Source organism: Hyaena hyaena, unplaced genomic scaffold, assembly GCF_003009895.1.
Source record: "Hyaena hyaena isolate Hyena2069 unplaced genomic scaffold, ASM300989v1 scaffold_1241, whole genome shotgun sequence".
NCBI lineage: Eukaryota > Metazoa > Chordata > Mammalia > Carnivora > Hyaenidae > Hyaena > Hyaena hyaena.
In genome coordinates, this window is record NW_024081876.1 from 401,641 (window position 1) to 462,707 (window position 61,067).

General features: G+C 51.9%; 1 protein-coding gene and 1 long non-coding RNA gene across 5 annotated transcripts; one reads left to right on the forward strand and one right to left on the reverse strand.

Moving 5' to 3' along the window:
• Positions 1–539: 539 nt before the first annotated feature.
• On the reverse strand, positions 540–34,793 carry ATP2A3 (ATPase sarcoplasmic/endoplasmic reticulum Ca2+ transporting 3). Of its 4 annotated transcripts, none has more exons than XM_039223015.1 (21): positions 34,494–34,792; positions 24,703–24,720; positions 24,351–24,433; positions 22,536–22,640; positions 22,220–22,358; positions 21,848–21,928; positions 21,671–21,756; positions 19,610–20,074; positions 18,415–18,503; positions 18,143–18,245; positions 16,769–16,900; positions 16,251–16,376; positions 14,827–15,045; positions 14,376–14,711; positions 12,391–12,611; positions 11,285–11,487; positions 10,614–10,699; positions 6,404–6,537; positions 5,783–5,900; positions 5,181–5,298; positions 540–2,070 (listed from the first exon to the last, which is right to left on the reverse strand). In XM_039223015.1, exons 1-21 carry the CDS (start codon positions 34,609–34,611, stop codon positions 2,054–2,056), a joined length of 2,997 nt encoding a protein of 998 aa, XP_039078946.1. In that variant the 5' UTR covers positions 34,612–34,792; the 3' UTR covers positions 540–2,053. The 4 variants fall into 4 exon arrangements, with proteins under 4 accessions (XP_039078946.1, XP_039078945.1, XP_039078947.1 ...); XM_039223014.1 differs by having other exon boundaries at positions 540–2,073; XM_039223016.1 differs by lacking the exon at positions 24,703–24,720 and having other exon boundaries at positions 540–2,073.
• On the forward strand, positions 34,536–38,229 carry LOC120224759. The gene is made up of 4 exons (XR_005526656.1): positions 34,536–34,596; positions 35,261–35,381; positions 35,525–36,258; positions 38,167–38,229. It is a non-coding gene; the product is annotated as an uncharacterized LOC120224759 (long non-coding RNA).
• The last annotated feature ends 22,838 nt before the right edge of the window (positions 38,230–61,067 follow it).

A 61,067-nucleotide genomic window follows, 5' to 3' on the forward strand; every position in this document is an offset into this window, starting at 1 on the left:
TGAGTCAGGAGTTAATATCAAGCAGCCTCTCAAAGGCTCTTGGACAATGTGAGCTGAAGGAAGTCTTGGGGAGGTGCCTTTGAGCTGGGCTTAGGAGGGAAAGAAATTGAAGGCATTCTGGGGTTCAAGGAAGACAAGGAAGCAGAGTGAGAAACCTCAGGGAGAGATTCAGGACCCACAGCATGGTCAGGGCTGGACGCCCTGGATATTTAGGTCCCAGGCCTAGCCCTGCCCAAGACCAAATCATGAGCCCCTCCCAGCCTGTTTCCTCACTGATGACATGTGATTTTTAACATGTGCAAAGGACTCTGAACACAGGCACCAACTATCAAGTACTGTCCCTGTGAGGAGCAGAGCTGTGTCTCTGCCATTTGGGAGTGGCTCAGGAAGGCAGTGCCTTGTCTCAGAGGAAGAGGGCAATCCCTCGCCAGCAATGTGGGAACCCCAGACTTTGGCTCTTGTTTCCTGAAGGGAGTTGGGTAGTTTGTGGGAGCCAGGTAGACACAGGGGCGGAGCCGCTCACTAGGAAACCAGATGGGGATGGTCCTCCATTGCCCCAGGCACTCAACCTTTATTTCTCTACCAACTGCATGTTGACAGATGGATTCAGGACCCTGCCACCCTCCCCCACCTCAAGGTCTCCCTTCCCTCCAGCAATACAGAAGCAGAGAATCTCTGTGGGCTAGTGCCCAAGGGAGCCCCACCTAACTGTTTCTCTATTGGCCTCTCCAGAAACTTGGAGAGAGGGATGGAAAGGTGTGGTACAAGGTCAGAGCCTGGTGCCTATTTGTCTGCAAGGCAGGCTAAGGGGGCTTTTTGCTTCTGGGGGACAGGACAGGGATGTGAGTCTTGATTTACATATAAAATAATCACTTGATACACTCTCCAGGAGGGGTGAGGATGTACATTGACCCACTGTTTTCTTCTATGCCTAATTCTGGCCAGAGGGGCAAAAGCTGAATTAAAAGAATATTTATGTCCATCAAACACTCTTTTCCCATCATCTGACATGATCCACATGGGCACAAATTCCTCCAGCAATGATGGAGGGAGAGTAAGTGCTGTTGGGTAACTAGCCATTCTTAGTGACATCCTTTCAGCTCATGGATACGAGGGGTTGGATGTGACGAGTGAGGCCAGGAGTCTGGAGGACTCAGAATCGCCCAGCTGAGCAGACTTTGGGATGGTGGACACAGGGGTGGGCTGAAAGGGCACAGTGATCAGGTACCCAAGGATGTCTGGGGCCGTAGGCACCGGGGATATGTAGGGCAAATCCAGCCTCTGCTTGGCAGACTGGACAGCACCGTGACTCGGCATGTCTCATTTGCTTAGGACAGGGAAATCTCCAGCTGGGAGTGTCCAGAGCTGAGGCAGGCAAGCCAGCTGTCTCCTGGGAAGGGGATCCTTGCCCAGCCCCCCCACCCCACTACCATGTTCCTCTCTGACCCTTCAACCCCTTGCACAAATAAACAGTAAGAGGCTTAACCCTCACGTGCCAACTTTGTGGGAAGAGAACAGAGTGGAGGGGGTGTTATCCGCCCTCTCTGTGCACAGCTGGGCCCAGATGTCCTCCCCTTCACCACCACCACCACCACACACACACACACACACACACACACACACTCCGCCGCCCCACTGACCAGGCAGCAGACGGCACTAAGCGAGAGGTCAGAGCTAGCAAGAACTCCAGGAGTCCTCCATCAGTACAGAAGCACCAGTCACCAAGTAAATGCTCAGCCTCCAAGCAAGGGGGTGCCTGCTCCCAAATGTGTTCATGGCTTCAGGGGTTGAGGGATCGGCTTCCAGCTCCGGCTTCCGGGCAGCTCCCTCCGAGGCGGCTGATCTTGAGCTGGAACTTCAGAGGTGAACCTCCCAGGAGAGTCCCAGAGACACAAATTACACAGCCCCCACACATGTGGAAGCAAGGACAAGGACCCTCGGCAGGGCCCCGTGAGCAAGCGGTGAGCGTGATGGCAGTGTGTGGAGGAGGGGTGGGCGCTAGGGCATCATCAGGCTGAGGTACACATTGGAGACTCCGCTCTGCTCCCGCCACTCACTTCTTGTCCTTTTCTTCTGGAAGAAAAACCCAAGAGAACACTAAGATGTAAGTGTGATGGCACACATCCAGACTTGTTCTGTCGGGCCCCTCCCACCCTCCATTTCCCTCAGGACAGCTGTGTTCTCCCACGGTATCAATCAGGGGACCCCAGTTCCCCTGAGTCTTCTGATGCAGGCCCTCATATTCAGCTGCCGCCCGGGCACACTTCCCTGATGTCCCCAGGCCTCCTTCATTCACTCCACATGTTCTGTCAGCACCCCCAGCCCACTCCAGGGCACTTTTTCCTCTCGCTTTTCAGTTAGGGAACCACTACTTAGCGTGACAAGATCCAGGAACTGGTGGCATTAACTCTTCATTCATCCCAGAGACTCAGGCTTGCTGAGTTTCCCACGTACATCTCTCCAGTTCCTCTCTTCTCCCGCTGTCCCCATGCCTCAAGTCCTCTCAGCCCTGCTCTTAGCCCCCCCTCTTCCCTCACCATCACCTCCCTGCCGCTGGCATCACACTACAAATCCAGCCTGTCATCCCTTTGATGGCTCTCCACGGGCTTCAGAATACAGTGCAAGCCCACCTCATACCCCGGACTCTCCCAGATCAGTTTCTCTAGGCTCTCCTCCCCTCGGTTTGGCCCCTGGGCTTCTGCTGGCAGCTGCTCAGCCACGCCTAGGTGCAGCCAAGAGATGGGGTGAGAGGACCACCCTCTTGCCTACCCCCTACGGATCCACAATTCTCCCCAGGACACATCCCCCATAAATCACAGGGAAGCTTATGAGTATCAGGCCTCAGTAAAACTTCCCTAAAAGGCCACAAAGCTGGCTGGGAATGTGACAGGGTCCCCTCTCTCACCCCCGCCCCATCCGGCTTTAGAAGGCCCAAGGGACTCTGCAGCCACACAGGGCAGAGCTGTCTGGGCTTGCGGCAGGCACACACCAGGCCACCTCTCAAATGTGGCTGCAGGTGCCCAGCCGGAGTCTTTCCTGTGGGCCCCATAGCCACTCCCTACAGTAGGGTACCACCCTTTCAAGGTAAGCTTCACCAGAACCATAGTCAACATCTCAGGTTAACGGTGAAGGGAGAGGTATTGCCCAGAACCAGTTGGCCATCAGCTGGGACTCAGTGTCCCCCCCTAGACCAGCTCACCACAGCTCAGCAGCCTCCCTGCTTTGCTCTTCCCATCTGTCCTCCATGGTTACTCCAGTCCCTTCCATGCTTCTACTCTTCTGTGGCTCCCACTGTCATGAGGATAATGCCCAGGGTCCTTACCGTGGCATTCAAGGCCCTTTCCATGCTCTAGCCTCACTTCTCTACCCTGCGCTCTGAGCCCCAGCCCCGCCTGAGACGCCAAACCATGCTAGCCCAGTCCTTTCCCACCAAGTTCGATCCTCCTGTTTCAAACCTCAGCTTAGGTCCTATCTATTCTAGAAATCACCTTCAACCCTTGCCCAGCAGAGACTGCTCCTTCCCAAGCCCTTCCAAGCTGCCTTATCCTGTTAGAGGCACCCTCCCTCCTCCCAGGCCAGGGATCCTCCACCATCCGCCAGTCAGTCAATGCTCAATGTAGCCTTTTCCCCATTGACTAAGAAATTTTCTCACTTCTAAGTTTTCCCAAGAAAATGTGCTGAACTCCTTAGCAGTTATGGCTGCCAGGGAAGGCTCTCAGGAAAGACAGAGAAACTGCCCGAGCTGCCAATTAGGCCTGACTTCCCAGGTGTTAGTGTGATCAAGGCTGGCCAGCGGAATTCCTGGTAGAACCCCCCCACCCCCACCCCATGCTTCAGCCAGAAATGGGGAAGCCCTGGGCTCCCAAGGGTGGACTTTTAGGTGACAGTCCTATTTTGCCTTCTTCAGCTCCCTAGGAGTGTCCACAGTGGGTGCGTCAGAAAGAACCATACTGGGGGCAAAATGCCTTTTCTAGCTCCCTGCTACCTCACCCATGGGTCCCAATAAGGCCTTGCTTTGGCTGAGCACCTACCTCCACCCTCAGGTGGTGTCTCTAAATGATCTGGTCACACTACGGACAGACCTGTGGTGGGCCAGCTTCTCCAGAGAGGAGGCCAACTTGTTTTGGCCTCTTTAATAAGATACAATGTTTTCAGTGCCTAGGAGGGCTGGCCAGTGTGAGATAGAAGTCGATTGATCACCTTGGCCCCTACGGAATGACAAGCACTTGATCTATTTATAGCCGCCCCCCCCCCCCGCCCCTCCCGCCAACTCCAGGCTCCCTCCCCTGGGGCCGGGACACATTCCTGCTTGAGATGGCCCTCAAGGACCCAGCTGTTCAGTGCAGGCCTCGGCTATGGCTGGGCCTAATCCAGACCCTCCTTAGCAGTCTGGCCACAGGGCTACCGCCTTGGCTCCAACTCCCAGGAATAGGGAGTTTCTCACCCCTGCTTTTTCCCTTTCCAAGCAGCTCTGGCAGCGAGAAGATGGCGCCTCCCTCGCCCCAGGGAGGTTAGAATCAGTCACCCTCCCCGGCTCCTCCACCAGCAGAGGCTGGCAGCTGGATGCCGTGCCCCAGCCCACCCAGCTACACACTGCCTCCACCTGTGACCCTGCCATTTGTCCTCCATTACTGGATAAAGGCAGACCCAGAGCTGTGAGCTGAGAAACAGAGAACGCCCTCTTCCACCCTCCTGTGAGGTTAACACCAAAGAGGCCAGTCCAGTGTGGTCTGCGGTCCTGGAGGTGGTCAGTGGTGCCCACCCCATGCCTGGGAGACTGGCCTGGGAATGCTGGAATTAGGACAGGCTGGGTTCAGAGAAGTCGGGAGGCCAGCACCGAGAAGGGCACACTGGGCCTGGCCATGCAGCGTTGATGGAAAGTGACGAGGGGGAGGCAGCATGGCCCTGAGCAGCGCTCCTGCCGGCTGGGCAGTGAGTCCAGGGCTCTGGCCCTTATAGCACAAGACCCTGCGGGTACCACGAGTCATAGCCACCAGAGCAGAGCCCCTTCTTGTCCCCTACTTGGTGATCCGAGACTACTTCTTTCTCTGTATGGACAGGGAGGCTGAAGCTGGCACCAGCCCCTTGCCGCCTGGGAGGAGAGGCAGGCAGGGAGGAGGTGGGTAGGGAAGCAGGCTAGAGGCAAGCAGGGTGGGAAGGGTCTGGGGCTTCCGACTCACCATCCACGTGGTGCCGGGACAGGTACTTGAGGGCCTCATCAAGCAGGATGACAGGCAGAGATATCTGGAGCACCACTACCCACTGGCGCCCACTCAGGGGGGTCACCTGGAAAATAAGCTGGGGGGTGGGGAGGTTTGGTTAAGGGAAGGACCTCTCGTGTCCCCGCGATCCACCTGCCTCACACACCGGGGCTACAGTGGACTCGTCACGAGCAAGACCAAGAGGCTCCTTGAGGTCCCACCTCCAGATCTTTGTCCACTGTTTCCTCTGCCAGAAGTGCCCTCCCCTGCCCTTACCCAAGGGCCAAACCCTGTTGGTCCTGTTGAAGTGGGGGAAGAGCACAGTGGTTCTCCTGGCCTGGCCCCAGAACATTGCCCAGAACACGAAGTCTGGTCTCCACCTCCTCTGCCCCCCAAGTCTGAGGGCTCCGGAAGTACAGGCTGTGTCCACCAAGCACCTTCAGATCTCCCCACTCCCAGTCCTTCAGGCCTTCCATAGCAAGAGGGCCCAGAGAGGCCGAGCGACCCACCCAGGGCCAGAAACGTTACAGGAAGGTTCGGACCCTGTCACAGAAGGGGACTGGAGCAGGGCAGAAACTCACGGGCAGGGGTGGCACCAGCAGGATGAAGAAATGCAGGGCCATGGACATGACCACGGCTCCCAGCAGCCAAGGGTTCAGCCAGGGTGGCATCCGCAGCAACGACTGGTTCTCCGAGACGCTGCCAAGGGTACAGAGTACTCACCTCGGGCCAGGAGGGGAACAGGCCCCACAGTGGGCACCTGCACACCCATGTGGAGGTACAGGGAGTGGCCTGAGCCTCGGCATTTTCCTAACTGGACCCGCAGGCTGGGGTGCTTCAGGGAGGCCAGTACAACTGGGAGGGATGTGTCACAGTAGTCTGCTCAGTCCCCCAGCAGCCTGTCCTTGGTGCCTGAACCTCCTTTCTCTGTCCCTCAGACCCAATCTTGGCCCCTCCATTTCTTTAGGCCCCAATCTTGGCCCTCATTGTTCCCTGGATCTAAATCCTGGCCCCACTCATGCTCAAAACCTTCTTCTGGAGTCCTCTGACCCTCAGGCCCCAGTCCTGAACCTCCTGATTCTCAGACCACAGTCGTGGACATCTCTGACCCCAGTTCTGGGCCCTGACGGACCTTCAGTGCCCACACTTAGGCCTTACCCCCATCCCTCAACCCCAGCTCCAAGCCCCTCAGGCCAGCCCACCTGTTGAGTGCATTGCACATTTCAATGGTCACCAGCACAGACAAGGCCATGGTTGTCGGGAAGCGTGACTCGAAGACCTCGCAGTCAATGTCGGCAAAGAGAGGGTTGTCCTTGGAGCACTTCAGGAAGTTCCTCTGAGGGCACCAAGGTGGGGTTGGGTGGGGTTGGGAGAACAGTGGTCAGGGGAGGGGCCAGTGTGTGGGAAAAGGGAAGCCTCATTCTATCCTCAGCCTATATCTGAGGACATAACAGAACCAGTGGGCTAAGTGCTGCTCAAGGAGGGGTACCCACCCAGGATGGGGTCAGAGGGGCTACATCGTGCCAGAGAAAGCACAGCTAGCATTAGAATGGGGAAGACAGCAGAGGGCCCTGGAATCAGAGGGAGGATGCAGGCTTTACCCTGAAGGTGTATGGGGAGCCCTGAATAGTGGGGGTACAGGAGTGGGGGTGGCAATTACCTGAGACTGCAGAATAAGTAAATGCATATGAGAACCAATCAGCCAAATTGTATGAATAGAATTCACCTTCAGCGGGTAGACAAATGCTGCATGTACCCCTAGTCACCATTAAATAAGATTCCATTCACCTCTCCCTCCATTTCTGCCACTGAAATTGACCTCTACCAGACTCGCCTTTTGCTTACCACACAGATTAATGAATTATAGGTGCAGGCTTCCTACACGGCTTCTTCAGAATTAAGAAGAAGCTCTTAGGGCTGGTTAAGGGAAGTGGCTGTTTTCTTCCTCCAGTCCCAGGGGAGAGTTTTCTTCCTGTTCATAAACTTTGCTCGCAGATTCTACTATGATAAGACACTGAGCTGAGGCCATGTGTGAGAACTTCTGGCTTGTTCTCTTCCGCATTACTGGGATGAGCGTGAATGTCCATAACTGTTAAACAGCTCCCTTCTCCAATAATATAAATTTGTTCCCTGGACTCTCTGAGCACAGAGATCTTTTAAGCTAAAGGTTTAGAAACTGGATCCACATGCTGTAAAAATAACCCTCAAAGGGAAGCCTGTAAAATGACAGGCTGTTTGAGCTCTGAGCTCCTGTCCAGTAAATACATCACTGGTTTCCCATGCTACATTAATATGGATAAGGTGACTCTCAGCCAGAAGGGGCCGCTAGAACTTTTCTTTTCTCTCACATGCAGGATAAAAAATTATAAAAGCCTATGGCTCGGCCAGATTTCTTATTTTAACAAAGAGATGGAGGGTCTTATCTCATTAAAGTTAGCAGGGGGATTTTCTCACCAAAGCAAGCTCCAGTATTTGGGACAAATGCATGGTTTTATTTGGCACTGATCATAGACCAGAAAAAATGTCATAAAGTGGGATCCCACCCAGAGAACAAGACCAAATGCCCCTGCCTGTTAAGCCACTGAGGTCAGACCCCACTTTTCTAGATCCTAATGGCCGGTGCATACATGTGCATACAAATACATACACTCCTCCCACTCAGGCACGTGCATGCCTAGATCCTTATGCATATGCAGAGGAAAAAAAACAAAAAGGATTATATCAAGAGGTTTCAATGGATAAATGCCCTGCCCAGTTTAAACCTTCTGGGTTTTACCAGTGATCCTCTGCCACACACATACATTATGTCCCAGGTCCTAGGTCACTGAGTAGAAGGTACTCAGGGCTGGAACATCTGTCTCCTAGGTTCATCGTGAGCCTTGTGGTTGGGAGGGGGCAGTGCTGTTTCTTTGGGCAAAGCCACTGTTCTGCCTCCTCCTTCCCTTTGGGTCTCTGGCTATTTCCTATTTACCTTATCCTGCAAGGCCTCCTCTGTGTTTCATTAACTTGACTAATATGTACGTGGCTCTCACTATGTGCCAGATGTTGGTCTCCGCAATTTACAAGTATTGACTCAGTTAATCATCCCTGATAGCTTTATGAGGCTGAGGCAGGTTCTTTTATTATCTATTCTGTAAATGAGGAAACTAATGGAGAAATACAGTAGCATATCCGAAGTCACACAGCTAGTGTGTGGTAGGACTAGGGTTTGGGCCCCAGGCAGCCTGGATCCAGGCTCCATGCTCTGCGCTCTCTGCCATTCTGCTGCCTTTTGACATGTTTCCTTCAGGAACCAAGGTGGGGTGGGGGGTGGCTCTAGGCAGCTCTGCTGGAATTCCAACAACTGAAGCTGACAGTTCTGCCTTATGTCTGACCTTTGACAACCTCCAAGTCTCACAGCCACCTGCATTCTCTCCCAAAGCACTTTTCACCATAAAATGTGACTGCCCACTTCCACATTCTTCCCAGTTCTTAGCAGAGACTTTGTCTGCTTGATCACTCCTAATTTGTGCCTGGCATGCAGTCGGTGCTTAATAGCCATTTCTTGACCAGATAGATAAATGAGAAATGGAATGACCTAAGGACAGTTGAGAAGGTGGTGCCAAGGGGACCAGTGACTAATTAGTAGTGGGTGTGGGGTATGTGCCTACCATGACCCCTGGCTGTCTGGCGGCATGGCTGACCAGGGAGGCAGTAGAACTGAGATGGGGATGAAGGAAAGGTATCATTGGGGGAAGGGTGATAGATCTGATTTTGGGTGCAATGGGCGTGTGGGACATCCCAGAGAGGCTATCCAGCTGGAATTTTGGGACTAGGCTCAGAAGACACATTGGGACAGTGCAATGGGTGTGTGTGTTTGAGAGGGGGCGGGTCTTGGGTGATGTGAGATTAAAGGAGGTTAATTGAGAAAGTGCTGGAAGAAGGGAGCAGCAGGATGGTGAGCGCGGCCCCGCTCTGTGCCTTGCTGTTCCCACAGGAGCTAAATGAGAAGAGGTGCCTGAGCCTTCTGTCCAGGGCTAGGGGGGCCCGGCCTTTGGGATGAGATCCTGGGTCTATGCTCTGCACTGCTGCCTGAAAGAAGAACCCATGAGCTTCAGGGCCGGTGGGTACAAGGGAAGCATCCCTGAGCTCACTGTACCTAGATGTGAACACCGAGAATGCCTGAAATCACAGAGCCTCCCCAGGGAGGATGGGGCAATGAGTCCAGTCCCTCTTTTGAGCTCTTCTATGTACAAGAAGGTAACAGAGACAGATACTCTCAAAGGAAGAAGATCCCAAGTCCCTGCAGCTCTCAGCATTACACGAGAATTCCAAACCTGGCTTCGCCAGATTCTCTGTGAAGGTTCTTTCAAGCAAAGGAGGTGGCCAGACAGGGGGACAGATTGACAGACAGAAGCTGAGAGGTCTCCTTGCATGCTGCCAGCTGTGCTGAGCTAAGGCAGTCCTGTGGCGGGAATGTACCAGCAAGGCGACTTCAAGAGGTCAGTGGATCCCTTTCTCAAGAAGAATGTTGCTATGGGGGGGCGGGGAGGTAGAGCCTGGCAGATTCTTCCCTTCATTCTTAATCTCCTTATTTAAAAAAATTTTTGGGGGGCGCCTGGGTGGCTTTGTCGGTTAAGCGTCCGACTTTCGCTTAGGTCATGATCTCTCGGTTCGTGGGTTCGAGCCCCGCGTCGGGCTCTGTGCTGACTGCCAGCTCAGAGCCTGGAGCCTGTTTCAGTCTGTGACTCCCTCTCTCTCTGACCCTCCCCTGCTCACGCTGTCTCTCTCTCTCTCTCTCCTAGAAATAAATTTAAAAAAAAAAAACATTAAAAATTTTTTTTTTAGTATTTATTTATTTTTGAAAGAGAACGAGTCAGAGCATGGGGCAGGGGGAGACAGAGAGAGAGGGAGACACAGAATCTGAAACAGGCTCCAGGCTCTGAGCTGTCAGCACAGAGCCCGACGCGGGGCTCGAACCCACAAACCGAGAGATCATGACCTGATCCGAAGTCGGACGTTTAACCAACTGAGCCACCTAGGTGCCCCTCTTAATCTCCTTATTGACCCTTCACCTGGAGTTCTACATTTAAGGGGTCATATCTCTGAACCCTCAATGTTCTGGAGGTTCTGTGATAAAGGTAAGATATTTCTGGACAGTTATGCCCCTTGGTAGCCCCCTAACCAAATGATTGGGAGAACCAGTAACCACTTCTCTGGCTCTGGGGCTGGGCTGCTATCTCTAGGTTTCCAGTGGCTTCTGAACTTGCTCCTTAGGTGGTGGATGTCCATGTATGTGTACGGGAGTAGGGAGGGACAGCCATTGGCCAACCACAGAGTTCCAGATCCCTTTCCCCTGGAGCTCCAACAACTTGGGCAGTGAGTTCTACCTCAGAAATAACCCCAACAGAGTCCCTGGCCATCCTTGCTTACCAGCTGGTAGAAGGTGACGTGAGGTCCCTCGGCATCATATAGGAACCACCAGGTGGCGGCAGCCACCGTGGCCAGGCCTACGTACACTGCAAGGAGGGCAGGAGGAAGCTGGCTATAGTGGATAGCTGTGGTTTTCTGGCATCCATTTCCCCTTCCTAAAAATCCCCTGAGTCCTGGTCAGGGAACCACCCTCTCCCTCTCTGAGCCATGTAGTTCGCAGCACCTACCCTCAGTGACGGTGGTGGGCCCTGATTGGCAATTATTATCTGCCACCCCCCTGGCCGTGGTGACTGGCTAGGAGATATGCAGGTGGCCCAATGTGGGACAAGAATGGGCCTGAGACTCTGATCATATGACTGAGGGGTAGGTCTCCCTTCTGCCGTACTGGGGGTTGTAAGAGAGTAGACGTGAGGGCTACAGCTGCAGCAGCCATCCTTCCATCCCAAGGGGCACCTGCCCGCGAATGGAGCTGAGGCAGAGCCAAAATATGCTAGTGATACTGACACCTGGATCCAGCCACACCTGAGGAATGCTCTACTATTTTCCATTAGATGAGACCACAGATCTTCCTTTGCATAAGCCAGGCTGTACTGCCTGCAGTTTGCAAGGATCCCTGATAGAAGCTCTCAAGAAGCTCCTGGAACCCCACAGAGGGCTGGGGCCCCACTCACCTCCAATAGCCAGATATCGAAAAAAGAGCCAGCCACTGATGAGGGCCTCACGAGGGTTTCGAGGCAGCTTCTCCATGATGTCCAGGTCTGGTGGGTTGAAACCCAGGGCTGTGGCAGGCAAGCCATCTGTCACCAGGTTCACCCAGAGCAGCTGCACAGGGATCAGAGCTTCTGGCAGGCCCAGAATTGCCGTGAGGAAGATGCTGGAACCAGAGTCACAGGCTCTAGTCCCCAGCAACTGGAGAGTCCAGCTCCTACTCATACTCTAGTCCGAAAGGCTCACCTACTGTCTCCACAGGAGCTTTGCTAGTTCTTATGTGTGTGCACGAGTGAGACTTGCATATCCATGGCCCTGCTTCACACTGGCCCACTCATGCCTCCTAACCTCAGCTCTGGAGCCTGGATGGTTCTGCTCTTTAGGCCCCTCATGTTTAGGCCGTAACTCCTGTCTAGGGCGTGCATACATGTGGACAACGCATGCCTGAGCACACACACGTCTGTTTACAGACAGAAGAAAAAACGGCACGGGCCACACAATCACACAAACACAAGCAAACACCTATATGCTTGCCCAGACGAGCAGAGATGGCAGAAGTCATGTGTCCAGGCAAACATGTGCTCACTATCCCCACAGGCATCTCACATGTGAACCTAAATGTGTACAACTTAGATGCTGGCATAGATCCTCCATGCTTCTGCTTAAGCCTCAAGATGCACAAGAGCACACATGCACATGGCTACACACGCCTTACACTCAGGTTTACACACTACATTTGCATACAACTGTGTACACACACTCACATGCACATGTGAACACATTACTGCCCCAAAGTTGGGTCAGTTCTCCCGTCCTGGAAACTGAATGTGGGGGTTATGGCTAGAGGGATGACAAGGACATTTTAGGCACCTCCTTGGGGGCTGGGGTGTACCAAGGCCTCTGGAGCAATGATGAGGCCCTGCCCTCCTTGAGGTGAGGTCCCAGAAGGCCACCGCCAGGGCAGGGCATGTGTCCCTCCATCCCTAGAGCTCCATCCCAGGAACAGGCATTTCCCTTAGTGACTGAGAGCTAGCCCAGAGGGCTGGGAACAGGAAATGGACGGCCTCACCAGACAACCTCGCCGACATTGGAAGAGATGAGGTAGCGGATGAATTGCTTCATGTTGTTGTAGATGGCCCGGCCCTCCTCCACTGCAGCCACAATTGAGGCAAAGTTGTCATCTGACAGCACCATCTCGGCTGCTGACTTGGCCACAGCTGTGCCAGAGCCCATGGCAATGCCAATCTCTGCTTTCTTCAGAGCCGGGGCATCATTCACGCCGTCTCCAGTCTAGGGGCCAAGGGAGGTAGGACCATGCCTGAGAAACTTCTCTTCCACCTCCTTGGTTCCCCTCAACTAAACCTATCCCCAAGCTCAGGGCATGTCCCCAAGGAAGCAGACAGATGAACAAAACAAATGGTGAGGTTGAGAACGAGCTTAGATATTGGGCTGGGGATGAGGCCGACGGGGAAGGCAAGGGTTGCAGACAAGTACAAATTTGAAAAGAAGATCAATTCTAAGGCCAGAGAAGATGGTGAGGTGGACTTGGGGATGAGAGTGGGTCACTGATGAGGGTGGAGATGAAATTCAGGTTGGATGTGGTATAAAATATGAAACTGAGGTTAGGGGCAAAGTTAAGGTTAAGTCAGGGATGAGGTCAAGGTTGTGGCCCAGGTAAAGGATCAGGTAGGTGTTACAGTTAAGGTAAAGGTTAGAACCAAGGTGAAGGTCAGGGTCAACAGTGGACTCAGGGTCAAAATTAAAAACTAGACAAAGGTAAAGGTCAAGTGAAAGTCAAAGGCCAAATCCAGGTTATAGCCCATATCAGGAGTGATGTAACAGACAAGGTTGGAGTTGCAATCAAGGTGAAGATTAGAGGCTAAATAAAGTTGAGGTCTACAGAAAGTATTGGGGGAAGTCAAGGTCAATGTCAAAGATCAGGTCAGGGTGCATGTGAAGGTCGCTGCCCATATTACGGTTGAGATCAAAGTAAAAATCAGATTTAGATGGTCAAATTCAAGGTCAGTGAGTAGGTCAACATGAAGGTCAAAAATAAAGTCAAGACCCAACTTACAATTGTAGTCAAGTCAAGATTGGTGCCCAGCTCAGTATCAAGGTCAAGACTGGATGACAAGTCAGCATTAAAGTAAAGGTAAAGAACTGGGGAATGGAGGTCAACAGAGACCAGGTCAGGGGTGAGACTGGGCTCACGAGTTAGGTGAGTGTTGATGAACAGGCCAGTAATCAAGAAGGAGACAAAACAAAATGTCCATTGAAAGGTGAATGGATAAATAAACTGAGGTTATATTCACAGTGGAATGCTACTCACGGATAAAAAAAAAAAAAAAAAAGCAATCGTCTACTGATACCCAAATCCACAAGGATAAATTTCCAAAGAAAGAAGCCTGACACAAGAGTCCGTACTGTATGATTCCACTCCTATGAAACTGTAGGACAGACAATCTGTGGTGGAAAAATGGCCTGTTGTGGGAGAGGGTCCTGACAGGGAAGGTGCATGAGGGAACTTCGTGTCTCCAAGGTAATGTTCCTTCTCCTGATAAGGTTTTGGATGACACCCAAAGGTGTGTCCGCATTTATCAAAACATATCAAATGAAGGATATGCATAAGACTTGTGCATTTCATTGCATATAAGTTTTACCTCAAAAAGGAAAAAAAATAGAACCACAAAGAAATGCTGCTCTCTAGATACAGTATGCATTCTAAGTTACATGCGGGTGAAGTGCACTGATACCTGTAGTTTACTTGGAAATTTACTAAAGAAAAGCTGGATTAAGGATGGATAGATGGATAGGTATGTGCAAAGCAAATATAACAGAATGTTCCTTGTGGAATCTAGATCATGGATTTTATAGGTATTTACTAAAAAACTAATTTCTTTTTGTGCTTGAGATTTTGTATAAAATGCTGGGAAAAAAAAAAAAAGAATGAAGCGGGGCCGATGCTGAACGCGTAGCTCTTTCCAAGCTCTATGGATGGTGACCCCTCCCCCAATTCCTCATCACCTCCACAAGGCTCTCGTCCTGTGGACTCACCATGGCAGTGATCTCATTGAAGGACTGTAGGTTCTCTACGATTCGAGACTTGTGTGCAGGTTCCACACGGGCGAAGCAGCATGCCGTGCGGCAGGCCTGGCGCTGCTGCTCGGGGCTGAGGTCATCAAATTCGCGCCCTGTGTAGGCCTTGCCCACCACATCCTCTGTGTCCTTGAAGATGCCAAGCCGGCGGCAAATGGCCACAGCTGTGCCTTTGTTGTCCCCTGTGATCATGACCACGCGGATGCCAGCCTGGTGGCAGCGTTCGATGCAAGCAGCCACCTCGGGCCTTGGAGGGTCCAGCATGCCCACGCAGCCCACAAAGGTCAGGTCCGTCTGTAGGGAGGGTGCAGATGCAAGTGGGGCCTGGGCTCATGCTCCAGCTGCTACCTCCCCAGCCCTGGCAGGGAGACACACGGCTCCTAGCCCCGGGCCCTGCCCCAGCACCTACCTCGTACTGAGCAAACTTGCTGCAGTCATCCAGCTGCATGTCCTCCTTCCTTGGGGGAGCATCCCGAGTGGCCAGTGCCAGGCAACGCAGCGTGTCTGAGCCAGAGCCCCAATCCCGGATCTTGGCCAGGATCTGCTCCCTGGAGGTGGTGTTCAGGGGTACCGTGCGGCTTCCCACTCGGACTGAGCTGCAGCGGTCGATCACACTCTCAGGAGCCCCCTGCATCATGGGATCATGGGGGAGGGGAAAGGTAACTCTGTCAGTGAGGACCCCTCCCTTCCCTCTTGCCCAACAGAGGAAGTTGAGGCTCAGAAAGGGTAAAAAGCAAAAAAAAAAAAAAAAAGAAAGAAAGGGTAAAAGGACATCCAAGGGGACACACAGCAAGGCATGGACCAGAATCCATTCTTTGAAAGCTCAGAGTGGGAACCAAATGAGCCCCACTGGGAGAAACCCAAAAGGAATGGGGGATAGTGGTTGCCCATGGGGTGGCCCCCACCCCCCACCAACCCAAAGTCGAGAAGGTCTGCTACAGCATCCAGGGGCAGGGTGGGAATAGGATTGGCAGCCTTCCTACACACCCTGCCTTCCTGCCAACATGGTGCTTCCGGGATCCCAATACTGTAGGGGTTCAGCAATGGGAGGCGGGCTGAGCCCTGCCTGGGGACCAGAGACACAGCCATGCTGAGGGGTGGTGAGCAGCCCTGGGAATGTGACAGAGGTGACAGGCTCCTCAGTAGCCTTGGGGTCTCACCTTGGGTCACACCCCGGGCCTCAGAATAGCTTCCGAGCCCTTCCTCATGCCTTCTCCCTCTCCCCAAAGGGCACTCCAAATGCTAAGTCTTTGAAGTGGCCGGAGATACCAATATAGAAACCTTTTCATTTCAAAAGGAGTTAAAACTTCCACTTCAGCGTGAAGTTAGGGCTGTGATTCCTACTTCAGGTTGAAAAGCGGTGACAGGCAGTGCTATGGGCAGAAGTCTGGATGGGGACTTCCTTCCCTAGGACTCATGAAGCATCAAAGATGGGCACCAACTACCTCAATGCCCCTCATCAGACGCGAAAGGCTTCCGAGACCTTCCAGCCTGACCCTGCCATTTGGATGGGGAGACTGAGGCCCATGGAGAGCCCGGGTGACCTCACGGTCATGTGGCGAGGCAGCGCCTCTCAGCCCCGAGCTAGGACCCATGGTGAGGGGCAGGCCTTGGTACCTGGACCTGGCTTTATCTCTACCAAGACCAGATCCTGCCCCCAGCACCCCATGGCAGGCTGAGCACCCTCAGTCTGGATTCACTGCTTTGACAGTGGGCCTCACGCCGCCCTTGGTCTCCCACAGCTGCAGTCACTGGCTCTTGAGAGAACTGGAGATCAGATATCCCAGGGACTCCACAGGTTCAGAGGCCCCAGACCAGCCAGGTAGGCCCCACCTTGACAAACATCTTGCTGCTCTGGGCTGCCAGGCCAGGTCGAGTGGGTGTGCAGTACACTGACATGGACTTCCGGTCTCGGGAGAACTCCAAAGTAAACTCCTTCCGCATCAGCTGCTTAATGACCTACGGGGCCCAGGAGGGTCAGGATGTGAGTGGCAGAGCCAGCAAGTCTCACTGCTTTCTTTCCAGCTGCTCAATCCTACGAAGAGCCTCCTGCTCCCTGTGTGACAGTGTCTATCCTCCTCTGACCCTGGCTTGGAAGCCTCCACCCTCATTTCCAGCCTGAGAAACGCCAAACGGTTGCCACTTCCTGATCATGCTGTGCGCTTCCCAACTCTGAATCCTTGCCCGCGCTCAGTCTTTTCCTCTCTTTTCTCCCTGGTCAAGTCTAGTTAGCGTCGGAAGTCCCTCCTCCTCCCAGAAGCCTCCCAAGACCTTGTCCTCCTCTCTTCCTTCTCTAGATGCCCAGAAGCCCCAGCTATGAGCCCTATGGCCAGAGCCCTCACTCTACTCACCGCATTGCAAGCACTGGCTCGTTCCACCTGGGACAGGGCCTCAAGGTTGGTGTCAAACACGTTCATTTTCTCCACCAGGCAAGTCAGGGCCGTCTCTGTGGCCTCTCCCACCTTCTCATATACACCCTTAGCCTGGTGGGGCCCAGAGTACAGGGCGTGAAGAGCAAGAAAGCCTCACCTCCCACTCACTCCCTGACCCCTAGAGCTCCCTTTGCCAGTCACCTTTAACCTCCTTTGCATCAGGCCCGTGGGCCCTTCCCAGCCCAGGTGACGTGAGGTCTGGGTGGCATCGGGCACTGACGCTTCCCTTCCCTTCTGCTCCTCCCCTGACATCAGGGAACATGTATCCTCCCTGCCATCCGCTTGACTTTCTGCATGCTCCTTCTCAGCCTCCTTCCCCAGGTTCTTCTGTATAAACCCTGCCGTCCGGCCTCTGCTTCTTCCCTCCCATCTTCTCTCCCCGAGGCCTCCTACGCTCCCTGCTCCCCCCACCTTTCATGTGCTTGACTTCCAGTGCCCAGCCTGGTGGTGATCTTTCACCTGAACAAGCTGCCGGTTGGACTTGGTTCCTTACGGACCCTCAGAGCATCTCCGCTTCTCCCTACATTTGCCACTCCAGCGACAGTCCCAGCCAGGCCACCAGCCAGGAGTTCTCCTCCCACGCTTTCACCTAACCAGTCACCAAGTCCCAGGATCTTGGGTTCGTAAATCTGTCTCCAACCTATGCCCTCTCCCATTTCCCCGAAGCCCCAGCCAGCATCTCTCTGAGCTGGAGGACCACACAAGACTTCCGGAATCCAGTCTTGCCCTATCTGTTCCATCCTTCTGATAGAAGCTGGATCTTTTGTAAATGCAAATCGGACAGTATCATTCCCCTGCTCAAAACCCTTTGGGACTCTCTACTGTCCTCAGCTTGTAATGGGACCTGACTTGGTGTGGTCAAGTCCTTCCCTCAGGCAGGAGTATCTTCCTGCACGTTCCATCCTTCTCCTCCAGCTGCACTCCAGGACACTCAATGCGTACATCACATCAGGCTGTTATGACCTGTGGGCCTTTTCTGGGCTGTGCCTTCTACTTTAAAGACCCTTCCTAGTCCTGCCTCCCAAATTTCTTCCTCTAGGCACCCTGGCACTACAGTCCCTTACATTACAGTCCCCCAGAGTCCAAGAGCCCTCAGGCACTTGGGGCACTGGTTCTAAAGCCAGTCTGAGGAAGGATTGGGAGTAGGGGTTGTGCAGGGATGGCAGTGCCCCTGGGGAGTGGCACTCCAAAGGGAAAGGCACTGCCAACCCTGGGACTTCTGAGACTCCTAGAGAAGCAGCTGTTCTGGGCACCTGGATGCTAGTGATGTCACGAAAGGGAGCTGGGGCCCACCTCATTGTAATCCAGCGCTGAGTCATTGCACAGGGCACAGATTGTCGCCAGCTCCACCAGACCATCGAACTGCCCACAGCGCACAAGCTGCTCCGCCTGCCTCCTGTGGGACTGGGTCTCAGTACCAGGACATTTGGCCCAGTCCCTGGGAGCCACGCTGCCTCTGATCCCGTCCCCAGGAAGCCCCGCCTGCTGACCACTCTCCGGATTAGCCCGGCCCCCCAGGACACCACGCCCACCAGCTCTCCCTTGCCCATCAGCCCAGCACTCACACTTCGCCCTCCGGGGCATAAGTGGTACCCGAGATGGTGAACTCGTGCAAACGGCAGGAGCTTGCTTGGGCCTCAGCTACCACGAACATCTGGGGAGTACAGAAGCATGCTCAGGCAAGCTCTTACCTCTCTTCTCCTTGGGCAGCCAGTCTGAATAAAGCCTGACACCAGGGTGAACCCAGGTTCACACCTCCCAGGGCAGCCCATTTTCTTGTCTGTTAGCCAGCTCTGCCAGGGAGAGCTCTTGCTTTCTGGCAACCGCCTTGCTGGACATTCCCAAGCCATTGGCCAGCTCAGCACCCAGTAGATGCCCAATAAACGTCCCTTCCTTTGAGCTCTCCTCCCTGCTCCTAGGGGCAGCCCTCCACCCAGCATAGCTCTTGAGAAGTCGTTTCTCAGCTTCCTGTACAGCCTCCACCACTTCCCCACAGTGTGTTTTCCAAATCTTTATTTCAGTTAAGGAACTCTCCATTCAAATGAAATCCTAATAGAGATTTTAAAGGTCAGGGGCCTCAGGATGTAACTTGCTGGTGCCCCTTCTCCTGTGGCAACCTCTGATGGGCTTCAAGGTCTCAGATACAGAGCCTGAGTTTCCCAGTGGGCAGATTACGGAGCAGAGGTGGGAGAAGGGGGATGGGAGAATCTGAGAGGGGTGGGAAACCCACAACCTTCACCATTACCCCACTCACCCCTCTGCCCTGTGGGCCTACTGGAGTCTCAGCCAGAATCCTTGGAGCATGCAGACAGCAGGCCCAGGATCTGGGACTGAGTGCCAGGAAATGAATAATTCCTGCCCTGGCCCTTCCCAGGTCACTGGAGCTGGCATATCTGATGACAGGCGCTGACCGCAGAGTCACAGTGGAGCATGAAACAACCTGGCTCATATGCCAAGGCTGTACTTGACCCTTTCCCATGTACTTTAGGGTTGTCTACCACAGCTTGCAAACCCAAACTGCAGATGAAGAAACTGAGCTTCATACATAGGCAATGACCTGCGACAGTGACACGTGTCCAGCCAGACTTTGCTGCTCTGCCCCATGAACACCTGGATCTGCTCCCCACCGTGGGGCAGCCCACAGGCTCTCTCCTCCATCCAGTGCCAAAGAGCAGTCAGGGGGCAGCCCAAAGAGGGATTCAGCCAGCTGAGCACCACCCAGCAACACCGGCGGGGCCTCCAGCTGGCTCAGCCACTCACCCGGCACACGGACATCTGATTGGTGGTGAGGGTGCCTGTCTTGTCGGAGCAGATGACCGAGGTGCAGCCCAAGGTCTCCACAGAGGGCAGGCTCCGCACAATGGCATTCTTGCGTGCCATGCGCCGTGTGCCCAGAGCCAGGCATGTAGTGATGACAGCTGGGAGGCCTTCAGGGATGGCAGCCACAGCGAGGGCCACAGCAATCTTGAAGTAGTAGACGGCACCACGGAGCCACGAGCCACCATGGGCTGGGTCAGCGAAGTGGCTGATGTTGATGACCCACACGGCCACACAGATCACAGAGATGGCACGGGACAGCTGCCGCCCAAACTCGTCCAGCTTTTGCTGCAGTGGTGTCCGCTCTGGCTCCACTGCCGCCATCTGGCTGCGGATCTTACCCAGCTCTGTGCGCAGGCCTGTGGCCACCGCCACCCCCAGTGCCTTGCCCGATGCGATGTTGGTACCCTGGCCAAGGGACAGACAAGAAGGGCTGCTTAGCACCCCGGTTAGGGCCCAGGACCCCTGACTCCTTCAGGCTGGGGCAAGGTTCTTATCCCTCTATTTGGCTTTTTTCCTCCGTGCACTTAGTGCTCCCAGACTTATGCAGCTATATAGTACCAAGATATCGCTGTCATCCTCATGACAGTGTCAGCTCTGTAAAGGCAAGGACTCGATTCAGCACCTTGTCCCCAGCGCCTAGCACGGGGAAGCACCAGGCCAATATTGACAATATCATCAACCAGCACAGCACAATACCATCCATCAAAATGCGATTCATAAAAGACCAATGTGGCCATGTAGGAGCACCAAAGCCAACTGTGATTCTGGGTAAGTAATCTGTAAGTATTTCCAGAAGAATCCAGAAAAGGAGTTTAAGTCCATCCACTCCCAGGGCGCTGGTAAAACCCTTAAGTCCTGATGTGAAGGCTAGCTAGCCTGGAGCTTCTGTGCCCTCTTTTATAAAATGGTCCAACAAAGATGCTGCTCTGAAGAGGCTAATAACCCAGTACCCCTTCAGACAGGTGCCCCGTGCTGAGGCTGGAGAAACGGTAGGTATCAGGGGCAACCTCCGTGTCTTGTCTCCCATCCTGAGCAATGCAGCAACCACTCTCCCATCCCCCAACTCCACAACTTGCAGGCCCCTGGGCTAAGGAAATGACCTACAGTTAGGCAGAGCAGGCACCTTAGAAAGCTGCTTAGGGACAGCTGCTGATGCTGGAGGCTGCCTTGCAGAGTCCCTCCCCACTTCGAAGCAGCCTGTCCAAGGCTCCCAGGCATCTAGGCAGGCGATTCTTAAGAAGAACTCTGAGTCAATATTGCATTCTCCTTTTCTGATCACTTCTGGGGATGATTTCTACCCTTATTACTTGATGCCCTGGGACATGGCCAAATGGCCTGACCTATCATGGTTTCCGTGTTCAGCCTCTGGCTATTTCTGGGCAGCCTGTAACCATCACTGGTTAAGTACCTCTGGGGCCACAGGGACATATCATTACCGCCATGGCTGAACCCGCCACTCTCGCTGAAAAGAGCCACTGGACCCTGGCATCTTGCCTTAGGGGGTCACTTTTCCCATCTGAGAGATGAACTGTTTCTGCCGTCCTCCACCACTGCGGCACCCATCTTCTCTCTAGAGGAGTCTACACTGAGTGATTATAGGCTAGCTCTGTCCCTCTACAGGCTAAGGCAGGATAAAGCCTACCAGGTAAGAGGAAAAGCTCTGGACTCAGAGTGTCTAAGTCCACAGCCCAGCTCTGCCATTCACTGGATGTGTGACCTTCAGCAGTTTACTTACCTTGTCTGTGCCTGTTTCCTTGCTGGAAACGCGAAGAACAAGAGTACTCATTTCAAAAGCAGTGTGAAGAGTGAATACACATAAGGGGCTTATAACAGTGCCAGGCACACAGCCTTCGGTAAACACGAGCTACTACTACTATAAATTTGTACATATTGTCAGTAATCGATGAGGTTCTTTTTGTAGAGCTTTAGCCAATTCATCTAAATGTTACTGTTTTTATAATCAGTGTCCAAACGAAGGCCCAAGCCATCCCAGGGACTTACAGAGAACAGCATGTTCTTCTTGTCCTGGTTCACAGCTCTGGGATCCAGGATAACGTCTGTGTGTTTGGTCACAGACACGGATTCACCTGGTTGTGGAATGAGAAATAAGAAGCCCTAGGTGAAGACACCCCCATCTGCTGAACTATCCCCTGCTCAGCTCCAGCCTCCAGCCCTTACCTGTCAAGATGGACTGGTCCACTCTCAGGGTGGTGGACTTGATCTCGATGAGGCGGAGGTCAGCGGGCACCTTGTCTCCCACTGTGGGGAGAGGGCTAGCTGAGTGTGGCCTTGGGCACCACCCCCCCAGCAAAGCCAGGAGCCCTGCCAGGAACCAAGGCTCGGGCTGAGCAGAGAGGGCCTGAGCTGTGATCCCTGAAATAGGTGCTGCTCCCTGGCCTACAATCTCCCTATCTGTCCAACAAGGTTTTGGCCAAAGAATTCCAGAAGGATCCAACAGCCACCCCGCTCTGTGTACACGCCAGAAAGATGAGGATCCAGAGAGGGATGGGCTCGCCGGCATCACATAATAAAGAGAGGCCCCCAATGTACCTGCTACCTCCACGATGTCTCCAGGGACAATGTCCCGGGCACGGACCCTCTGCACGCCCTTGCGGTCTGAGCGGATCACCTTACCCATCTCAGGCTCATACTCCTTCAGGGCCTCAATGGCACTCTCAGCGTTGCGTTCCTGCAGAACACGAGGCAGGTAGGTGGTCCATCCCCACTGGCCCTAGCTGGCTGACCCCTTGCAAGGACACCCTTGGGGCCTGGGGTAGACCTAGAAGCAGAAGGACCTGCAGGACTCTAACATGGTCACATCCAGCAGCCGGGACACCCCAGAGTCCAGCCCCCCTCTGCCTCCCACCTGCCATACGCCCACGATGGCATTGGCCACGAGGATCAGAATGATGACCAGGGGCTCCACGAAGGCTGTTGTGGTCTCCTCGCCCTCCTCAAACCAGGCCAGGACCTGCAGAGTGGGGGGTAGTGAGTTGGGGCTACACTGCGCGCCAAGGGTCTGCTCACCGTTTCCTTCACACCCTGGATCTCCTGGCTGCTCTCCTGCTTTGGGAGAGATACCCCCAGGGTGCCCTGGGCTGGGAGGGCTGCTCTGAGGCCCTCAGCTCCTGCACTCAGTGACTGCACTCCATGGCCCACAGTGCACGCAGCCAACCTTCAGGACAAGGGGTGGCTATACAGCTGCCAGCCTGCCCAGCCGTGGTTCTCCGAGCATGACGCCAGACTGACGGCGACAGCAGCATCCGGGAACTTGTTAGAAATGCAAGTCTCAGGGTCCGTCTCAGTCCTCCTGAGTCAGGAACTGTGGGGTGAGGCCCCCACAGTCTATGTGTGAACAAACCCCGGAGATGTCACTGCAGGTCACGCCTGAAGTCCACTGGCCAGAGAGGCATAATTCCAGTCAGGGCCAGGCCTGGAGGCAGAAGGCCCGGGTAAAGTCCCATTCCTGTGGCGTGGCCCGAGTGGGTAATGTCGCTCCCCTCCACGGGTCTCAGTGTGTCCGTCTGTACCGTGGAGGGGTCCCAGCCCCCTTTCGGGTAAGCTGCTGTAGGCCCCTGCAAGGATAGGGTTGTGCTATCTGTAGGAATCCTCAGGTTCCGCAGGCACGGCTGCCAGGAAGGCCACATACAGCCGCCGGGCCACTGCCATGCGCACTCCACGTTACCTACGTGGCCTCCTCCCAGGCACTGCCGGCCACAGGGCCAAGGGCTAGAATCATGTCCACTCCCAGCGGGGGAGGGGGGCATTTCCCTGCGTTACCCTTGGGTTTCTGCTGCTCAGCCAGCAGTGACAATCGCTGTCCCCCCATTCCCACAGCAGCACCCTGGACCCCTGGCCCTATGGGTCCAGGAGGGTTTCAGGCAATGAAAATGGAGGAGGAGTAAAGGGAGAAGCAGTTACAGAGAAGCTGTAAGAGGTTAAGGCCCAAAGTCTTCTATGGGGCACTGGGAACCACAGAAAGGGCTCTCCACCAGGGATAATTTGGCAACACCTGGAGACTTTTTTTTTAATGTTTTATTTATTTGAGAGACAGAGACTGCATGTGAGCACTCATGTGTGCGCATGAGGAGGGAGAGGCGGGGACGGGAGAGAAAGAATTCCAAACAGGCTCCGTGCTGTCAGCACAGAGCCCAATGTGGGTCTTGATCCCGCAAACCCATGACATCATGACTTGGAGCTGAAACCAAGAGTCAGACATTTAACCAACCGGGCCACTTAGGCACCCCTAGAGACATTTGATTGTCGCAACTGGGGAGTCCCACTGGCTTCTGGTGGGGAGAGGTCAGGGATGCTGCTAAATACTCTCCAGTGCACAGGACAGCCCCCATAACAAAGAATTATCTGGTTCAATATGTCGTTAGTGCAGAGGCTGAGAAACCTTGCTGCAAAACAGGGAGACCTCTGCTTCTGAAAGCTCACTCGGACCACCAGAGTGGAAGGGGACAAATGGGAGGCAGGAGTCCAGTGTTTGGGGGACTGGGAGGGAGGCAGGCATTGAGGGAAGCTGAAGTGTGATCAAGGCCAGAGGAGTGTAGGGGTCCAGGGATGGCCATAGCTGAGAGGACAGACCTGTGATTCAGAGCCTGGGCCTCTGAGCACTGCCCCAACCTGGCTTTCCCTTCCGGGTAGACTGATGCTGTGGGATGGGGGCCTTACTTACGAAGGAGACCAGGGCAGCCAACAGCAGGATGCGCACCAGCAGGTCTTCAAACTGCTCCAGCACCAGCTCCCACAGGGACTTCCCTGAGAACCGGAGCACTATGTGAAGCCTGGGTCCCTTACCCAGTGACTCGCCCCCATTCAGAGCTGAGACCGCCTCAGAAACCATCTGGCCCACTCCCTCCCTACCATTCAAAGGCTGAGAGCCTGAGGCCCTAGAGGCATAGGTGGGTGATACTGGGGTGCTCAGCACAGTATCTCTCTGTTGGGGAGAGGGAAGGACACAACCTGACAGTGAATGGCCCAAGGACATCACCTGGTGGCCTCTCAGGCCACCCTGGCCCCAGCCTTACCTTCCTCAGTTGGGAGCTCTGTAGGATCCAGGCAGTCACAGGAGCGGGGAGGAGATAAGAGACAATTCGGTTATGCAGTGCGGCTATGGAGGAGTCTCGGCAATCCCTCCCCACTCTGCCTGCCCAGACCACCATGATGGTTGAGCCATGCCCTCACAGCTCTCTGAGGTCACAGAGTGGATGATCTGAGTGCAGAGGCTTCCATTCCTCCCCTCGCTTCACCCTACTCTGGTTGAGGAAGATCTGCTATGGCATGGCCCACGCTGGGACAAGATCAGAGCCAGGAGGGCCCTTCTAGACCCTCCTCTGCTGCACAGAGAAACCAAACAAACTGTTGAAGAGAAGGGACCCCCAATGTCACCAGCTCCCCTGCACTGCTCCTTCTCAGATGGATGCCCGATCCCATTCAGTGTCCCCCTCGCCAATGGCAAGGTAGCCCCTCCCTCAAATGTAAATGAATAAAATTAAGTAAAATTTAAAATTTTACTTGATTTTAGCTCAGGCTACTTCTGACCCACCCGCTCCTCCGGGAGCACTGGCATGATATCTACAGCACAGCCAGCCTGCTTGGTCCCACTCTACAGGGGGTTCCCTTGGACACAATCTCAGCAGCCAGCACCCCAGGCAGTGCATAACCCTGAGTCGTCCCTTGTTCCCTCCCAAATCCACGACTCTGGGCAAGCTCCATGAAGAAAGGACTCGGAGGCTCCACCCTAGGCTGGCTGTCTCTTCCTCTTCCTCCTTTGTGGCCCAGGTCCTTGTCGCTGTCCACCTGTTTTGAGTGCAAACCTTTCCCCGTGGGAGCCCTCGCCTCAGCCCACCTGGTCCGAGGATCCGGGCGGGGCACCTGGACGTTGAACTATGGAGAGTATCCAGCAGCCCACTGGGCTGCAGAAATCCAGGAGGAAAACATATAACCTAAAAATATATTTTCTAGCATTTTCTCCCTAGTCCTATTTTAGGCAACGGCTGACATTTTCCGTGGAAAATGTAATCTCCAGTGTCCTGCGTCGAGATTAAAATCAAACAGACTTTTTCCTTCTGATCTATTTAGCTGAAGCGAACAGGAAAGGCAGGGGGAGGGCCAGGCCTGGTTTTTTGGGCCAATTCTCCAATCCAGCAGGGTCCTTCAGAGGTCGTCTCTGCCATGGCCCAGCCTCAGCACAGAACATTTCCAACCTCATGGCACACATCAGCCTGCTTCTGCTGTGCCCTCAGGAGACTCCCAAACCCCTCCCTCTGTCAGGCATGTAGCCCTGAGGCCACCATTGTTTCTGGGCAGGGTCAAGGCATGGGGTTGGGAGGCATGTCATGGGGCACACGTACCAGCTCGAGTTCCCCCTAAGCTGCCCTCTCCCTGCCTCAGTCGTCTGTCAAGTCCTCCTGTTCTGCTCTGTGACCCAACATCCGACTAGGGATCCACTCTTTGGTGGTCATTTGTTCCCCAAACACTTCTGATTCTCTCCCACCTAGTTAGCACATAGTATGACCGCACTTCCTGGCCCTTGTGCAACTTACAGAAAGAAGGCTGCATGTTAGTTCTGAGCAGGAGCATTAAACTGGTGGCAGGAGACTCTAGATTTAGAACGCCACTGTCTAGTGGAACTTTCTGTGATGACGGAAGTGTCCTCTAGCCGCACTGTCCCATACATTAGCCACTAACCACAGGTAGCTCTTGATCACTGGGAATGTGGCTAGTGTGACTGAGTAGCTGAATTTTAAATTTTACATAATTTTCATTCATTTAAATTTAAATAGCCAAACAAGGCGAGTGGCTATAGCAGTGGACCGTGAAGATCCAAAGCTCCTTGTCCCTCTGCTAGCAGCAACCTGTGAGATGGCGTCTGCTCTGGGAGTCAGGATCACAGAGTACAGGACACACAAAGCCCCCAGATAACCTGTCACTGACATACAGATGTACAGCGTGAGCAAGAAATGACCTGTAGTGTTTTAAGCCACTGAGATATGGGGTTTGTTACTGCAGCATAACCTAGCCCATCCCGACAAACACCCCCTTCTCCCCAGACCTGGCCTCTCCCACAAGGTTCCCCTTCTAACCTACCCACTGCCCTTGGGGGAGGCTCAGCCAGCCATGAGGTCACAGAATGCCCTGCCCATCCCCCCACATGCAATGCCCATGCTTCTAGTCTTGCCTGAGCAGCTGCCTCCCTGTGGGATCCTCAACCTCTTTGGAAGATGGGGTACCCACTCCCACCTTGAAGGGCTGCTGGGAGGATCATTGTCATTATTAACATTAATAAGAGCCACGTTTGCTGAGCACCTACTATGTACCAAGCAGTGTGCCAAGTACTTTACCTACAGTATCTCCAGAGGTGAATGGGGTGGGTACCACATGCCGAGCATACAAGAAGGTATCCACAGACTGAATAATTATAGCAGAATTGTTAGTGCTGGGTGTGCCACATGCCATGCATCCCCTTGGGCATTAACACTCTTGTGATTTTCAAACAACCCGAGAAGGAAGATACAATTATCATTCCCATTTTACAGAATAGATAACTGAAGCACAGAGGGGTTGAATGACTACTATATGGTCATAGAGCTGCGAAGTGGCAGCTTTAAACTTAGGTAGTCCAGGGGCACCTGGGTGGCTCAGTCCGGTAAACATCCATCTTCGGTTCTGGTCATGATCTCACCGTTTGTGAGTTCGATCCCCACGTCAGGCTCTGTGCTGACAGCTCAGAGCCTGGAGCCTGCTTTGGATTCTGTCTCCCTCTCTCTTTCTGCCCCTCCCCTGCTCACACACCCTCTCTCTCTCAAAAATAAAAAACCAAAAAAATTTTAACCTCAGGTAGTCTGGCTCTCGACCCCCTGCTCGGCACATCCTGCACTAACTCCTAAGTAGCTCTGCCTTCCCACCCCTGTAGCGCTGCCTTCCCTCGCCAAAGTCACCTGAGAAAACTTGGCGTCCTGTGTCCTGATTGTTAGGCTGGATACCCTCATTCCATCGACTAGCTCACCCCTCCGTTGTGAATCGTTCCCTGCCCACAAAGGCTCCGCTCACCTCACAAAGGTGGTGTTTGGTGGGTTACTAGACTCTGCCTGCTCAGGCCTGGTCTGCTTTAAACTCCTTTCCTGCCAAGACTGCAGACAAGCCTCGGGTTGTCCCTTCATATGACCAGGTCCCAGGAACATGGAGGGAACCCAGGGCTGGGAAAGCGCTGTCCCAGCCTCCCCCCAGGCATCCCTGGAAGATGCTGGTTCCCCCTTGCTATCCTCAGGCTACATGTGGAAGGGTGGTGGGCTGATTCCTCAACAGAGTCAGGTGCCGTATTTGTTAAATGGGGAGAATGCCTCAGCCCTGCCCACCTCTTGGTGCCATTCAGCCTGCTGCAGAGCCAGAGACAGTAACAGGAAGTGCTATTCCCTCCCACATTGCAGCCAGGCCAGCCCGGTGGCACGCAATCCCCCACTATTCTTCCGAAATAGTGTACCTCTGGACCTTCACATGGTGAACTCTCCCAGCAAACCCCTTCCATGGGTCTTTACTGTCAGTGAGCTGGCCCCTGCCCCTAGATGCCCAATGCAGGGCTGGCCTGAAGGGGTCTGGAAGTTAGCCTGTGGGTCCTGGGGGGCTGGGGGGGGGGTACAGAAAGGAGTATATGATCAGAGAAGCTTCATGGCTTGGAGCAAGGAGCCTGGTCCCAAGGACAAAGTTCAAGTCTTGCTCTGTCTCTTAATAGTTCTTTGGCTATGGACGAGTCAATTAACCATCTCTGTGCCTCAGTTCCCCATCTGCAAAATGGGGATAATAATACTAACTAACTACTACTTAAGTCACTGTGAAGATTAAATAAATGCACAGCACATGGTAAATGCTTGATAAATATTAGCTATAATATTAGTTATTAAAATGTAAGCTCCATGCCAGTAGCACTTTATCAAGTACATGGTCTTTTTTTTTCTTTTTAATGTTTTATTTACGAGAGAGAGAGAGAGAGAGAGAGAGAGAGACAGTGTGAGCAGGGGAGGGTCAAAGAGAGAGGGAGACACAGAATCTGAAGCAGGTTCCAGGCTCCGAGCCGGCAGTCAGCACAGAGCCCGAAGTGAGTGGGGCTCGAACCCACGAACAGGAAGATCATGACCTGAGCCGAAGTCGGACATTTAATTGACTGAGCCACCCAGGAGCCCCCAAGTACACTGTCTTTAGCACCTCATGCAGTGCCTGGCACATAGTAGGTGCTCAATAAAGATTTGGAAATGAGTGAATGACCCTGCCTCTGCCCTGTTCACAGACCAACAGTGGCTCTCCATAGCCTGTGGAATAAAGACCAACCTTAGCATGGCCTTCAGGGCCTTCCTGGATCTGCCCCAACCTGACCTGCCAGAATCCTCCTATACCCTGGACATCTGCCAGCTAAGTGAGATGCCTTAGAATTGCCAATACCTTCCCTGGTTTTGCTAAAGCTTTTCCTCTCCAAGGTTTTGCTTGGGCCATGCCTTCTGTGCAGAGTACCTTTCCTCAGCTCCTCAACTGAACCCCAGCCTTTCAGGAAGCCTTCCTGGAAAAGCCCTTCTACCCATCCCTCCGCTCTTCTCTTACCAGTCATCAGTATTGCGGCTACCCGCCCCTGACGGGAGCCCTTCCAGGGCGGGGAGGGAATGAGTCAACCCTGGGTCCATAAAGAGCCTCACAGAATTGTTTACTCAGTTGCCCCATTGTTCATGTCAAGACCCTGGGCCCACAGCCTGGAGCCCAGGAGAAGTGGGGTACAGAGCCAAGGCTACCCCAGGCTGCATGCATCACCCACTCCCCTGATCTTCCTTCTCGACTTTTTCTCATCTCAAAACTGGAAACTGGTACTTCAGCTTCTAAATGGTTCACTCCAGCCTGGAGAGGCCAGAGCTCACCAAGGTCTTCCTCAAAAGTAAGTTTACAGAGCAATTAAGCTATCACTTGCAGAATCAGGGAGAGGCCCTCACTGGGCAGACCGTACTGGCTCACCTGGCCCCGTCCGGGTCTCTAGGACCTATGTAGAAGGGGCTCTGCTCTCCAGGGGACCTTGGAAAACAGCTCCCTCAGGGCAGAGGCTTACAGACTACCTGGCTGATCTGGCAGGAGAAACCCCTGGCAAAGGGTTTGCTAACATCTGTGTGCCAGCTGTGCTGTGGACAGACTTGGTCCTGCCTCAGGGAGCTCCTGGTGTGAGGGGATGCTGTTCTGGGGGGGGGGGGGGGGGGGGGGGGGGGGGCAAGGCTGCCCAGGATGGCCATCTAGGGTGGAACCTAACAGATCTGGAACTTCCCATGCCTGAGGCAAACCACACTTTCCTCAGATCCAAGAATCANAGGGTTTGCTAACATCTGTGTGCCAGCTGTGCTGTGGACAGACTTGGTCCTGCCGGGGGGGGGGGGGGGGGGGGGGGGGGGGGGGGGGGGGGGGGGGGGGGGGGGGGGGGGGAGTGCCAAGGCTGCCCAGGATGGCCATCTAGGGTGGAACCTAACAGATCTGGAACTTCCCATGCCTGAGGCAAACCACACTTTCCTCAGATCCAAGAATCATTTCACACCCTGCAAGGCCTTCAGGGGAGCTCAGGATCTCATTTCTGTCCTGAGGAGGGCACTGAGGCCCAGGAAGGACAAGTCCTCCAGCAAGGTGGACCGCTCAGACCTCACCCCCTCCTCCTTCCCAGCCCCACTCCCCCTGGACAAGTTTCCTAGGGCTACGCATAGGGGTTTCCTGAGTTCCAGCAGCCAACCTGGACCACGACTGAAGGCAGGAGATAAGGCCACAGCCCAGACACAACTGGCAGTTATCTAAATCCAGCCACCCCTCCCACCTGCAGCTCTGGGGCTGTTGTACCCACGGCACAGATGGAAGGCTCCAGTTCCTGTCGGAGCCCTTTCCCCAGCTCCTCTGAACAGGAACCACCCCAGACTTTCTGGGATCTTGCCCGACTCCTACACCCCTGGGCTCCCCGGGGCCCTCAGGTCTTGGCCCACATGGTATGACACGCCCAACACGGTCTTGCCTCTTGTGTTGGCTCATGTCCAGCAAAGGTGACTGGCAGCCCGTTCACGGACACAAGAAAATCAAATGCCTCCCAAATACATGGAAAAATGCCCAACATGACCGGTAAACAGAGAAATGCAAACCAAAACTGTGAGAGGACACTTTTCCATCAGATTAGCACAGATCAAACTGTCTGGTAATGCACAGCAATGATGCAGGGGTGAGGAAACCGGCAGGCCAATGGGTGCAACTTTAGAGAGAACAATTTAGCAACAGCTGTCAAAATGTAAAATATACATGCCGTTTGACCCAGCCACTCCGCTTCTAGGAATTTATCTTTTAGCAATATTAAGTGCGTGAAGTGATGTCGGGACAAGAATATGCCTTGTACCGTGTGCTGGGAGAGGCTACGAGCAATCCAAGAGCCCTCCAGAAGCCTAGTGAAGAAATACCGGACCAGTCACATGAAACCCTGCATAGCTACCAGAAGCCCGAGGATGCTCCCCGAGGCACCATCTCCAAGAGTGATGATCACACAGGAAGCAGGGACACAACAGCCCTCACAATCCACTCCCTTTCATATAACAAAAGATCATAGATCACAGACCCAAATGAGTATGTACACAGCATACCTTGGGAAGGAGACACAAGACACGGAATAGTGTGCAATTGGGGACAGGTCTGGGGAAACTTTCCTGTATACCTTTTGTAACCTTAGAATGTTGTACTGAGTGCACATTTTTATTCCAAAAATAAACTGAAAGGATGCAGAAAGCCTCCCCCCCGCTCTCCACCAAGGCTAAGAAGCCCTGGGCACCTCTGGGACCTGCTGGGAAGGGCACGCTCACGAGGGGCGCTGGGCCAGGGGCCTCCTGCTCACTGCCCTGTTGGCATTTCAGATGACACATATATTCACTGGGGTTGGGAGAGGCGTGTTCTGTGTGTATGGGGCATTCTCAGCCGGCATACTCGCATACTCGCTGCCAGCACTGCCGAGGCCCAATCCCCCAGCTCTGAGGAGGGAGGAGGAAGAGAAGGGAGGAGGACAGGATCCCCAGCCTCTGCTTCCCAGCCTCCTGTCCTCCCTCCACCAGCAGAATTTGCAAACTTCAGGACGTAAGCAAATGACTTCCTTGTGGTTTCCAGCACTAACGACCTTGCAGGTGCACAGACTCCTGGGGTGGGGAGGACACTTGTCCCCAGGGTGTTTCCCTCCATCTGTAGGTGTGGCCCACCCCACCACCCAGCTGACCTGGATCCTGGCCAGACTCTTCGACTACCAGGAGGGATGGCTTGGTGGACACAAACACTTGCAAGCAACTCTATGACACGGATCCTATTGTAGCCTCACTTATGAAGAAACCAAGGCACAGAGAGGAAAAGTAGCTTATCCAGGATTACACAGCTATAAAGGGACAGGGCTAAGGTTCAAAACTCTGTCAGCCCAGCCCCAGAAACGGGTAGATACCACTCCAGGTCACCCAAGAGGGAAAGACCTCCCAGGTTCCCACAGCAACCGCAGGACACGGCTGCCTCCTCAGCTGGGGCTGCTGGAGAGAGCGATGCAGGGAGGGGCAGCCGGCTCCCCTCTCCTAACCTGAGGACTTGCAGAGCCCTGGAATGCTTCCTGAGGAGGAAGCCAATCAGTGCTCTGAGGGATCTCTAGGGCCCTGGGAGGGCTGGGGGCAGGGCTGGGATGGCTCCTGCCTAACTGACCCACCTCCTAGCACAGCCACCACCACGGGCCAAAGCCTGTAGAACCAGTGACTCCCTCATACAGACAGGAAAAGCAAGGCCAGAGAGGGACAGGTACCCAGGACCAGCTCCACTACGTATTATGTGACCTTGGGCAAGCTGTCTAACTTCGTGGTGACTCAGTTACCTCCTGTGTAAAATGGGAATGACAACAGCTCTTTTCACAGGATTGTGTTGGGGAAGATATAAGAAATGAAAAGTGCTAAAAACAGTGTCTGGCAAGTAGTAAGTGCTCAGTGAACGTTAACTTTTATTATTACTACCATCAAAGCACAACAGAACCAGGGACCCCATCAGTGCCCCCCAACTTTTCCTACTTACCACCCCCCAAATGCACATCCACCTCTTTGTGGGCCTACACACCAAACCAACATCCTTATCCATCACTTCACACAGAGGCTCAGTGGCCTAGTCACCCCAAAACCCCTCGCTAGACAAAACAATATGGGGAAGAACTAAGGCTCCCTCCTTCTCAGGCAGCCTCTCCCCTCCCGGATCAATGAACAGACAGAAGCAGAAAGATGAGGGAAGTAAGCTCGGGTCACACAGGGCTTCTGGAGGCGGCACCAGGGGCTGGGTCTCCAGTCTTCCTTGGGAATCAGGACTCCCAAGTTGGAGGCCACAGTGGCACAAAAGAGGCCGTGGAACCCCAAGCCTGCTGCCCTGACCCCCATCCCCACCCCTACCCCAGGGTCGGGGGAAAGGTCCTCCTGCCCTGTCCTCTTGCAGCAATGACACCCTCCCTGCCAAGTCACTAATGGAGGATATTAAATAATATTTATCTCCCTAGTTCCTCCCACAGCTCAACTAAATATAGCAACTAATTTTTTTGGAAAAGGATTTCTGCTCCAGAAAGATAATATTTATATAAGAGGTGGTTTTCATAAGCGAATACAAAACCCAAAGTTCCCTTTCTGACAGCTCTTTGTAATTTTCAGGCCATCTCTGAGCAGTGAGACACTCCTGCCAGAGCACCTTCCCCTCTGGCTGGCGGGGATCCCTGAAAGGGTGAGGCCCTAAGCCCCAAAACAAAGTGGGTCCAGGCTGCACTTGGGGGCTGGGGGGTACATTTCCTTCTGGATCCCTAACATTGTGCACAGTACCCTGGGGGTGAGTGAAGAGGGCGGCAAGTCCTGACTGGAAGTGACTTGGGGAGGGGACCCCTACATCTTCCACCTGTGTGCCTGGGGCCACATCTGGATAGCACCTGGTATCTGTGCCTTTTGACAGACAGAGAATCCCAATCTCCTTGAAGTTAGGAAGAAATGATACCACTTCCACCCAAACAGCAAGAGCATGAAGGCTCCCTCCCTGCCAGCGGCGGTCAGGCACCACTCCCGGTCACGGTCACGCAAGAGGGAAAGGCCCACCCTGGCAACTCCCTGAGCAGCGCCTTGAATCTGCCACCCCCAGGGAGGTGGGTCTCCCGCCTCTGCAGTTCAAAGCCCCCACCGACTCCCTCCCGCCAGCCACATCCGCCTTGGTTGCAGAAAGAGGAAGACCTGTGGGTGGGGGTGGGGGCGCCGAGGCTGCCAGCTGACAAGCTGCACCTTCTGGGTGTTTATTGAGCCCTCAGGGGAGACCCTCTGGGCCACCTGGGAGGCTGGGTCTTAGAGTCCCCGGTTGGATCCTCTGCAGCTGAGGCCGGCGAATGCATTTCCACAATGCGGGCAGGTTGCAGTGAGGGACCAGGCAGATTGCAGTGCGGCACCGGAATCCAGCACTGACCGCGGATGGGGGTGGATTAAAGCTCGCAGGAGTGGATGGGGTCGAGAGTGGATGTGGGACGCCTGTAAGGACCCGACAGATCCCTGGCACTGGAGGAAGGGGAGGCAGAGGTCAGGTCTCAAAACCCGGAACCCGCCCCCCACCCCCATGCGAAGGTGGCCGCGCAGCCCGTCCGAGTGCCCCAAGAGCATCTGCAGAAGTTTCTGGAGCCCTCGCTTCCGGCCCGCCTGCGAGGGTTGGAACCGGAGAGGACCGCTCCCCGTTGCGGCACAGGGGAGTAAACTGAGACTGGCGCGTGAAGTCCCCGCTTCCCTAGCCAGGCCGGCGCTCTCACCGTTGGGGCCGTAGCGCTCCCGCGCGCTAGTCACCTGCTCCGGCCTCAGGCCGCCCTCGACCGTCACCGAGAAGCGACGCAACACGTCGGCGGCCGAGAACAGGTGCGCCGCCTCCATGCCGCCCGCCTGGTTTTCTGCGCGGTCTGCCCCGTCGAGTCCTCCTCTCTACGGGACTACTGCGCTGTGCGCCGGGAGCTCCCGCCCAGGCGAGCGGCGCGCGAGGTCATGTCCGCGCTGGGACCTTCCCCGACGGCAGTGGCTGCGGCGGCGGCGGAGGCCAGCGCCAGGATGCAGCGCCCCGGGCTCCCTCCCCGGGGCGGGGCTGCGTGGAGCCCGCCCCCGCACTCACACCCCTTCCGGCAGCCCTAGGAGCCCTACGCCTCCCCGCCCCGCCCCCGCAGCGCCCCGGGGCGCGGAGGCTGGGCCGCCCGCCCATTCTGCGGAAGGGGGAACTGAGGCCTCCGAATGGGAGCGCGCCTAGCTTGTCCGGGAGGGGCAGCAGCCCCTGTCCTCAGGGCTCTCGGCGCCATCGAGGTTGCGGAGCACGATTCTCAGAGCTGCCCTCTTTTGAGCCTTCCTGGGCCCTGGGGGGTTGCAAAATGGAAGTGTCCATAGAATGGCTTCCTATCCCCGAACTTGAATTATGCAAAGGATGACCCTGGGTCTAGAGAGAACCCAAAAGCCTGTGAATAAGCGCAACTGCTACGGAGGAGACTACTTCTTCTTTTGATGTCTGTGCTTTCTTTTATCTCTTCCAAATGTTCAGCGATGCACGGTCATTCCTCGTACAACCGGACCTCTAACAATGAACCAGTATATGAGAAAGAAAACCAGTCTCGTTACCTTAGACTCACACCCTCACCCCAGCAGGAAATGTAACTGTCGAGGTAGGGGTGGGGCTCCCTAAAGGCCTGAGGGGCTGGGGTGGAGGCCTCTGGCCAGGGCCCCCAGAGAGAGTGACCCTGAGTCAGGGATGGGGAGGGACCTAGGAACCCCCACTCCAGCACCCCCTGAGTTCCAGCCTCTCTAGGGGTGCCAAGAGAAGGAGTTTCAGGTCAGGGAAGCGAGCTGTGGGAAGCCAGAAACCACTCACCCCACCAAGAGGAAGAGCAGAGAGCAGTCTACTCCAGGCAGCCGGTTCAGCTTAAGAGCCATACAGTCTCATCCATCTGCCATCTTACATCCCACCCCCCAACTCCCACCCAGGCTGGCCTCTGCTATCTTCAGCCCCTGGGATCCACCTTGGCTGTACAAGGTCATAGCTTCCAGCTTGAGCCCACCCAGCCAGCTGTTCAAACCCTAAACCCTATAGTGAGTGCCTGTGCAGCCAGAAAGCCTGCCCAGATACTGCAACTGCACCCACAAGGCCAAGCGTTCAGACTGGCCGTGGTTGCTGACCCCTACCCAGACCGTGTGCACCCCCTGGCTCCTGATCTCTCCCCGCCAGGATAGAACTGTGGTCCTCTGTCTGATCTTCACTATGCCTCCTTGAGCATACACACACACAGAGTGAGTGTATGCTTTATCTGCACTTGGACAAACAGCTAGTGGCCAAAGTGACGTGGTCACAGGCATGCTGTCCAAAGGGCAGGTCTGTCCTCCTCACCTCCCAGCTGCCATGTACTGAGAACTTCAGTCCTGGCATCTGGTCCCAGCTTTCTAACTCTTGCAAGATAGATGATTGGCAGAACTTACCACCTCTCTGGCAGCAGACACGCCTACCTCACTTCACCTGAGGGGACCAGGGTGCAGCATGGGAGAAAGGTAAGTCTGCCTTAGAAGGACTTAGACACATGAAGAAATGGGTGTTGCAGTCAGGGGAAGAAAAAGAACAGCCAGCATTGAAGGTGGGACACCTCAGTTCCAGGGGCAGTAATTCAATCGCTCAGGATGGCCGGATCATAAGGAGCATGAGTATCAGGATCAGGAAGGTAGGTCAGAGAGACAGAGCTATGACACTGAGAACCTTGATTGTCCATATAATGGCTTGGATTTTGTACTGAAGGCTTTTTAAGAATTAAGAGAAGGAGGGGCGCCTGGGTGGCTTAGTCGGTTAAGCGTCAGACTTTCGCTTAGGTCATGATCTCGCGGTTCATGGGTTCGAGCCCTGCGTCGGGCTCTGTGCTGACTGCCAGCTCAGAGCCTGGAGCCTATTTCAGAATCTGTGTCTCCCTCTCTCTCTGACCCTCCCCTGCTCACGCTGTCTCTCTCTCTCTCTCTCCTAGAAATAAATAAATAAATAAATAAATAAAAGACAAATGGGATTGTATCAAACTTAAAAACTTTAAAAAAAAAAAAAGAATTAAGAGAAGGAGCTTTTGAAGGGAAGAGCAGAGGCTGAAGGGATCCTGCAATCTGCCCGACAAAAAGTGAGGCAGTATAAATAAACCAAGACAGACAGGGCTGTGATGGACTGGACCTAGTAATGGATTAGATTCAGTGATGAGAGATAGTGAGGAGTCCTACCCAAGTTTCTGGCTTTAGTAGCCGGGTGGCAGAGAGGTTCAGCCTTGAGCTAAGGGAGCAGTAGATTGGTGTGGGGAGAGGAACCAAGGGGTATATTTGGCGCCAGAGGGGTCTGGGAGAGTCCAGGTGGGGGGTGTCTTAACGCAGCTGTGGTTTGGGGCTGAAGAGGGACACCTGGGAGGCAGCTTGAGCCGCTCATGTAATCCTCCTCCCCAGCACAGTGTCCAGGGGAGGGCTCTGACCCAGGAATCCCTCAGCCACAGGCAGGTGAGCTGAGCCAATCAAAGTCTTTCTTGACAGTTTAAGCGTTGAGCCAGAGGTTCTATCCAGAGAGCCGTAGGGGCTTGGACTCCAGCTAGAGGGCCAGAATTAACATCAGGTGAAGGACAGCAGTGGGAGAGCAGAGGGAAAACCAAATTTACACAAAGCAAGATACTGAGACAAGATACCATGTGGTGTCAGAGGGAGAGAGAGGCAGAGATGGAGACTGCCTAATGGCATCCAAGTTCCTCAGAGCCTCTATTGTACTTCTGCCCTTGGCTTCCCGAGATCCCACAGGCACAATTCCGTGCACTTTTCACAGACCTGCCTGTATTTGTCACAGTTTGAGCAGGTTTTTGTCCTTTGCAGCCAAAGGACTATGGCTATGTGACTAGAGTCAGATATGTAACTAGAGTCAGATAGACCCAGCTTTGAATCTGGGCTCTGCTTCTTGAAGGCTGTGTGACCTAGCGCAAGGCACTTCACCCCCCTTGAATCTCACCTTGTTCATCTGTAATTATTAGGATAAGCTAACTACTGTAACAAGGTCACTCCAAAATGTGTAGACTTAAGCATCAATGAAGTGTGTTTCTTGGTCATGTTAAGTCTGAAGCAGGTGTTCTGCATGGTGGGGTGGTGCTCCTAAGGCCCAGGCTCTTGCTGCTCGGTGGTTCTGCCATCTCCAATGTGGTTCCAAAGTTACCACACCCATGTGCATCCAGCCAGCAAAAGGAGAAAGAGCAAGGGGAGTGGTGATCAGTGTATGGGACAGCCCAAGATGTGAGGACATCATTTTCTCTCAAGTTCCAATGATCAGAATTCAGTCACATGGCCACATCTAACTACAGGCGGAGCTGGGAAATGTAGTCTAGCTGTGCTTAGAAAGAAGGGGGGGTGGGCTGGGTGGCTCAGTTGATTAAGTGTCTGCTCTTGATTTCCTCTCAGGTCATGATCCCAGGGTCGTAGGATGGAGCCCCGCATCGGGCGTGCGCTGGGCATAGAGGCTGCTATGATTCTCTCTTCCTCTGCTCCTCTCCCCAACTCGCGTGTGCTCTGTGTCTCAAAAATAAATATATACATTTAAGAAAGAAGAGGAAATTAGACTGGTGAATAGGTAGTCTTAGCCATATAAGGAGATAATAATGACCCACCTCCAGGATTGACAAAACCCAGCATCCATCCTCCTTGCTTGGTTTTCTTTATGAGAATCTTCCCTGCTCCTCCCTCATTCCTTGTGGTCCCCTTAGAACTGATCCATTGCCTAGATCTAGGGGTGGCCTTTGAGTCTGTTCTAACCAAGGAGGGACCTAAAACTTCCTGGCCATAGAGACTGATTGGTTCAGGACAAGCATGTGACCAGAAGTCAACAAACCAGAGCCATTGACTTGGATTTTTATTAGAAAATTAGGGAAAATATTGTTATTCTGTCCCTAAAGTGGTGGTGAACCTGGTGCAGTGTCAGTTTGGTGCTGCTGAAAGCCATATTGCCACCATGAGAGTAAAATTTTCCTGCCAATGAAGTTACCACAAAGAGAAGTAGAGAGATGGAGAAAGGCAAATTTCTGATGACATCTACCAGCAATCAGTCCACCCCTAGCTTTTTTTCAGTTGTGTGGGTCAGTAAATTCCTTTCTTAGTAAGGGTTTCTGCCATTTGGAAATGGCCTTAAAGAGCTGCTGTGGGAAGTAACTGATGGATGTTGGTAGAGTGTGGTGTCCAGAAGTAGTATATGTTCAACAAATGGTCCCTAGCATTACTCTTAACATTATAGGAGTGAGATAGGGACTTGCAGGGGAGATTGAGAAGGAGCAGCCAGAAAGGAGGGTGAAAACCATGGGACAACAGAGGAAGGCTTCCCAGATGCCCCTCCTCTGGGCCTTGTCCTCGAGCCTCATTGGCTGGCATGAGGGCCATGCCCCAGCACTCTGCTTTGCCTCTTGCCTGTCACCTGAGGTGAGGGATCACCATGTGCCAGGCCCTGTACTAAGTTCTTTTCCCATATTATCTCATTTAATCCTCACAACAATACTGGGATAAATACTACACAAGCATTCCCAGCTACATGGGCATATAAACTGTGTGATCAAATAGGGTCTGGTGCTTGGTTAATGCTCTGCTATCATTGTCTTGAAATTCTTCATAATTTTATCTCTGGGGCGCCTGGATGGCTTAGTCGGTTAAGCGTCCGACTTTTGCTTGGGTCATGATCTCGTGGTTCGTGAGTTCGAGCCCCGCATCGGGCTCTGTGCTGACTGACAGCTCAAAGCCTGGAGCCTGTTTCAGAGTCTGTGTCTCCCTCTCTCTCTGACCCTCCCCTGCTCATGCTGTCTCTCTCTCTCCTAGAAATAAATAAAAATATTAAAAAAAAAATTATCTCTGAACTTACGGTTTGTAAATGAAGTCAGCAGAGCATGTATGTGAACCCAATATTCTGTCCCCTTCAAATGTAGTTAGTGACACTCTATGAGATCAGAATTCTGGTGGACTCATGATGCATGGAAGTGCAGTGAGACTCAAACTGGTATAAAGTAAGCATGTTATGTGTACAACTGAGTAAGTGGAAGTGTGACCACCCTGAAAGACCATGCTTTCCCTTTGAACCAGAAGTTGCTTCAAATACAAAAAGAAGGCAATAGTATTCTAAGAAACACTTCCTCATTAATGCTACTTCCGAGCATTTGCCAATGACTTACATTAGAAAGGATGCCCTACTCCATGCTGATGGTGCAAAAGCCTGCATGGGATTCTCTCTCTGCTCCTCCCTTGCTTGTTAGTTCTCTCAAAATAAATAAATAGACTTTAAACAAGAAAAAAAAAAAAGGATGCCATAGAAGAAAAGGGAAAGAAAGGGCAACCCAAAGTTCCCTTTTTTTTTTAAGTACATCCTTACTAGTCAGTAAGCCCAAGGGCTAGGACGTACTCATATCAAGAAGTGAAATGAAAGCAATAAGTATTGTGCAGTATTCCCGCTGTTCTGACCCAAACTAAATATATATGCATGCACAGCAGAGTTGCACAGTGGAAATGTGCTGGGCCCACATATGCACACACAAGCTATGAAATACAATCGGTGTCATTGTAGTAATTGAAGAGTGAAATGCTCTTAACTTTGCATTTAAAACTGGCATTGTATGGGCACCTGGGTGGCTTAGTCGGTTAAGCGTCCGACTTTCCGACTTTCGCTTAGGTCATGATCTCGCGGTTCGTGAGTTCGAGCCCCGCGTCGGGCTCTGTGCTGACTGCCAGCTCAGAGCCTGGAGCCTGTTTCAGTCTGTGACTCCCTCTCTCTCTGACCCTCCCCTGCTCACGCTGTTTCTCTCTCCTAGAAATAAAAAAATAATAAAAAAAAAACTGGCATTGCACAAAATAAAGAAGAATGGTACGATTTTGGCTAATAATTTAAATTTAGCATTTTTCTTTACTTAGAAGAGTAAACAGCAAATTTAAAAACCCATCATTGACCAGTAAAGCAGAGATTGCAGAAGGAAAAAGCTTTGTATTTTAGTACAATGGCACATTTCCCCCCTCTTTTTTTTTTTTTATAAAAAACATTTTTAATGTTTATTTACTTCTGAGAGAGAGACAGACAGACAGAGTGTGAGTGAGCGAAGGAGAGAGAGAAAGGGAGACACAGAATCCAAAGCAGACTCCAGGCTCTGAGCTGTCAGCACACGGCCTGACCTGGGGCTGGAACTCAAAAACCACAAAATCATGACCTGAGCAGGAGTTGGACACTTAACTAACGGAGCCACCCAGGCGCTCTTTCCACCCTCTTTTTAAAAGAGGGGCTCCACATTTCATTTTGTGGGGCGCCTGGGTGGCTTAGTCGGTTAAGCATCCGACTTTCGCTTAGGTCATGATCTCAAGGTTCGTGGGTTCGAGCCCCGCGTCGGGCTCTGTGCTGACTGCCAGCTCAGAGCCTGGAGCCTGTTTCAGAGTCTGTGACACCCTCTCTCTCTGACCCTCCCCTGCTCACGCTGTCTCTCTCTCTCTCCTAGAAATTAAAAAAAAAAAAGTAAAAGAGGGGCTCCACATTTCATTTTGTACTGGCCCTACAAATGATGTTGCCAGCCCTATTCTTATTTCCCAGACAAAGAGAGGCTCTGAGAGGCTCTGAGAGGCTAGGGAAACTGCCCAAGAGCATGCAGCTGGGGTTCAAACCTGGGCTACTCTAACTCCAGAGCCCAGGCTCCTAAACACCCCACCCATCTACCTATCCGGAAACCCTTCCCAAAGCACAAGGTGAATGAGGCTTGGACCAGTGGAGAAGGGTGGCCTCCTGCCTGGTCTATTCCTCCTGCCTCTTACTTCATGATCACCTCCTGTTTAAGCCCCACCTTCTCTCTCAAGCCTCTTTCTGGTCTCCTCGCCTCCAGACTTACCTCTGCATATAAAGATTGCCAGGGCCCCTGGGGGGCTCGGTTGGTTAAGCGTCAGACTTCTGCCCAGCTCACGATCTCACAGTTCCCGAGTTCAAGCCCCGCATCAGGCTCTATGCTGACAGTTTGGAGCCTGGAGCCTGGAGCCTGCTTTGGATTCTGTGTCTCCCTCTCTCTGCCCCTCCCCCCCCAAAAAAAAATAAACATGAAAAAATATTTAAAAAAGAAAAAGATTGCCTGACTGAGCTGGTGGCTTCATGAGTTCATCCCTCTGCTCGTGAACCTTTCTTGGCTCCCTGTTACTTCAGGGTGAAGTCCAAAGTCTTCAACCCAGAAATCACAGCCCTTTACCAGTTGGCATCTTCAGGTAAACTGATTTTCTCAAAATTCCTCAAAGTGGCCTTGCGCATTCCAGCTCCATCTCTTCAGTCACGCTGTTCCCCTGGCCTGGACTGCTCCCCTAAAATCTCTCTCCACTTCGGAAACTCATTTCCCTTGGCTACCTCAGTCCTGCGTATTTACTTTCCTCCCTGAACACTTTTGATGGGCTCTGAGTGAGGCCAGAGAAAGACCTCCCTTTGTCCCTCCCTCCCTCTTTCTAAGATATTTATTGAGGACCCAGCATGCACTGGAGAGTGTGAGGCCCTGGAGGGATGGCCCTTGCTCTCCCTGAGCTCACTCCCTCAGCCATTATTCCCAAATAACCACACCTAGAAACACCTTGTAGGGTAGCCATTGGAGTCGTGACACATGGCAGGGAAGGGGTTTTCCCAGTCAGGGAGCTCAGGGAAAATCTCCCAGAGAAAGTGACACCTCTGCTGAAATCTGAAGGAACAGGAGGGGGAAAAACGATCTGCACTGAGGGACGGCCCATGTCAAGTAGGCTTCGCGTGAGGCCTTGGAGGTGCCTGCTGTCTCTGGGCTCCAGGCTCCCTGTCTGTGACATCAGTGCTGGCTGTGGGAGGGACTGAGGACAAGACGGAGAGGCTGGGGTTGCCCTGCTCCCTACTTTGGTTTGTAAATGGATTTGACTGAAAACGCAAACAGCCCTAGAGACCTGGGAACCTCGTTTCCTCTTCACCAGGGTCACTCAGGCCCAGCCGGCTGGTGTCCCAGGCTCTCTAAGCCCCTGCTGCTGAGCACCGACTTTAAGTGCACTGTCTTCTCCTCCTACCTCCACTACTAGAACAGCCCCCTTCTGGAGGGGCAGGAAAGACTGGCTCCCAACTGTTCAGACCGGGAGATGCTCCTGTCTGTTACCTTCTCTCTGATGCCAGGTTCCTTTATTTTGATCTTTTGGGCTTTGGAGCCCCGTGTAAGGGTTCCCACCAATCCTCCTGGGCCTGGAGCCCCAACTGTCCTGGAGCCACTTCTCTCACCTGTCCCTTCAGCTTCTCTCTATGCTCTGAGATGGAGACCTTCATGCTCTCATCTCCCCTCAACCTTGCCTCTAAGAGAGTATCCGGATTTCCCAGCCCACCATTCATCCTCACTATGTTCCGCCCCCCATGGTTGCCATATGGGGGCCACACCTAGGGCATTGCACACAATAGGAAGTTTCTTGCCTCTGAGTCTTTACTTATTCCATTGCTCCCTCTGATGGAACACCCCATCTTTTAGTGCTCAGCCCTACTAGTCTTTAAGGCCTGGAAGCCACTTCTCATCCATGAGGCCAACAGGGCTCTGGTAGCCCACGTGACCCCACAGGCTCACAGCACCCTGGTGTCCATTGTCTGCTCCGCTCCCCTATCTGCTGATATACTTGAGGGCAGACATCTGTTCCGACTCACCTTTGCTCCCAGGAGGTGTCAGAGAGGGTGTTTGCATGACAGAGTTGAGGTAGGGAAACTCCAGAATCTCCTCCTGGGACAGGAGCATGCCTGGTCTTCAAGGGAGTGGAGAAGCATAGACCTGTCTGCAGCAGAACAGAGCAGGCACCCAGGGCCCCTCAGCCATCCCAGGACACCTGGATCATTGCATTTTGGCCTGAGGGGCCCGGTCTCCTTCCCCTGCATTTACCTCTGCAAGAACACCATGCACAGGGTGGGGGTGCGGACTTTGGGCCAGGCTGCCTACTCCTCAGCTCCTTAAGGCAACTTCCTGCCCGTAACACCTTATCTCCCTGGCCAGGCTGAGGAGAGGAAGTTGTCCACTGTCTCCCAATGGTGGGCAGAGACACCCCAGACCTCAGGAAGTGGGGAGCGTATCATGTGAGGGTGTCTGCTCCTTCCAGGCCTGCCTCCTTTTGCTGCTGCTACCAGATTTCTCTTCCTAAAGAAGCCATGCTAACTCTCGTCTTCAAGTGCCTTCCATGGCTTCCTATGGTCTTCCTCCAATAAGATCAACTCCTCAGTGGCGCCTGGGTGGCTCATTCAGTGGAGCATCTGACTTTGGCTCAGGTCGTGATCTTGCGCCTCATGAGTTCAAGCCCCACATTGGGCTTGCTACTGTGAGCCCAGAACCCACTTGGGATGCTCTATCTGCCCCTCTTCTGCTCACACTTTCTCTCTCTCAAAATAAAAAAAAAAAAAAAATCAACTTCTCAGCTTGCCAACCTTATTCATTTTTCTGCCCCCTCAACACTTCAAACTTAATCACATTGACTTATTTTCTCCTTCCTTGCTGCAAGAATTCATTCATCCTTACCTATCTAAACCCTCCTCATTCTTCAAATGCCTTCTCCAAGAACTCCTTCTTGACCCCTTGGGAGTCAGTGACCTTGTACCCGCTGAGTGACCTGTTCGTGTGCTCCTCCATATTTGCCTGAATTCTCATCTGCAGCTTCCAGCTGTATCTCTCCAGAACAGGAGCCGCACCAGAATCATCTCTATAGGGTAGCTCAGTCCATGAGGGTCATTATAAAGTTGCCCTTTAGGGACGCCTGGGTGGCTCAGTGGATTGAATGACCAGCTCAGGTCATAATCTCACAGTTTGTGAGTTAGAGCCCCACTTTGGGCTCTGTGCTGACAGCTCAGAGCCTGGAGCCTCCTTCAAATTCTGTGTCTCCCCCTCTCTCTCCCCCTCTCATGCTCATGCTCTGTCTCTCTCTGTCTGTCGATAATAAAAACGGTAAAAAAAAATTTTTTTAAGTTTAAAAATAAAGTTGGCCTGTACATTGGGAATCCCCTGAGGCCCAAGCTGAGTCTGTAGCATCTCAGTGCCTCGTACTTGGTCTAGTACCTACTAGACTTACAAGGATATAGCAGTTAAATGAACAAGGTTCTAGCCAATGCAATAAGAGGTAAAAGTAATGAGGTACAAATACTGGAAAGTAAAAGAATGAATGCATGTAAAACGAAAAATGCTGAAAGTAAAAGGAAACATCCATGAGCTGTGATAGTCTCGCCATGGGACGTATGAGAGTTGGCACTCCCCTTGTATGGACAGGGGCTTAAGGCCCATCAGGGTCCCACAGGGGCTTGGGCTCCCTGCTAGCTCCCTTCCTTGCTCCAGAGTCTGGCACAAATGCAGAGTCTCTCAGCTAGTCTTCGGCTTTGCCTATCAGTACCTTGGCCAATGAGACAAGAGGACCTGCCTGGCAAGGAGGGGGTTGTCTGACCAGTCTGCCTGCAGGCACACATCGGGAAGGGGGTTGTAAGAAGATAAAACACAGGGGCGCCTGGATGGCTCAGTTGGTTGAGCGTCCGACTTCGGCTCAGGTCATGATCTCACGGTTGGTGGGTTCGAGCCCCGCGTCGGGCTCTGTGCTGACAGCTCAGAGCCTGGAGCCTGTTTAGGATTCTGTGTCCCTCTCTCGCTCTGTTCCTTCCCTGCTCATTCTCTGTCTCTCTCACTCTCTCAAGGATAAACATTTAAAAAAATAAAAAAAAAAAAAAAGAAGATAAAACACAAAACCCTTATTTGCCTTGTAAATTGTTATACTCAACCAGGCTTGTCAGCCTGAGGCCCCACTTGAAAAAGAATTGGGGGGGAGGGGCGCCTGGGTGGCTCAGTCAGTTAAGCATCCAACTTTGGCTCAGGTCATGATCTCCCGGTTCATGAGTTCCAGCGTCGTGTAGGCTCTGTGTTGACAGCTCAGAGCCTGGAGCCTGCTTCAGATTCTGTGTCTCCCTCTCTCTCTCGGTCCCTTTCCAATTGGCACTCTGTCTGTCTGTCTCTCTCTCTCCCTCAAAAATAAATAATTTTTAAAAATTTCCTAAAAAGGGTATTTGGGACCTGGGACTTGCTTCCTGGTATGGGGAATGGGCTTTGGCCCTGGAGCATCTGGGTGCAAGGCTTGTCTTAGTCCCTCAATCTGGAAGGCCATCCTTGTGACCTGTGTGCAGAGAGCAGGGGTTGCTGGTTTAGCCTCTCCCAGAGGCTGTCCCCATGCCTAGGGCTGAGCTGCAGGGCTGGTCAAGTCCTCAAGCAAGGCTGGGCCCTCCTGGATATCACCCTCGCCATAGGAGTCTGAAAAGGCCTCTCTCCCTCAGGCCCTTAGGTCTTTGTCCAATGGGGGTGGACAGATGATGTCTGGAAGTCACAGGAACCCTGGCGGTTCCTTGCTCACACTGCCTACGCAGGACCAAAATCAGCACACGTGGCAGGAGACTGGGTCCTGCCCTTGGTTCCCAGACTGGGGCTGAAGGAGAAACTCGGGGCTCTATCTGTGGGCCCCTCACCGCCTGTCGCTATGGTTTCCATTGCACTCCAAGCCTGTCCTTTACCCTCTCAGGGCCCAGCTGTCCCGACTTTGTCTCCTCGGTGTGCCTTTTGGGCCTCTCGTCAGGTCTCCGCCCCAGTGTTCCCTGTGTGGCAACCAGCCCAGCTCCTTGGGGATATCCTGTCATTGTGGCCCAAAGCCTAGGCATTGAATCTTGCCAAGTCAGCCCCAGTACCCTGGGTCCCTTCCAGGTCCCCAGGTGGGGCTCATAAACCCAGAGAGGTTGGGGAAGTTGGCAAAGGCACCCAGATCCGCAGTGTGGCAGAGCCGGGCACTGTGCCCAAGACACCTGACGCCTGGGCTGTGGCCAGCCTCCGGGCAGACACATGAGCAAGACCGGCTGCCCTGTTGCCAGCCCTACAGGTGACCTTGGCGTGTCCTCCCTCCACTCCTCTGGGCTCCCTCCCAGACCCAGCCCAGGCCCTGCAGACCAAGGCAATCTGTGTGAGTGGTGAGTGGGGTTACTCCCAGGGGGGCTGGGTATGCTGGGCATACTCACTGGATCTCGGGCTGGCTCTCTGTACGATGGAAGTGGGAGCAAGGGAGGGGACCTTCAGCTGGCCTCCATCCCTTGGTCTCTAACAACCATACTCCATGAAAATAACCAAATTTGCAAGTGGATTTCCATTTGCATTTAATTCCCTGTAGTCACACCCCGTCATTTGTACACCGAAATCAGCCCAGGCCTTCCTGGGTGTTTCTTTCACAAAGCCAGCTGCTGGGGCAGAGGGAAGGATGGGATTAGGGATTAGGTAGGGACCTTTGCCTGGGGCACCTCACAGCAATGGGGGGGGGGGCGGGGAGATAAAAGAACTACCTAACAAGAACTGGCTCAGTGGCAGGCACTGGGCTGAGGACACTATTTAACCTTTAGAACAGGCTCTTTATGCTTCTCTTTATAGAATGGCACAGACGGGTAATGGCCACAAAATTGGTACCTGAGACAGCAGGAAAGTGAACCCAGGCTGTCTGGCCCCAGAGCCCAGGCTTTTAACCACTGTCCTATGGAAAGAAAGAAAAAGGTAGTGTATAGCTTGCCTAAAGTCTCTAGGCAGTGTAAGCCTGGGGTCCTAACCTGGCTCTTATTCAAAGCCCCTGCTGGTGACTCCTGAGATATATGGCCTGGTGAAAACTCCAAGGATGGGCCAGGGACCTCTTTGGCCTCCAATAGCACTCTCTTCAGGGTACCTGAGACAGTAGTCACTCTTGGCTGCGGAAAGAGCCCCACCTGAGAAGTTCATGGGCTTTAGTTTGTAATCTGAGCTCCACTGTGTGACCTCGGACAAGTGACTTCACCTCTCTGAGCTTTCTAAGCTGTAAAATGGGAAAGGTAGTAGTCCTAAGCCCCCAAGTGGCGGGGAGTGCTAAGTGAGCCAGTGTATGTGGAGTGGCCAGCCTAGTCCTGCTGGACTGCAGAAGCTCAGGGCCCATCTTTTTCTTGCATTCACTCCCAAGGACCCAGAGTCAGCCTGGTTCTGCCCTGTTCCCCAAGACACACCCTTGCGATCCAATTGTCTGTGACCTGACCAGGAAGCTGGCCAAGGGCAATACCCACCCAGATCCTGGAGGCAAGAAGCCAACAGGCGGGAACAAAGAATTTTCCATAGCTTCATAGTTAATGAGGAACTGCCTCTCTTTAGGGCCTCAATTAGTCTTTCACCCTCCTCTCCTTCCCATAAATTTCCATCATTGGTAATATTTACATTGGAATTCCTCCCAGGACTTCAGGAACACAGTATGGGTAAATGGAAAACAATACAGAAGACGAAATAGGTATATTTTTTAAAGGTAGCATTGGCAAGTTTGCATTCTTGGTTTTAAAACACACTACAAAGCAGCAAGTATCAAAACAAAATAATTTTGTATCTAAATCAACTCACTTAAGCCTCTGTCAACTGTAAGACACTGCAGAAATACAAAGAAGAAGACATGGTCCCTTCCCTCAGTAGGGTCATGGCCTGGGTGGTAGATACCCACGCAGCAGGTGCCTACGGGGTATACAGTAGTTAAGAGCATGCTTTCAGGAGGCAGACCTGGCATTGAACCCCCACTAGTTGCCAGTGGTGGGATCTTGGGCAAGTTACTAAACAGCTGTGAGTCTTAGTTACACTATTTGTCAAATGGGTGTAAAGATGGCCTTGGTTGTGGGATCCACTGGAGAAACCAAGATTGCTCCAGGCCCGGCACGAAAGCTGGCAGTCTGGAATCACCAATGAGTGATGGCACCTGGCTCCCCACCCCTTCTAGAAGGGTTTTGGGGATAATTTCACTCCTCTTCAGTTTTTACCTTGTGCTCCAACTTTGGACTGGTGGCCTTGTTTTTGAGTCAGAACTGCGGGAGGTGCCTGTTACCCTGGCTGATGGAGCCGCTGGAGAGAAGCCAGGAGACCTAGGAGCTGACTCCCTCTCTAGAGGTTTCCCAGGGAGAACAAAGAAAGGGAAAGGGAGAAAGACAGCTCACTTAGAACCTAAGTGATTAATTACAGTCTTAATTTATGAATGAATGCTGTACCCTGCAACAGGCCTACCTGGGCCTTCATGTGACATCCAAGTGTACACAGGCTTTGGAATGAAACAACTTGACATCTCAAGAGCTTACCTCTTTTTACATGACATGTCTGTGAAGATGGGAACGGTCTGGGACTTGTGCTAATGGGTGGTACCCAAGCAAGATAAATCCCATTTGGCATCTATGTCCCCAAACCTTTCTGGTTAGCTTCCTGGGTTGTATATATTATAAATTGGATTCTTACTTTTCTTTATTTTATTTATTTTTAAATGTATATTTATTAGAAGGAGGGGCGGGGGGAAGAGGAGGTCATGACCTGAGCAGAAGGTGGACATTTAACCGACTGAGTCACCCATGTGCCCCAGGTTTTATTTTTAGTATTATTATTTTTTAATAGGAGGTGGTACAGTGTGAAGGTTAAAAACACAGATTCTAGGGACAGCTGGGTGGCTCAGTAGCTTAAGCCTCGATTCCTGATTTTGGCTCAGGTCTTTGTCTCACTGTTCCTGAGATCAAGCTCTGTGATGGGCTCTGTGCTGATAGTGTGAAGCCTGCTTGGGATTCTCTCTCTCCCGTCTCTGCCCTTTCTCTGCTAGTACTCTCCCTCTCAATCTCTCTCTCGAAATAAATAAACATTTAAAAAAATCCAGGCTCTATTCTCTGTTTTGCTGTCTGAGAAATGGGAATAATACTAGAAAACCATCCCATCTGGTGTTAGGTAGCTCTGTGAAGTGAGGTGTCAGCCCTGAGCACAGGGCCCACCATGAGGAACTGCACCAGCGGCACCTGAGTGGCTCAGTCGGTTAAACGTCTGACTTTGACTCAGGTCATGGTCTCTCAGGTCACGGGTTCAAGCCCTGAGTCAGGCTCTGTGCTGACAGCTCAGAACCTAGAGCCTGCTTTGAATTCTCTCTCCCTCTCTCTGTCTCTCTCTCTCTCTCTCCCTCTCTCTCTTTCTGCCCCTCCCCCACTGTGTCTCTGTCTCAAAAAGAATGAACATTAACAATTTTTTTGTATGTCTTAGGACGCCTGGGTGGCTCAGTCAGTTAAGCATCCAACTTCATTTCAGGTCATGACCTCACAGTTCGTGGGTTCGAGCCCCGCATCAGGTTCTGTGCTGACAGCTAGCTCAGAGCCTAGAGCCTGCTTCAGATTCCGTGTCTCTCTCTCTCTCTCTGACCCTCCCCTGTTCATGCTGTCTCTCTCTCTCAGAAATAAATTTTTTAAAAAAGAATTTTTTTGTATGTCTTTATTTTATTTTGAGAGACAGAGACAGAGAGCGAGCAGGGGAGGGGCAGAGAGAGAGGGAGATGCAGAATCTAAAGTAGGTTCCAGGCTCTGAGCTAGCTGTCAGCACAGAGCCCGACGTGGGGCTCGAACCCACGAACTGTGAGACCATGACCTAAGGCGAAGCCAGACGCTTAACCAACTGAGCCACCCAGATGCCCCAAGAAATTTTTTTCAATTGAAAAAAATAAAGAGCTGCTCCAGACGGCTTCAGTGTTAGTGGCGTTGCTCTGCCATCATGCAAAAAAAGGCACCCAAAGCACAGACAGGGAAGGTGCACCAAGGCACCATGCCCTCTCTGCAAGGGGTGCTGAGGAACTGCTGCCTCAGGGAGCTGGACAGAGGAGGCTGTGGCTTTATCCCCTGCACTATAAGTGACAAACAGGTACAACCCAGGATACCTGACCTGGGAAGGGCCTCTGACTCATCCCAGCCCACCTTCGCCTTGCACAGGTGAGACATGAAGCCTGGAGAAGCCAGGGACTTCCCCAAGGTGAAACGGCAAGGCCATGGAGAGGGGAAAGGAATCCAAGTATTGAAGAAACAGGTAATGCTATCAGCAAGAAGATAAACGAGGGCAAATTGAAACAACACACTTTGTGTGATGACATTCTGTGTCATAAATACCAAGAGAACAGCCACAGAACGGGAACCATGTGGGGTGGCAGCAGCCACACACTTTTCTCACATATGGCAGTGTTGGGATCTGGCACCAGCTTGACCAGTGCCCATGGTGGAGGGACAGCCATACCCTCAGATGGATATGCTGCAGGTGGTTATTGGGGAAAGTAGAGAACCTTCTTGCAATAAAAATGCAAATGTATGTATTCGTACAGCTTAAACTTGAGATAGACACTCCCCCTTTGTACTGGATGCCTGATCCAGCCCATAGTTTTCTCAAACAGCCAGGGCTCCTGTAGTTCTGTGACCAGAAGTTACGTCAGCCCATCATACGTTCCCGCACCCTCTCAAGGCCGACCAGATTCCTCCAGCTCCACCTCCAGGAGAACACGCTCATTTGCACGGGTTAATGATTGGAATGAGGCAGATACCTTGTACCCCCAACAACCTACCGGAGACCTCTGCCATGTCCCTAGCTCTGTGGATCCCCTCAATTGTGCAGCTGGAGAATGCACAGTTTGTACCTCTTCAGCAGACCAAGGGCAGCCGGGGCCAGCCAGAGCCCTCCAAGCCGCTAGAGCCTTGAGTAGGTCCTGAACTACCTCCATCTGAGCACCCCCAGGGCAGAAGGAGACCTCCCCATAAAAATCTTCCTCAGGGGCACCTGGGTGGCTCAGTCGGTTAAGCATCCAACTTCGGCTCAGGTCATGATCTCACAATTCTTGAGTCTGAGTCCCACAATGGGGTCTGTGCTGGCAGCTTGGTGCCTGGAGCCTGCTTCCAATTCTGTCTCCCTTTCTCTCTGCCCCTCTGTCGTTTGTTCTCTCTCTCTCTCTCTCTCTCTCTCTCTCAAATATGAATAAACATTAAAAAATTTTTTTAAATCTTTCTGAGCTGACAATCCCCACTGGAACTGGCTGCCTGCCTGATGGGGTCTGAGGCTCACCAGGAATCAAAACTCCCAGCTGTCTCTCAGTGCAGGACACCCTCGCAGCCGCATAGGCCCCATCCAGGCAAGGCATCCAGACACCTCCGGCTTTCCCTCGGGAGAAATATGCACATTGGTGTAGGATAGGCTTTAGAGTTAGGCAGGGGCCTTAGGCTGCCAAGGCCCAGCTCTTGTGGCCTGGCCTCTGGGCACACAAGGTCTGCTCTGGGTCCCTGGCTACCTGTGCAGCTCAAGCATCTGCGATAGGCCCCCTCCAGCCTGTTTGGGGGAAGCCGGAGCCCTCCAGGCCTGTGGAGGTCCGGCCGCTCTGAACCATTTGAACAGCCTCCTGGGTCCCATCCCCAAGGGTCTTTCAGAGGGGGTGACTTGAATGTGGTGACAGTCACTAGTCGTTTGGACTGCCTGCCTGATGGGGTTCCTGGCTTCTCTCTCAATCCACTCCCAGGAGTCTCTTGCAAGGAGATACCTTGGCCAGCTGTCCCATCCTGTCATTTGCAAGGCAGTGCTGTTGCCTCCAGGTTGACATTCAGTGGAAATTTGTGCATTTGTGTAGGCTAAGGCCTCGGATGAGGCAGATGCCAGGCACCTCCTAACAGCCCGCTCCTGTGCCCCAGCCTCTCTCTAAGGCCGCCCAGGCTCCCAGCTACTCTGACCTGTGCAGTGCATAGATGCATCATCTGTGCTTTGCCAGTGGACGTTTCTCCCGCTCTTTCTTCTGGGAGAATATATACCTTTGTACAGGTTTGGACTCGATTTAGACTGATGTCCTGTATCCTCCAGTGCCTGCTCCTGTGACTGCCTCTCCCTACAGTTACCCTGATGTAGGTGCCTAGGTCCCTTGGCCTATTGGACCTGCATGCTCATGGTGACCCTGTCAGGCAGCCTTGGGTAGTGAGGGCTCACCTGCGGGGCCCAGGCTAAGACCACCCACCTGCATAGCTCTCAAGCTGGGGGGAGCCCACTGGCCAAAGATCTTTCTGACATGACAACTTTCAACTTGTGGCTGTCCCTTACCACACAGCCAGGCTGCCCGCTCGGGTGGCAAGCTCCCAGGTGTCTCTTTTGGCTGCTAACCAGGCCAGTGGTCAGACCCTGACATGACAGGGCAGTTGAGGTCCTCCAGCTCTGCCCTAAGGGGGAATAGGCCCAATAGTGTAGGTGAAGTCCTGGGAAACTGTAGATGTCAGGTGCCCCCAAAAGTTTCCTCCTGTTACCCAGTCTCCCCCCACAGAGCCCTGTTCCAGGTCCCTGGCTCCCCTGACCTGTGCATCTTGTGCTTGTGCGGTCTGTACCTTATAAGCTGGCCTTGGGCCGCAGGGGGACACTCCAGACCTATGGAGCCAGAGCCAGTCTCCAACCACGTGCATGGCCTCCAGGGTGGAAAAAGCCCACCCTCTGAATAACTTCCTGTGGGCTGTTTTACACTAGGGATTGTGAGTCCTCATTTGGCTGTCTCTATGGGCCCCAGGGGTTCTCCAGTAATCAAGACTGCCTACACGTCTCTTCTTGGAGGTCATCCCTGACTGTCTCATGGGTCCCACCCTGTCAAGGTGACCAAGATTCCCCTAGTTTAGCCTTCAGGGAAAATATGCACATTTGTGTAGGTTAAGTGTTAGAGTTCAGCATACACTAGCTACACTCAGTTGCCTGCTACTATGGTCTGGCCTCTTCTACAGTGGCCCTGTTCTCGGCCCCTGGGTCCCCTGAGCCATTCTGCCCATGCATGTGCCACTGAACTGTGTCAGCCAAGAGATGGTGCAAGGCTCAAAAGTGTTTCCTTAATAACCTTCTACCCTGACTATTCCTCTTCAGCCACTTGTCCTTTTCCAAATCCATGGTTACCTAGACGTGGGGCACCCATGTATATGCAGTTAGCAGCCTGTCAGCTGGCCTTGGGCTGCAGATGCATTCTGGAACAGGCCACTTGAAGGGAGAGGCCAGGTTCCACTAACAATCTGGCATCTACCTACCTGAATGAGCCTTTCCCCTGAAGGCAGAGCTGGAGGAACCTGGACTCCCTTGCCGACATGGGGCCAGGAAGGATGGCCTGGGGAGCCTTCACTAAAAGAGACTTAGGGAGATAGTTGTTGGAGATGTCTAAGACCCCTTCAGGCAGCCATTCCAAAAACAGACGAACAGTCCCATTTCAAGTGTGGGCTCAGAAAGATTTCCTGGGAATATCCTCTTTCCATCCTGGAGGTTCTGCAAGAAATTGGGGACTGGCTTGAGCCCCACAAGCGTGGAGGGCCCCTGCCTGCCAAGCCCATCTGATGGAGTGTGCTCTGTACATGCACGGTCTGTGCGGGCCATGGGAACCACGGACCTGGAAACAGCAACCTCTTGGGGAATCTAGGTTGCATGAGCAGGCTCCTGGGGGCCATGGAATCTGCCTAATGCCAAGCCCCAACCTATATAAATGCACATATTCACAGTGACAGTAGAGATTGGAGGAATCTGGGCCATCTTGCTAGGGTGGGGCCAGGCATGCTGGCAGAGGTATCCTTCACTAAGAGGGACCTGAAAGCCTTAATGACCTGTAAGGCCAGGACCCCATCAGTGAGCCAGTCTGAATAGGGAGTGACTGAACACTAGTTTGAAGCTAAAGCCTCAGAAAAAATTTTGGGGATGGTAACTCTCCACCCAGGAAGCTGTCCTGGTCACTGAGGACAGGCGAGAGCTCCACAGGGCTTGAGGGCCCCTAATGCCCAAGGCCGGCTTCAGGGCGTGGGCTATCCAGGCCCAGGTCCTTCAGGTCAGGGCATCTGAGGACCTGCAACAAAGCAGCCATAAGGGGAGGCTGACATATAGGAACAAGCTCTGTGGGGTACCTGGCAACTGCCTCACAGCAAGTTTTATCCTGTTCCATAAGAGACACCCAGTTTCAAATGCGACCTTAAAGAGATACTTGGGGGGTTCCTGGGGGGCTCAGTCAGTTACGTGTCGGTCAGCCCAGGTCATGATCTCACAGTCTGTGAGTTTGAACCCCTCATCAGTCTCTGTGCTGACAGCTCAGAGCCTGGAGCCTATTTACGATTCTCTTTCTCTCTCTCTGTCTCTGTCTCTCTCTCTCTCTGTCTCCCTCTCTCTCTCTGCCCCTCCCCTGCTAACACTCTATCTCTCTCTCACAACAAAATATTTTTTAAACTTTAGGGGCACCTGGGTGGCTCATTCGATTAGGTGGCTGACTTCAGTTCAGGTCATGATCTCATGGTTTGTGGGTTCAACCCCCGCATCAGGCTCTGTGCTGACAGTTCAGAGCCTGGAGCCTGCTTTGGATTCTGTGTCTCCTCCTCTCTCTGCCCCTCCACCACTCACAGTCTCTCTCTGTCTCTCAAAAAGTGAATAAAAATATTAAAAAATGTTTTTAAAAAATTTAACACAAGACATATTTGGAAGGTGTGTGCTGGACACTACAAAATTTGAGGACCAGTTTATGCTCCACCAGGTTAGAGGACCAGGGCCAAGGGCCATCCGACTCAGCAGAGACCACCCATGTGGGGAAGACTAGGGTCTGGGAAGCTGGGGACCTAAAACAGGGAAGCTGTAGTAAGAGGCTTCACAGGAGCGGATTCATTGTGAGTACCTGATATCTGCCTCATTTGTAGCTGTAGTTTATACAAATGCACATATTCCCCCTGCAGGGCAATCTAGAGGCAACTGCACTCCCTTGTCAATACTAGGTAGGAGAACTGACCTGCACAGGTCAAGTGTCCTGAAAAGATGGGTTTTGGGGGTGGGCTGTTGGGGGTACAGGGCACGTGCCTATTTAAAGCCCTACCAACACACACATGCATATTCTCTTTAAAGGTACAGGTGGCTGGATGAGCCTGGATTGCCTTGCCAAGATGCAGCTTGCTGGGATACATGGGTATCCTTCGCCAAAAGATATCTGGGAGCCTTGATTATTGGTAATCCCTGGACTCCTCGGGTAACCGTTCAAAATGGGGACTGAGCTTGGTTATTTGAAATGTGCCATCTCAGGAAGATTTTTGGGTGGAGAGCTCCCTCTGGGCTGGAGGCTATGCAGGTAGTTTGGGACCAACCTAAGCTCCACAGGCTTGGAGAGCCTCCTGGCTACTCTCGGCAGGTAGAAAGGGTGTTTCTTGCCAAAGCATGAGCCATGTAGGTGAGTGTAACCAGGGATGTGATAAAGGGCAAGTCTCTCTGGAGAGTCTGGTTCCCAGGAGTGAGCTCGTGGGGGCACATGGCACATGCCTATTTATAGGTGTCAATCCACATAAATGGACATATCCTCCAAAGGCAGAGCTGGAGGAATTTAGAAGTGGTGCAAGTGCTGATTCTAGTGCGCTGACCGTGGTATCCTTAATAAGAGACCTGGGAGTCTTTTTTGATGCAAAAACCTTGGACTTCAGCAAACAGGAAGCAAACACGGGAACTGATTGCCACCCATTTATTTCAGTGGCTTCCTCAAAGAGAATTTCAGGGGAGAGCACCCTCCACATTTAGGGCAGTGCAGGTAGTTGGAGATAGGCAATGCAGGGCGGGGAGGCCCCTGTCTGCTCATGGGCAGCTGACAGGGTGTGTCTGTACAGGTGTCAGTTTCACAGGTGAAGGTAGCCAGGGACCTGGAACAGGGCAATGTTCAACAAGATCGGGGCATAATATCAGACTCTTGGGGGTACCTGGCATGTGCCTAAATCCAAAGCCTAACCTACACAGATGTGCGTATTTTTCCTGAAGTCTGGTTTGGGGGGCACCTAATCCTCAGACTGATTATGCCATTGCCAACAGTGTCTTTAACACTGGTTCACTATGGGAATTACTCCAACTGTTTTCTAATATGAGTTTTCCTTGGTGAGTGACAGGTGGAGACTACAGCCGGTGAAGTTGTCACACAGAGGAACTTTATTTGCAACAAAGACATCACAGGGAATGACCTCTAAAGCCATGACTCCCTGAGCAGGGGCGAGTGGATTTCTCTTATTTAAGGTTAGGGTGAATATTCAGAAAGGGGAGTTTTGTCATCTGTGCATTATCCACTGCTCATCACAAAAAATGCACTCCTTTTCTTTTTTAAATGTTTTATTTATTTTTGAGAGAGAAAGAGAGACAGTATGAGCAGGGGAGGGGCAGTGAGAGAGGGAGACGCAGAATACAGAGCAGGCTCCAGGCTCTGAACTGTCAGCAAAGAGCCCGACGCGGGGCTCAAAACCACGAACCGCGAGATCATGACCTGAGCCGAAGTTGGACACTTAACCGACTGAGCCACCCAGGCACCCCAAAAAATGCACTCCTTAATACCCATAACCTATTTCACCCATCACCCCACCCATCTTCCCCCTGGTAACCATAGTTTTATTCTCTACAGTTAAGAATCTGTCTCTTAGGGCACTTGGGTGGCTCAGTCAGTTATCTATAAATATAATCTCCCACATCTTTATCCATTCATCAGTCAATGGACATTTGGGTTCTTTCCATAATCTGGCTATTGTTGATAATGCTGCTATACACATTGGGATGCATGTATCCCTTTGAATTGGTAGTTCTGTATTCTTTGGGTAAATATCTAGTAGTGCAATTGCTGGATCACAGGATAGTTCTATTTTAACTTTTGTGTTGTTGAGTGGCTGCACCAGTTTACATTCCCAGCAGCAGTACAAAAGAGATTATCTTTCTCTGCATCCTCGCCAACATCTGTTGCCTGAGTTGTTCATGTTAGCCATTCTGATGAGTGTGAGGTGGTATCTCATTGTGGTTTTGATTTGTATTTCCCTGATGATGAGTGACATTGAGCATTGTTTCATGTGTCTGTTGGCCATCTGGATGTCTTCTTTGGAGAAGTGTCTGTTCATGTCTTTAGCCCATTTCTTCACTGTATTATTTGTTTTTTGGGTGTTGAGTTTGATAAGTCCTTTATAGATTTTGGATACTGACCCTTTATCTGATATGTCATTTGCAAATATCTTCTCCCATTCCATCAGTTGTCTTTTAGTTTTCCTGATTGTTTCCTTTGCTGTGCAGAAGCCATTTATTTGGATGAGGTCCCAATAGTTCATTTTTGCTTATGTTTCCCTTGCCTCCGGAGATGTGTTAAGAAGTTGCTGCAGCCAAGGTCAAAGAAGTTCTTGCCTGTTTTCTCCTCGAGGATTTTGATGGCTTCCTGTCTTACATTTAAGTCATTCATCTATTTTGAGTTTATTTTTGTGTATGGTGTAAGTGGTCCAGGTTTACTTTTCTGCCTGTCGCTGTCCAGTTTTCCCAGCACCACTTGCTGAAGAGACTATTCCATTGAATATTCTTTCCTGCTTTGTCAAAGATTAGTTGGCCATAAGTTTGTGGGTCCTTTTCTGGGTTCTCTATTCTATTCCATCCATCCAAGTGTCTGTTCTTGTGCCAGTACTGTACTGTCTTGATGATTAGAGCTTTGTAATACAACTTTAAGTCTGGGATTGGGATGCCTCCTACTTTGGTTTTCTTTTTCAAGATTACTTTGGCTATTCGGGATATTACCTGGTTCCTTTCAAATTTTAGGATTGTTTGTTCTAACTCTGTGAAGAATGCTGGTATTATTCTGATAGGAATTGCATTTAATATGTATATTGCTTTGGGTAGTATTGACATTTTAACAATATTTGTTCTTCCTATCCAGGAGCATGGAATATTTTTCCTTTTTCCTTTTTCCTTTTTTTTTTTTTTTTTTTTTTTTTTTTTTTTTTTTTTTTTTTTTTTTTTTTTTTTTTGGTGTCTTCTTCAGTTTCTTTCATAAGCTTTCTACAGTTTTCAGTGTATAGATTTTTCACCTCTTTGGTTAGATTTATTCCTAGCTATTTTATGGTTTCTGGCGCAATTGTAAATGGGATTGATTCCTTGATTTGTTTTCCTGCTGCTTCATTGTTAGTGTATAGGAATGCAACCCCTTTCTGTGCATTGATTTTATATCTTGCCACTTTGCTAAATTCATGGATTAGTTCTAGCAGTTTTTTGGTGGCATCTTTTTGGTTTTCCATATAGAGTATCATGTCATACGCAAAGAGTGTAACTCTGACCTCCTCCTGGATGATTTGGTTGCCTTTTATTTCTTTGTGTTGTCTGATTGCTGAGGCTAAGATTTCCAATACTATGTTTAATAAGAGAGGTGAGAGTGGACATCTCTGTCTTTTTCCTCACCTTAGGGGGAAAGTTCTCAGTTTTTCCCCATCAAGGATCATATTAGCCTTGGGTCTTTCATATATGGCTTTTATGATCTAGAGGTATGATCTTTCTATCCCTACTTTCTTAAGGGTTTTTATCAAGAAGGATGGTGGTTTTGGGGAGCCTGGGTGGCTCAGTCGGTTGAGCATCCGACTTTGGCTCGGGTCATGATCTCACAGTTCATGGGTTCGAGCCCCATGTCGGGCTCTGTGCTGACAGCCAGCTCAGAGCCTGGAGCTTGTTTCGGATTCTGTGTCTCCCTCTCTCTCTGACCCTCCCCTGTTCACGCTATCTCTCTCTCTTTCTCAGAAATAAATAAAACATTAAAAAAAAAAAAAGAAGGATGGTGGTTTTTGTCAAATGCTTTCTCTGCATCTATTGAAAGGATCATGTGGTTCTTGTCCTTTCTTATTTTGATGTGATGAATCACATTGATTGTTTTGTGGGTATTGAACCAGCCCTGCATCCCAGGTATAAATCCCATTTGCTTATGGAGAATAATTTTTTGATGTATGTTGGATCTGGTTGGCTAATATCTTGTTGAGGATTTTTGCATCCATGTTCATCAGGGAAATTGGTCTATACTTCTCCTTTTTAGTGGGGTCTTTGTCTGGTTTTGGAATCAAGGTAATGCTGGCTTCATAGAAAGAGTTTGGAAATTTTCCTTCCATTTCTATTTTTTGGAACAGCTTCAAAAGAATAGGTGTTAACTCTTCCTTAAATGTTTGGTAGAATCCTCCTGGAAAGCCATCTGGTCCTGGACTCTTGCTTTTTGGAAGACTTTTGATTACTAATGTGATTCTTTACTGATTAGGGTCTGTTCGAATTTTCTATTTCTTCCTGTGTCAGTTTTGGTAGTTTATATGTTTCTAGGAATTTGTCAGTTTCTTCCTGATTGCCCATTTTATTGACATATAATTGCTCATAATATTTTTATTATTGTTTTTATTTCTGCTATGTTGGTTGTGATCTCTCCTCTTTCATTTTTGATTTTATTTATTTGGGTCCTTTCCTTTTCCTTTCTGATCAAACTGGCTAGTGGTCTACCCAATTTGTTAATTCTTTCAAAGAACCAGCTTCTGATTTCATTGGTCTGTACTACTGGGGTTTTTTGTTTGTTTGTTTGTTTTTTGGGGGGTTTTTTGTTTTGTTTTTTGGTTTTGATAGCATTTAATTCTGCTCTAATCTTTATTATTTCCTGCCTTCTGCTGGTTTGGGGAATTATTGCTGTTCTTTTTCCAGATCTTTGAGGTATAAGGTTAGGTTGTATATCTGAGACCTTTCTTCCTTCTTTAGGAAGCCTGGGTTGCCATATACTTCCCTCTTATGACTGCCTTTGCTGCATCCCAGAGGTTTGGGGCTGTGGTGTTATCATTTTCATTATCTTCCATGTACTTTTTAATTTTGTATTTAACTTCTTGGTTAGCCTATTTATTCTTTAGTAGGATGTTTTTTAGTCTGTAAGTATTTGTTATCTTTCCAGATTTTTTCTTGTGGTTGACTTCGAGTTTCATAGCGTTGTGGTTGGAAAATATGCTCAATCTTTTTGTACTTGTTGAAGGCTGATTTGTGTCCTAGTATGTGATCTATTCTGGAGAACGTTCCATGTGCACTGGAGAAGAATGTGTATTCCGCTGCTTTAGGATGAAATATTCTGAATATATCTGTTAAGTCCATCTAAGTGTCATTTCAAAGCGACTTGACAGTGTGTCATTCAAATCCATTGTTTCCTTGTTGATTTTCTGTTTAGATGATATGGTCATTGAAGCCCCCTACTGTTATGGTATGATTAGCAATGAGTTTCTTTATGTTTGTGATTAATTGATTTATATATTTGGGTGCTTCACATATGGAGCAAAAATGTTTACAATCATGACATCTTCTTGGTGGATAGACCCCTTAATTATAATTTAATGCCCTTGTTCATTTCTTGTTACAGTCTTTATTTTAAACCCTAGATTGTCTGAAATTAGTATGGCTACTCTGGCTTTGTTTTGGTGACCATTAACATGATAGATGGTTCTGCATCCCCATACTTTAAATCTGAAGGTGTCTTTAAGTCTAACGTGGGTCTGTTGTAAACAGCATATAGGTGGATCTTGTTTTCTTATCCATTCTGCTACCCTATGTCTTTTGACTGGAGCATTTAGTCCATTGACATTTAGAGTGCGTACTGAAAGATATGAGTTTATTGCCATTATGTTTCTTCTAGAGTTGGAGTTTCTGGGGGTGCTCTCTGTTCTTTTCTAGTCTTTGTTACTTTTGGTGGGTTTTTTTTTTTTTTTT

What these genes read in the sequence shown, in the direction of transcription:
- ATP2A3 (XM_039223014.1), bottom strand. Translation starts at nt 34,611, where the DNA reads ATGGAGGCGGCGCACCTGTTCTCGGCCGCCGACGTGTTGCGTCGCTTC. An exon ending in CCATCGTGGGCGTATGGCAG is followed by an intron (nt 22,359 to 22,535) that starts GTGGGAGGCAGA and finishes CGTGTTCTGCAG; the next exon opens with GAACGCAACGCTGAGAGTGC. An exon ending in GCAAGTTTGCTCAGTACGAG is followed by an intron (nt 14,712 to 14,826) that starts GTAGGTGCTGGG and finishes CCCTCCCTACAG; the next exon opens with ACGGACCTGACCTTTGTGGG.